Source organism: Hordeum vulgare, chromosome 1H (genome assembly GCF_904849725.1).
Source record: "Hordeum vulgare subsp. vulgare chromosome 1H, MorexV3_pseudomolecules_assembly, whole genome shotgun sequence".
Lineage (NCBI taxonomy): Eukaryota > Viridiplantae > Streptophyta > Magnoliopsida > Poales > Poaceae > Hordeum > Hordeum vulgare.
In genome coordinates this window covers 400,384,687-400,456,775 of record NC_058518.1, presented here as the reverse complement: position 1 = coordinate 400,456,775, position 72,089 = coordinate 400,384,687, and the positions used below count along the sequence as shown (strand labels likewise).

At 43.8% G+C, this 72,089-nt stretch overlaps 2 protein-coding genes and 3 non-coding genes across 5 annotated transcripts; all 5 read right to left on the bottom strand.

Annotated features, from left to right (window-relative positions):
* Positions 1–25,595: 25,595 nt before the first annotated feature.
* LOC123412081 (protein SRC2-like) lies at positions 25,596–26,453 on the bottom strand. The gene has a single exon (XM_045105031.1). It carries the CDS (start codon positions 26,392–26,394, stop codon positions 25,822–25,824), a length of 573 nt encoding a protein of 190 aa, XP_044960966.1. The 5' UTR covers positions 26,395–26,453; the 3' UTR covers positions 25,596–25,821.
* A 13,483-nt stretch (positions 26,454–39,936) lies between these two features.
* LOC123423987 lies at positions 39,937–40,053 on the bottom strand. The gene has a single exon (XR_006621493.1). It is a non-coding gene; the product is annotated as a small nucleolar RNA snoR100 (small nucleolar RNA).
* Positions 40,054–40,141: 88 nt separating this feature from the next.
* LOC123423803 lies at positions 40,142–40,220 on the bottom strand. Its single transcript, XR_006621356.1, has one exon. It is a non-coding gene; the product is annotated as a small nucleolar RNA Z155 (small nucleolar RNA).
* Positions 40,221–40,329: 109 nt separating this feature from the next.
* Positions 40,330–40,433, bottom strand: LOC123423348. Its single transcript, XR_006621033.1, has one exon. It is a non-coding gene; the product is annotated as a small nucleolar RNA R41 (small nucleolar RNA).
* Positions 40,434–43,623: 3,190 nt separating this feature from the next.
* On the bottom strand, positions 43,624–54,176 carry LOC123440408 (cysteine-tryptophan domain-containing zinc finger protein 5-like). Its single transcript, XM_045116980.1, has 13 exons — positions 54,027–54,176; positions 51,757–51,829; positions 51,535–51,668; positions 51,112–51,435; positions 49,748–51,024; positions 49,110–49,459; positions 47,602–49,040; positions 47,353–47,513; positions 46,910–47,070; positions 46,277–46,428; positions 44,813–45,338; positions 44,605–44,674; positions 43,624–44,119 (listed from the first exon to the last, which is right to left on the bottom strand). Exons 1-11 carry the CDS (start codon positions 54,159–54,161, stop codon positions 45,135–45,137), a joined length of 4,410 nt encoding a protein of 1,469 aa, XP_044972915.1. The 5' UTR covers positions 54,162–54,176; the 3' UTR covers positions 43,624–44,119; positions 44,605–44,674; positions 44,813–45,134.
* Between the last annotated feature and the right edge of the window lie 17,913 nt (positions 54,177–72,089).

Here is a 72,089-nt window from a genome sequence, read left to right as displayed (position 1 = left end):
GAGTTTATGTTCAGATTATTCATGATAAATATTTTAGTCACTTCTGAATACTTATATGATTCTTATGTGCATGATTATGATAGCTTCGTAATTCTCTCCGGTCTATTGAAATAGTTTGGCCAACTAGATCGGTATTTCTTCGGTGAGAGAGGTGCATTGTGGTAGGTTCAACCTCGCGAGTTTATATATCCCAGTGACAGACGGGGACAAGACGCATCTTAGTTTTGCTGCTACTAAGGATAAAATGATGGGGTTATCCATATTGCTTCAGTTTACTTTGTCTACATCATCTCATCTTACTCCATGCATTACTTTGTTCGTCATGAACTTAATATGTAGAGAGGAAAGTATAGAAGCGCTTTTGAAGTGAAGTAATAGTAATAGGTGTTGGAAATATGCCCTAGAGGCAATAATAAATTAGTTATTATTATATTTCTTTGTTCATGATAATCGTTTATTATCCATGCTATGTATTGATTGGAAACACAATACTTGTGTGGATACATAGACAAAACACTGTCCCTAGTAAGCCTCTAGTTGACTAGCTCGTTGATCAAAGATGGTCAAGGTTTCTTGACCATAGGCAAGTGTTGTCACTTGATAACGGGATCACATCATTAGGAGAATCATGTGATGGACTAGACCCAAACTAATGAACGTAGCATGTTGATCGTGTCATTTTGTTGCTACTGTTTTCTGCGTGTCAAGTATTTATTCCTATGACCATGAGATCATATAACTCACTGACACCGGAGGAATACTTTGTGTGTATCAAACGTCACAACGTAACTGGGTGGCTATAAAGATGCTCTACAGGTATCTCCGAAGGTGTCCGTTGAGTTAGTATGGATCAAGACTGGGATTTGTCACTCAGTGTGACGGAGAGGTATCTCGGGGACCACTCGGTAATACAACATCACACACAAGCCTTGCAAGCAATGTGACTTAGTGTAAGTTACGTGATCTTGTATTACGGAACGAGTAAAGAGACTTGCCGATAAACGAGATTGAAATAGGTATGCGGATACTGACGATCGAATCTCGGGCAAGTAACATACCGAAGGACAAAGGGAATGACATACGGGATTATATGAATCCTTGGCACTGAGGTTCAAACGATAAGATCTTCGTAGAATATGTAGGATCCAATATGGGCATCCAGGTCCCGCTATTGGATATTGACCGAGGAGTCTCTCGGGTCATGTCTACATAGTTCTCGAACCCGCAGGGTCTGCACACTTAAGGTTCGACGTTGTTTTATGCGTATTTGAGTTATATGGTTGGTTACCGAATGTTGTTCGGAGTCCCGGATGAGATCACGGACGTCACGAGGGTTTCCGGAATGGTCCGGAAACAAAGATTGATATATAGGATGACCTCATTTGATTACTGGAAGGTTTTCGAAGTTACCGGGAATGACGAATGGGTTCCGGGAGTTCACCGGGGGGGCAGCCCATCCCGGGGAAGCCCATAGGCCTTAGGGGTGCCGCACCAGCCCTTAGTGGGCTGGTGGGCAAGCCCAGAGAGGCCCCTGCTCTGGAGATAAGAAAATCAAAGAGAAAAAAAAAGGAAATGGGAAGGAAGGGAAGGACTCCACCTTCCAATCCTAGTTGGACTAGGATTGGAGGAGGAATCCTCCTCCCCCCCCCCCCCATCGGCCAAACCCCTTGGGGCCTCTTGAGCCCCAAGGCAAGGCTCCTCCCCTCCCACCTATATATACGGAGGTTTTAGGGCTGATTTGGGACAACTTTGCCACGGCAGCCCGACCACATACCTCCACGGTTTTTCCTCTAGATCGCGTTTCTGCGGAGCTCGGGCGGAGCCCTGCTGAGATTAGATCACCACCAACCTACAGAGCGCCGTCACGCTGCCGGAGAACTCATCTACCTCTCTGTCTCTCTTGCTGGATCAAGAAGGCCGAGATCATAGTCGAGCTGTACGTGTGCTGAACGCGGAGGTGCCGTCCGTTCGACACTAGATCGGAGCGGATCGCGGGACGGTTCGTGGGGCGGATCGAGGGACATGAGGACGTTCCACTACATTAACCGCGTTTATTAACGCTTCTGCTGTGTGATCTACAAGGGTACGTAGATCTGAAATCCCCCTCGTAGATGGACATCACCATGATAGGTCTTCGTGCGCGTAGGAATTTTTTTGTTTCCCATGCGACGTTCCCCATCAATAGGTGCAGGCAGGAGTCTGCCTATTTGTTTATGGACATGATGCCTATATACACATGATCATTGCCGTGAATACCGCATAACTATCCGCTTTTCTGTCAGTTGCCTAAAAGTAATTTTTTTACCCACTGCATGCTATTTTTCCATGGGAGATGCCATTAGAGAAAGCTATGTCCCCCGGGTATATTCACAACATATTAATAAAACATTCATCACCTTGATGTTATTTACTATTTTTTGTTTTATCTTACTATCTACAATTATCTACGCACCTCACTTGCTTGCAAATAACAAGACAAGAGGATTGACAACCATCTTGCCCGCGTTGGGTGCAAGTTGTTTGTTCTTTTGTGTGCAGCCGTTGAAGACAGTTGTGGTTGATATTCCTATTGGTTCGATAAACCTTGGTTTCATAACTGAGGGAAATACTTACCCACTTTGTGCTGCGATAACCCACTCCTCTTCATGAAAACCCAACGCAGATCACGAGTATGAGAAAGGATTTTTGGCGCCGTTGTCGGGGAATATCATCACCAACTACCAAGTAACTCCACACAAAATTTCATTCACTTGTTCCTCTTTTTATTTGCCGGTATATTTAGTTTGTCTCATTAAAAAATAAAAATACAAAAATACTTATCTTTGCTTGTTTAGCTTGTCACTAGTTTGCATCTTTGCTCTTTAGTTTACTTTCCTAGCTATGTTATATTTATCTTTGTTTCCCATCTAACAGAAAATGAAAAGCAAAAATAAATATAAATTGATCCTCATCCACTAGCTAATCTTTTCAAAAGACCCATTTATGTTGGAACAATTGCTAGTTAGAGTGCACTAGATTATCTTTATGAGGTCTTGCTTGAAAATCATGAATCCAAAAATTGTAAAATTTATGAAGTGATTAATGATAATTCCTTGAATAAAAAGCATGATTTCTATATTGTTGGATTTGAATATGATCCTACATATAATCATTATGAGAGAGTCAAATATGGTTATAAAAAATTTCATGTTACTCACTTACCTCTCTTGATATTCAAATTGTTAATGCTTCATTCTTCCTACTTGCTTATGCTAGACACTTCTTGTCATGATAAATTGTTTGCTTATAAAATTCCTTTGCATAAGAAGTATGTTAGACTTAACTGTTTTTGTCACATGTTTTATGATGCTCTCTTTGTGATTCGATTCTTGTGTTTTATGTGAGCATCATTGAAATTTCAAGCCTATATTAATGGCTATAAAGAAAGAGCTCGTTGGGAGACAACCCAATAGTTATAATTATTTCTATTAATGTGTGATAACATGATTATTTACTCTGTAATTATTGTGTTTTTATGTTTAATTAGTGTTTGTGCCATGTAAAGCCTTTGCGATAATTTGCATGCTGAGTAGAACTGATACGATGCAAAAACAGAAACTTTGACGCCTAGTGCAGAATTTCTCTGATTTTACGGTAACATATTTTTAATCTGAATGTTTTACACATTATTTCTATAAAAATTTCTCAGATCTTCCTAATGTTTCAGAATTTGTAGAGTTACATAAGTATAGGTTCATTACAGATTACTACAGACTATTTTGTTTCTGTCAGATTCTGTTTTTGCATGTATAATTTGCTTGTTTTGATGATGCTATGGATTATACCATGGGGTATAAGCCACGGAGGAGGTAAGATATAGTACCCTATGCTAAAATAAAATAATAATAAATATGTAACAACACCTGAAAGTATTTGATATGTTGCTTATACTAACACATCTCATGAAGTTTTGTTGAGTTTTATGTGATTGAAGTTTTCAAGTTTTGGGCATTGTCGTGATGGACAAAGGATTGAGGAGAAGCAAAATCATAAGATTGGGGATGCCCAAGGCACCACAAGGTAATATTCTAGGAATACTCAAGCGTCTAAGCTTGGGGATGCCCTGGAAGGCATCCCCTCTTTTCGTCTCAATCCATCGGTATGTTACTTGGAGCTATATTTTTATTCGTCGCATGATACGAGTTTTTCTTGGAGCGTCATTTGCTTTTGTTTGCTTTTACTTTCAGATTACCACAATCATTTTTTCCTAGACACACCTATTTGAGAGAGAGATCACATCCTCACAATTTGTTAGAATACTCTATGTTGCTTCACTTATATCTCTTGAGCTTAGCAATTGCTCTAGTACTTCACTTATACCTTTTTGAGCATGGTGGCGTGTAGATTTTATAGAAATATTATGCTCTCGTTGTTCACTTATATTTGTTTGAGATCTGGACAAATAGTGACAGTAATTTTCATGGGTCATAAGACTATATCAAAAATAATGAGTATCGAATGAATGAATAATGATGATAAAAAACCACCATGTAGCACATATAGAGAAATTGTGGGTTAATGATATTGATGTGGTGATATGAAAAAGGTGTGAGTGCATTATTATTAATTCATATAGTGTCGATATTAAGAGATGTTAAACTTCTTGTTCATCTAAAAAATTAAAAAGGCATGGTGATGATGTGTGAGCATTTCTATTCCTCGTTGAAAACAGTGTGTTGTTTTGAGTTGGAGTCGCGTGATGGTTAACTCTTACTAACCCTCTCCCTAGGAGCATGCGAGTAGTACTTTGACTTGTGATAAAACTAATAAAACTTTGCAATAAGTATATGAGTTCTTAATGACTAATGTGACACCATGGACATACGCACTCTCACCTCCTCATATTTGCTAGCCTCTTAGGTACCGTGCATCGCCCGTTCTCACCTTGAGGATCGGTGCAACTTTCGTCGGTGCATCCAAAACCCGTGACATGACACGTTTTGTTGGACATAAACTTTTTTATATCCTCCTCAAAATAGCCACCATACCTATCTATCATGGCATTTCCACAGCCATTCCGAGAGATATTACCATGCAAATGCCATCGTCACTTCACATGACTAGTTCGTTCATAATCATAATGATTTAGATGATTATATAGAGCTGACATAGTATTTGTGGCAAAGCCACCGTTCATCATATTTTTTATACATGTCACGCTAGATCTTTGCACATCCTGGTACACTGCCAGAGGCATTCATTCATAATCATATTGTGCCATCAGTTTTCATGATCAGTTGTACGTAAATAAAAGTGTGATGGTCATCATTATTAGAGCATTTTCCCAGTGAGGAAATAAAAATGGGGGAGGCCAAATGAGCGCACCATAATAGTAAAAAATGAGAGAAAAATAGAGAAGGTACTTTGCAACTATCCTTTACCACACTTGTGCCTCAAAGTGGCACCTTATTCTTCATATAAAGAGTCTCATGTTATATCATTCTTATGCTAGTGGGAATCACTTTTTCATAAACTTGGCTTGTATATTGCGATGACGAGGGTCCTCAAATTCCCGAGGTCTTCATGAGCAAGCAAGTTGGATGCACACCCCACTTAGCTTGAGTGGAGCTTTCATACACTTATAGCTCTTGTGCATCATTTGCATGGCAATCCCTACTCCTTGCATCGATATCTACCGACAGGCCTCTCCATATCTCGTTGGTATGCCTAGTTGATGTTAGACTATCTTCTCCACTTTTACCCCTTCGAAACCTACCACCATATTCTATTGCACCTTTATGTTATATCCAATGGTTCACGCTCATGTATTGCGTGAAGAATAAAAAGTTGATGCATATTGAAAAAGTATGATCCAATTGTGTGACTTAAAAACCGTGGTGCTTAACATTTGTATTAATATGGTGAAGACGGATCCATGCCTTGCTAATATAATAAAGATGGATGGGGGGTAAAACAATCTTTGAAGATTGTATACTTTGAAAGATTAATGATTTGATGCTTATACCTACAAATATTGCTATGTTAATATTTGTTAATTCATCGTTTCTCAGTGAGCATACATGCATAAGGTTACGTCATGGATAGCATGTCACATCAAAAATTCTATTTTTATCATTTACTTACTCGAGGACGAGCAGGAATTAAGCTTGGGGATGCTTGATACGTCTCCAACGTATCCAAATTTTGCGATTGTTCCATGCTGATATATTATCATTCTAGTATGCTTTTGGAGTATTTATTTACCATTTCATATTATTTTTGAGCACTAACCTATTGACCCAGTGCCTAGTGTGAGTTGCTGTTTTCTGCGTGTTTTTCACCTTGCAGGTTTTCCATACCAAACGAGGTACAATTGCCCTGCAACTTTTTGATGATTTTTTCTGGACCAAAAGAAGACCAACGAGAATCAGAAGAAAGCTCGAGGCCTCATGAGGGGCCCACAAGCTATCAGGGCATGACCTGGGGGCGTGGCCTGATAGCTTGTGCGCCTCTCGTGGCCCTCGTGACTCCGTTCTTTAGCTTATAAATTCTTATTCACCTTAAAAACACCAGAGAGAGTCCCAAAACACTTTTTACGCCGCTGCAAGTCTTTTGCTACGACGGGAGGCCATCTAGAGCTCCATTCCGGAACCATGCCGGAGGGGGATCGATAATGAAGGGCATCAACCTTGTTGCCCGCATGATGATGTGTGACTAGTTCACCGTAGACCTATGTGTCCTACCTAGATGGCAATCTCTCTCATTGATATTCAGTACAATGATCATAGCATCCTCGCTTTGATCCATATGATGTGATTCCTTTTGTGTGGTGCATTTGTTGGGATCCAATGAATTGTGGGTTTATGTTCAGATTATTCATGATAAATATTTGAGTCACCTCTGAATACTTATATGATTCTTATGTGCATGATTATGATAGCTTCGTAATTCTCTCTAATCTATTGAAATAGTTTGACCAACTAGATCGGTATTTCTTCAGTGAGAGAGGTGCGTTGTGGTAGGTTCAACCTGGTGAGTTTCTATATCTGAGTGACAGAAGGGGACAAGATGCGTCTTTGTGTTGCTGCTACTAAGGATAAAACGATGGGGTTTATTCATATTGCTTGAGTTTACTTTGTCTACATCATGTCATCTTACACCATGCATTACTTTGTTCGTCATGAACTTAATACGTAGAGAGGCAAGCATAGAAGTGATCTTGAAGTGAAGTAATAGTAATAGGTGCAGGCAGGAGTCGACCTATTTGTTTATGGACGTGATGTCTATATACATGATCATTGCCGTGAATATCGCATAACTATGCACTTTTTTGTGAATTGCCTAACAATAATTTGTTTATCCACCGTATGCTATTTTTTCATGGGGATGCCATTAGGGAAATCTATGCCCCCCCCCCGGTTCTATTCACAACATATTAATAAAACCTTCATTAACATGTTGTGATTTACTTATTTTTATTTATCTTACTGTCTACAATTATTTACACACCTCAATTGCTTGCAAATAACAAGAAAAGAGGATTGACAACCCACTTGCCCGTGTTGGGTGCAAGTTGTTTGTTCTTTTGTGTGCAGCCACTGAAGACGGTTGTGGTTCATATTCTTGTTGGTTCGAAAAACCTTGGTTTCATAAATGAGGGAAATACTTACCCACTTTGTGTTGCGATAACCCATTCCTCTTCACGGAAAATCCAACACAGATCATGAATATTAGGGATTTTCCCCTCCGATTAGGAGAGATATACTCTAGGCCCCTCGGGTGATCCGGCGTGGATAAGCATGCCATTCAATAAGGATTATGAGATAATCCGAAGTGTTGGTCGGATTCACTGGAACAAGAAAGAGGTCATGCTGCAACAAGGATAACCATGATGCCTTGAGCTCGACAACATATATCGTGTGGCAAAGGGAACAGAAACGTGGAGCACAGGTTTGTCTAACCATCTTCATCGGAAACTTGGAGTTGGAACGCTTTGCTAGATGCTACTACCGACTAGTCGAGCCGGATGTGATCTGACTCATGACCAAGTGAACGAGAACCTAAGGGCTCACGTGCTTAAGGGAAGGAACATGTGGGCTTTAGGATACATGCGATGCCCAAGAGTTGAGCCTGCCACGGATGCCTACATATAGTGGAGGTGTGGCACACTCAATCGGTTGATCGCTTCGGCACCATCACTAGGGCTTTGCATGTGTTGCGACTAGCCACTTCCACTCGCCGTCGAATGCATGATCGGACCTAGAACTCCTCTCCATGATGTTCCTCCTATACACGCGGATACCATTAGAGGCGATGCACTTGCACCGCTCCGGCGAACCTGTACGTGGGATCTGGCGACTGTATGTTCGATGGAGATCGAACGAGGAGGATATGGACCTCACGGATGCGCTGCCTCAACTCTACTTCCGTTGCATTGCACTACGCGTCTAGTGGTAACAATTTGTGATCCATCTCTGTCGCATGTTCTTGGATGTTCTGCTATAGGAAATTTTTAATTTGCATGCAATGCACCTACGGTCAAACCCCAACTATGGTATCATATCCTCTATTATATGATTTAGATTCAGATCGAATGCGTATTTGATATGTGGAGGAGGCAAATCAGATTTGTTACCATTTATGAGATCGGCTATGTGCAGGGTTGATGAGGTCAGCTGCACATCGGGATCATTGAGGCTATGTTTTCTGTCAATCAGAATCGATGAGGTTGTGACACAACCTACCCCTATCGGTCGGTTTCCGCCATCGGGGTTAATAGTGAAACGTAAATCCAAAACGGATTTGCGATGGTCAATGAGATTTGTCAGATTAGAAAATACGGTGTCATTAGAGTACAGATTCGATTTGTGATTTCAGGAAAAGTCGGACGTTGTTGGCACCCATGAGGGGAACTGCCCCTTCGGATCTCGCCTGCTAACCAGCTAGCACGACCGCCATGTGCGTAGCGCAGTATATTTCGTACATGATCAAACAAACCCGGTAGAATGTGACTCTATGCATAACTTTGTTTTACAGGTTTGATGTGAATAGTATGGCTCATATGTATGTGATGCATGTGTGTAATTGAACATGACATGCGTGTCATGATTGTTAGTCGGTAGGAGCCAAAGTGTTGTCATTATATTGTATAACGACATGCGTGTCGACCTGTGATTCTTTGTAAAATTCATTACTAGATGTAGTACTTGGAGTACGGAGATCACGTTCGAGGATTTCGCGTCCTGGTGTAATGAACACGATGGAGCTCCACCCTAGTCCTCGGAGTTGGAGCCAGTCTGGAAGGACGTCGATGAAGGAGCCATACCATTTCACATATTTATGTTTATATGTGATTGATATTGCTTCTTGTTTCTATGCATATTATAATGGTAGAAAGATCCCTCTTTAATATCAAGCATATTGCCATTCCGGATGTTGCACCGTCTCACATCAAGTATGTCTAGTAGTGGGCTCATAAAATTGAGGTACTATTGGGTGTCGTTGAACTGGAGGGTTCGTGTCGGACACGGACATGCACTACATCAGGTTAACTTGACAAGGCTATCAAAATGGTTTAGGGCCTTGTGGCAAAGAAGGTTGGGATCCAGGGTATAAGATACCTACCAGACCGAGAGGAGTCGTATAGAGACACGATTAGCAAGGAGTTGCTTACAGAATAGGCAAGTTGGCTAGCAACGATGCTAAAGCTTACTAGTCGCTTGCGCTAGTCGGGTCCTGAATCACTTATATTTTGCAGAGGTATGCCGACTTCAGTGGGAGTAGTTTTGTTTAAGTCTTGAATTGCTCTACATAAACATATTGCTTAGTGGTTGCATATTTTCTATTGTAGATCAATGGCACCACCTGCTCAAAACTTTGCATTGAAATCAATTATGGAAAAGGATAAACTGAATGGAACAAACTTTGCCACCTCGTATAGAAACTTGAGAATTGTTCTCAAGCACGATTAAAAGGAACATGTTATAAAGGATCCACTTCCAGAGGCACCTCCCAATAATGCTAATGCCACAACCAAGAGTGCCCACCAGAAACTCGTTGATGAATCGAACGAGATCGGTTGCCTCATGGTCGCTTGTATGGAGCCCAATTTGCAACAATATTTAAAAGATATTATGGCTTTCGATGTGATCTAGAGTCTCAAGAGCATGTTTGAGGTGCACGCTAGGACCGAAACGTTCAACATCCGGCGATCCTTGATGGATTGCAAGCTGAAGGAAGGTGCTCCACTGAGCCCGCATGTGACCAAGATGATCGGATACATGCAGGATTTGGATCAGTTGGGCTTCCCACTCTTGGATGACATGGCTACCGATGCAGTTCTGGATTCTCTTCCACCTAGCTATGGGATGTTCATCTCAAACTATCATATGCACGGCATGGATAAGAAGCTTGATAATCCACAAGTGTAAGGGGTCGTTTGTAGCCTTTTTTGATAAATAAGAGTGTCAAACCCAACAAGGAGCTAAAGGTAGAATTATATTCTCTCAAGTTCTATCGACCACCGATACAACTCTACGCACGCTAACGCTTACTTTACCTAGAACAAGTATGAAACTACTTTACGGGAAGGAAACTAGAAGTACTTAGTAGGAGTAATATATAGTTTTGCAAGAAAATAAAGAGCAAGTGAACAAAAGTTGGAGGTTGTTTAGATAAATATTATTTAGTTACTTGTTTAGTAGAAAGCTTTTTTGTGTAACGCAACAGAAAGATTGTCCATAGGCAATTGAATATAACATGATAGATACTTGTCATATGCAATGAGGGAGAGGCATACACTAACACACTTTTCCTACTTGGATCATATGCACTTATGATTGGAACTCTAGCAAGCATCCACAACTGCTAAAGACCATTAAGGTAAAACCCAACCATAGCATTTAACATAAAGTCCTCTTTAATCCCGTACACAAACTATCCGAAATGCCTCAGCAGCGCGACCACGATCAACCCCTGCTCGCACAAACAACACAAGTTGATCGACCACCAATCCACCATGTACATAGGTTAGTTTGGATGAACTCGGGAACTAGATACCTCGGACGGGTCCCACAGGTCCCTGAGCAGCACGGCATCGACGGTGCCGACGGCGAAGATGGAGACGCTCCAAGGGCGTCCCGCGCGGTGGTGCCGCCTTCAGACGGAGAAGCCCCTGCTGAGGCAGAGACGACCAATGAACGGCGACAAAGACGACGCGCGTCCGGGAGTGCGGAGTCGGCGCCTGAGACGGACACGCGGCGGTGAAAGAACGATGACTAAGGGGCGGAGGTATGGAGAAGGGCGTGAGAGAGGGAGAGAGAGACGACCGTCTCCATGGATATGGTCGGACGAGGCACGCGTACCAACACGGTGGCTCGACCAGGACGCGCGCAAACTTCAGGGGGTGGATGTCTGAAAGCACATGCGTACATACCATGATCACATTTTCTACTATCGTGGTATCGGTATCTAGACCTTGGTACTTGACAAAACTAACTATCCCATACACCAAGAGGCTCTTGGCAATGTCCGAAGCAAGAGGGTGGACAAGTTTTCTCATATCTCTTAACTCCATGCCTTAGAGATGGAAGAACTATCTAAAAGTTGTACAATGGCAATATCAGGGTCATGTTAAGAAGTGTATCATCATTCTTGAAGGAATTGCATAACAAGACATCTGGATTTTACACTCTTTCTTTAGCATGCATGTGTCTCACAATGACATCAATATGCTACAACGGTCTCCATAGTTTGCTAGGTTGACTAAAAGGAAAGATCCTTCTTGCAACTATACTGCCAATGGGCACAAATACAACATGGGATGATATCTAGTTGACAATATCTATCCTTTGTGGGCAACCTATTGTGACAGCCCGATGCCGACGTTCCAGAAGATTCCCCCTTTTATTTCTGTTTCCGTCGTGTGATTAGTTTTATTTGTTGCATCGTCATTTAGTTTGCATCATCGCATCATGCATGGCATCTTGCATCGTCTGTCGCGTGTGGTGATTTGAGTGTTGTGCTTCGAGTGATCACCGAGTCGTAGAGCGATAGAAGTTCCCCCTCTCTCCCCTCTTATTTCATTTTTTTTGTGGTTTTGCTAAAGTTCCGTTTTAACCCCTTTTAAAAATCGTCTTCTTTTAAAATCATTTTATTAAATGTGGGGGCAACCCCTTGGGCTTTCTTTATTTTCTCCTTTTGTTTATTTTAAATCCGTATCATTTTTCTTTTCTCTTCTAAAGCGCTTTTATTTTTATTCCTTAAGTAAAAGAGGTTTATTTTATTCTTCAAAAGATTTTAATTTTAATTCTTCAAAAAAAAGGGGGTTCATTTTTATTTGTTTTAAAAGGCCCAAGCTATTTTATAGTTGGGGTATATTTTTTTCAAAGGGAGCCAAAAGCATTTTTCTATTTTGTTAAAAAAAACCTTTTTTTCATTTTGTTGGGCTTTTCTGTTTTTTTAAAGGGGAAAACGCTAGGGGGAGGGAGCCCAGCCGAGCAGGCCAAGGCCCAGCTGTCCCCAAGCCCCCTGCCCTAGCGAACCGCTGCGCCTCTCCCTCGTTCCCCCCGAGTGCCGTCGCCTCCCTCTCTACTCGTTCTCCTTTTCCTCCCGTTCCCCTCTTCCTGCCAGCGCCGAGCCCCTGCTCGCCGGCCTCCCCTTGCCGTGCCGACCTCGCCATGGCCTCGCCTCTCCCCTCGCGCACCCCTCTGGCGCCCCGCGCCGCGCCGCCTCGCAGCTCCCCTGCGCGCCGCCACAGCCCCGTGCAACGGCCCCCTCTCCCGTTTCTCCCTTGCTCGTGACCAGGGGGCTGCTCCCCTGCCCGAGCTGGCCGTCGTTCCCGTGCATGCCCTCGTCCGAGCTCGCCGCCCGCCGGCCGTTCTCCCACGCCGGTTGCTCGCCCCGTCGCCTTGCCGCAAGGATCCGCCCCGCGCCCCGCTCCTCCCCGTCGCCGTGCTCGCCTCCCGGGGCCCATGTGTCGCTGATGCTGCATGCTGCCGTGCTTGCCTGCCTGTTGTGCCGGTTGCTAGCTGCAGCTGATGGTTGTTGTTGCCGCATGCTGTTGCTAGTGGTTGTAGGCTAGTTGCTGCTTGCTAGCGTGCTTGGTGTAGCTGCTGTGCTACTTGCTGTAGTTGATGTTGTTGCCTAGTGCTGCTGTAGCGGCTTGTGTGCTCGCTTGCCGTTTTTCTTGCTAGGCTAGGTTGTCGTGCTTAGCATGCTTGCTGTAGATGCATAGCTGCGTTTGCTGTTGCTTAGTGTTGTAGTTGCTATAGCTATTGCCCTGGCTGCTGCATGCCGATTGCCTTGCGTGAGGCTTGAATTTTGTTGCTGTGTGTTGCTGCCGCTTGCGTTGCCGCGTGCACCATCCCCGCCACCGAGGAACGTCGACAAGATCGGCGAGTACTACAACGTCCTCGCCGAACCCCGAACATCGACGGAGACGTGATCGACTACCGACGCCGAAGACCGTGAACCACGACGCCGAGCGAACGACTACCATCGACGAGACCCGAGTACCACTACTTCCACGACGTCCACGACGTCCACGACGATCGTTGTTCCCCTTCACCGATCCGAACCCCTCCGAATCGCACGCTTCGAAGGTATACCGATGAGACGTGGCCGAGAGCCGTGTACATGTATTGTAAGAGATGTATGTATGTTTGCACCGTATGTTGTCCGTAGCATGTTGTCTTCTTTCCTCGTGCCTCGACACATGGGAACCCGAGATACGGATCACCCCATCTTTATTTAACGTTTCCGCACACGCTTCCAGATCGTGGCACCGATATCTCGTTGAGTATCGGGATAGGTACGTTGTCGTGGCATCGTTTCCGTCTTGCCGACATAGTTCCCCTTTCGCTCGCTGTGGCGACACCTGCTTCTCTCCCTTCTTGCCCGTGGTTGAACTTGCATGCATGACGCATTCATGGCATATATTCTTGTGTTGCATGTTCTTGTGCCGTAGCTCATTCTATGCTCCACGTGTTAACCAACTAGGACATGTAGGATCATCGCTACACCCTTGCCACGTTAAAAACATTTAATATTGTCGTGTAAATAATCGGGAGTGAATTAAATAATTAATCGTGGAGTTTCGTCGATATGCAACCGTTGCATATCGAGCTTCACTTAATGTGTAGAGTTTGTGTGAGGTGAATTGCCATGCCATGCCTTGCATTTTAACCTGTTCATGCATCATAGTAGGTTGTGCATCATGTTGTGCATCGTGTGGTGAATATCTGTGTTGATGTTGTTTTCGGTTTGCTCCGTCTCGATAGAGTTCCGCAAGCGTGTCGGAATGTGAGGACCCGTTCAACTATGTTGGTTCGTCGACTTCTCGGAGTCATTCTTCTTCTCAGCAGGATCTTAGGCAAGATGACCATTTCCCCAGATACCATTACTATCATTGCCATGCTAGTTTTATCGCTTCTATCATTTATGTCTCGTTGCCTACCAGTTGTTAAATATCAGCCTCTCAACAATGCCATGTTAACCTTCAACCTGTTCGACCTAGCAAACCACTGATTGGCTATGTTACAACTTGCTTAACCATGTTGTTAGCGTTGCTAGTTGCAGGTGTAGTTGCTTCCATGTGATAACATGGGTCCCTTGTCATATCACCATATTAAATGCTAATTAATTAAATGCACCTATATACTTGGTAAAAGGTGGAAGGCTCGGCCTTTCTAGCCTGGTGTTTTGTTCCACCTTTTGCCCCCTTAGTTTCGGCTACCGGTGTTATGTTCCATATTTGAGCGCTCTTAACACGATCGGGGTTGTTATGGAGACCCCCTTGATAATTCGTTTTAGATTAAGACTGGTCTGGCAAGGCCCAACTTCGATACTACATTTGCCTAATCACCTAATAAAATTGCATAGGGACTTTCCAGACCCCGAGGATAATTTAATCAACCCCCGGGTCAGTGCTCCTCATGAGTGTTGGTCCCACCTGAGCGATGTCCGGTGCCCCTCTGGTCACCCGGAGGTTTAGCGATCCCGACGTCTAGCTCATCCGTCGTGTCCTGAAAACGAGGTACACGACTCCTATCGGGATCGTCAACACGTCGGGCGGCCTTGCTGGATTAGTTTTACCTTTGACGAAATATCTTGTGCATCGGGATTCCGGTGATGCTTTGAGTAATCTCAGAGTTGAGGTTTTCCACTAGGGAATCCGACGAGATCGCGAGCTTCGTGATTGAGGATTTCTATGCGGCTTGTGGTAATTTGTGATGGACTAGTTGGAGCACCCCTGCAGGATTAAATCTTTTTGGAAAGCCGTGCCCGCGGTTATGTGGCAACGTGGAAACTTTGTTTAACACTGGTTCTAGATAACTTGAAGTTAACTTAATTAAAATATGCCAACTGAGTGTGTAACTGTGACTGTCTCTTTCGCGAGTTCCTTCTCCGATCGAGGATACGGTGGGGTCATGTCTGACGTAGGTAGGTGTTCAGGATCATTCATTTGATCATCAGTAGTTCACGTCCATTATGCGTAGATCTCCCCCCCCCTCTTATTTCTTGTACTCGTAAGTTTAACCACCAAATATATGCTTAGCTACTGCTGCAACCTCACCACTTAACCATACCTCACCCATTAAGCTTTGCTAGTCTTGATACCTTTGGAAATGAGATTGTTGAGTCCCCTGTGGCTCACAGATTACTACAACACCAGTTGCAGTTACATGTACATGTAAAGGTTACTCGACGCGAGCGCATTGATTGTTCATTTGGAGTTGCTTCTTCTTCTTCTTCTTCATCGATCTAGGATGGGTTCCAGGCCGGCAGCCTGGGATAGCAAGGATGGACGTCGTTCTTCTTTTCTCGTTTGTTTTCGTCCGTAGTCGGACCCTGCTCTTATTCATGATGATTATGTAAAGTACTGATGTGACTCTAATGTAGCTTGTGGCGAGTGTAAGCCAATTCTATTATATATCTCTTATTTTCAGTACATGTACTTGTAGCGATATCCATTCTTGTGACACGACGAGATGCGCTTCTATCCCTGACGAGGCCTTTGTGCCAAATTGAGGATATGGTCGCATCTTGGGCGTGACACCTATGCCCAGACCATCTCAGAGTCAGTTTGTCAGAAAAAGTCTCACATTGCACAAAAACAAGAAGCGGTTAGAAAGAATGTGGAGAGGGCATTTGAAGTGCTCGAGGGCTGTGTTGCACTTGTTCATGGATATGCTAAATAATGGAATCCGGAAACCATGTGTGGGTGGTGACATGTTGTGTAATCATGTATAACATATGATCGTGGAGGATGAAGGTGAAGATGTTCCCGCAACTCTTGAATATGAGAACATGGGTGGCCTTATCGAACTACCAAATAAAAATCCGGCCACGTTTGATGAGTTCGTTCAAATGCATCAACAAATTCAATATCGAGAAACGCAAGGAGGATTTGATTGACCGCCATGGAAATTAAAGGGACAACTAGAACATATGAGCTAATTGATTTTAAGTTTGAACTATGATTAATTTGAACACTTTGTTGGATTGTAATGTTTAAATTTGAACTACAATTTCATATGCAGTTATTTTGAGCTTGCCGACGTAAAAGAAGAGAGAGAAAATTTGCATTAGCTTTAGATGACCGACTCCTGCATTGGTATTCACGGACTAATCCCCACCACTCCGCGGATGGATGTGGTGTCCGATAGGCGGACCCTAAAACCGCCAACATCTACTCGGACCGTGTTATCCGGGCCGTGAAGCCATCCAAATTGGGTCTGTATCGGTCTGAAGGGCGGTCCGGACGTATGTTCTCCTGCAAACCGGAGACAAACATGGGGGGAGGGCTCCGGACAGTACACATGTAGAACTCCAGCACCTCCGGACAACCCAAAAACCCTTCATGGACCACGCGCCCTCCATCCGCCTCATTTTCTATTTGTCCTTATTTCTTTCTTGCCTTCGTCGCTAGTCTACCACCCTGGTCGCGACGCCACACCCAGCCGGAACTCTACTTCTCCGTCACCTCCAACGTTCCAGTCGGGCTCCATCCGGCTTCTCCTTTGTCGTCGTTCAACCCCTTTCCTCTGACCACTCCGCCAGGTACCATCCGCTAGTCATATAGACACCATGCGCGACAACTGTTCGACGAATTGCGGGAGCTAAAAAAAGTTCTTTTTTCTAACGATGGATTCTGATTTGGACTATATATACGAAACACTATGTTGAGTCGTCCAACACCTCGTATCATGACAAATTTTAATGCATATATCATGGCAAATTTAAGTAATTCACCGTGGCAATTTTAGTGTAAGGTTCATGGAAATTTTGAGTCATTGACCATGCATTTCTAAACTAATTGACGATGGATTTGTTTTTAATTATGAACCATGTCAAAATTATTTCATTGATCATGGCAAATTTTAGTAACTCACCATGGCAAGTTTAGTTTCTTAATTTTCTTTTCTTGTAACATGTCAAAATTTACTTTAAACGTTGAAGACAAGGTAGTTGAACTATATCATGGCAACTTGAGTGTAAACACCATGGTGATTTATGTGCAACAGACATGGAAACTTTTAACAAAGAAAAGACATAGAAATATATCGATATGAGATCTAGTTTCGCCGCGGTGGATTTAATGATGAAAATGGTTTTTCAATCAGATTTTTCATTTAAAAGATAAACATTTTTAAAATTAAAAACCTAAAAAAAATCTGCTGGCATTACCAGTTTCGTCACTTATGCGTGCATGCGATGACATGACGTTTTGTGGTCATGGGAGCGTTCCGTCCATGCTCCCTCCTACCTAACATCCGGTGCATATCAAGATCTAAAATTTATCACTTGAAAAATATAAGAGTAGCCCATCGCGCCAACGCCGTTGGAAAAAATTAACTCTGCATAGGCCAATGGGACAGGCTTAAGAAAGTGGAGAAATATATCCCATGAATTGTTCCCGGCCTAAAAACTAGGCATGCGGCTAAGGATACTCCAAATACATTACATCGTGAATTATATCATACATGTTAAATATTTAATTACAAATAGCCGTCATGGATTGTGTTTTTTTTGTCAGGAGCACTAATGTTGGTTTCATGATTAATGAGTGGATGACAAATCTCGGCAAGTGCGCCTTCCTGTCACCGGGTGGCATTATACGTTGCTGCGGTGCTGGGTTCATGGACGTTTTGATGAACATCAAAATTAGACATGTGGTCGAACCGAAGACAAACATCTAGGCCAGGTTCTAGCTTCACTTTCTCACCTGAAGCCCGACCTAAAAGCCCAAAAAACCAAAATGGCCATATATACTCCCTTCGTCCGGAAATACTTGTCCTAAAAATGGATATAATGGGCGTATCTATAACTAAAATAAGTCTAGATCCATTCATCCTTAGGACAAGTATTTTTGGATGGAGGAAGTATAATTTTTTGTGATAATAAATTAATATAAATCTCAAATATAGTTAATTTAATTTAAAAATGTCAATGTTTGTGTGCATCGGGCCAGGCTAGGTTTTTTTGCTTGGAGCTTTGTCAAGCCCGGCCCGAACCCGGTCCGTGGAATGATCGGGTTTAGGCGCAACCAGCCTTTTCTTGTAGTGCATAAATCGCACCAAATTTAAGGCCTCATTCAGTTTGAAGGATTTTCACAGAAAAACATAGGAACAAAGATTTCAAAGAAAATATTTCTATAGATGCATTCAGTTAGTAGGAAATACGGATAAAAAATGCATAGGATTTTCTGTGTTTTGGACGAAAGTACACATCCACTCAAAGCTCCGTTATTACGTATGAACCGACGTTAGACAATTTATTCGGATGACAGGTGACATACATCCTATTAAATCCCTATATTGTGTTAGGTTTAATCTTGACTAGGTTAATTTGTTTGATCCTGTTCAAGTTAGACATGCAGCTGTGATTCCGATTTGAAGTCAGATTCCAGTTTTACGACTATACATGTATATACTCGTTTGGCTCCTGTCATTTGGGCCGAAATCCACGGATTTTGTTTCCAAATTCCAACCCCAACTTGTTCGTCTGTCACGGAATTTGCTCATGGAATTCATATCTCAAATCCAATGGATATATACCGTACCTAGACCGAAATCCCTCCACAGATCCTATCATTTGTGTGGATTCGACGCAGCTCTCTCTCCCAATCCCTTTTCCGACACCAACTACTCCAACCCACTGCCACTTTGTCCTCCGGCAAGGTCACCCCGCTCCCTTTCCTCTGCCACGGTCGCACCCGCCCTGCTTCCTTTCCTCCGCCACGGTCGCCCCGCCCCGCTTCCTCTCCTCCGTCATAGTCGCCCCGCCCCGCTTCCTCTCCTCCGCCAAGGTCACCACATCCTGCTCCCTCTCCTCTACACGGGTCCTCTCCTCCGGCAAGGTCCCTCTCGACGTCGGTAAGGCTTCTCCTCCCCTCTCCTTCCCACTAACTTTTATTGCATCTCGCAACCCTAACCATATCACTCAATTGAGAGCAAGCACGACGACGTTCTCGTTAATCCACTCTCATCCACTGCAATCTTTTACGAGATCCGTTGGCATTTCAATCTAGAAATCCTTGTGGTAGCCAAACATGATTTTTGGATCAAGATTTTCATTCCAACCAAATGAAATCCCCATGGAGATTTCATTTCACTTCATCTCTACCAAATGAAATGAAATGAGGGATGCCAAACGAGCTATAAGCTTACTCAAACTAGTTCTCACAGTCCAGACCGAACACAACCTAAACACTTATGCTACATCAGACACTAATTTGTTTTTCTTATCTAATCTCCGACAACGCGGATCACATTACTAATCCATGTAAGATTATACTTAGACTAAGACAATATTATTTCTAACAATCGACATCATGATCCACCCCGAGACGCTAGTAGATCTCCACTCTAGGGCAAGCGTGCCTTCGCCTTAACCTTGCTCTGATATCAATTGTTGAAACTTCATCATAGAATCAATCACATCAAATCAAGATGAGCACCCGCATACAGAAGCTTATAGCCAAGGGTCCTTGTCATGCCCTAATTTTCCATTTATTATTTTCTGTTTTTTCTTGCATCGGTACTACAATCTTACTATATATATAGCAGACTCAATACACCGACTCAAATCATCTAAGCGTACTCGAACTAGCTCTTAGAGTTCAGACCGGGCACAGCCTAAACACTTAGGCTACATCGGACACTAATTAGCTTTCCTTATCTAATCTCCGACAACGCTGATCACAATACTAATCCGTGTCGGTCTGAACTTAGACTAAGACAAGATTATTTCTAACATACTACTCCTTAGTTTCCTTCAAATAGAATATGAGGCCTAAGGACCGTGGCAACGCACGGACATATGTGCTAATAACCAATATAAATCTCGTATATATTTATACAACATAGTTCGTTCAGATTATTGATTACACAACATGCAAATAGTTGCTGCGGATATTTTTAGAGATAATATCACTTGTGGTGTCTAAACTTGTCATGCACATTCAGTTTAGTGCCTTAACTTGAAAATACATCTAATGCATGCTAAAACTTGACACTTTGATTCAAATACGATGACAAACACGTTTGTGTACGTCTTGGGATGCTGACTGGCTTGACAACGTGGTGTGGGACCGTCCTGTCAACCAGTGGAGAGGCATGTGCTCTGACCGCCGCTGCCTTTTTACTCAACGCCCCATGGATTAATTTTTTCCCACCTCTAATCCTTGTCTTATATTGTGTGCTTTGTGTGTGCACTAAATGAAAATGGCAAGACATTTGTCTCTGGATGAAAATGCAGTATAGTATATGTACTTTTAGAAATGGACAGCAAATACACTAAAATTCGTCATTAGATGTTCAGGATGACAGGTTGATTACAACAAAAGAGTCTTCTAAACAAACACATCGATTTCATTGATGAACTTAGTTGCATTGCATAAAGTTCAGTCATGAAATTCTGCATCACATGTGGATGAGGTCATCATCCCACTCATCCCCTCGAGGTGCATTTTGTGTGATAGGCTCTTCCTCTGTTGCCAGATGTGAACTATCTGCATCAGGTCCAAACATCAAGTTCCAAAAACCAGCCCCTAGTCTAGTCCTTCCCCCACCATCATACAACTTGCTCTCCCACCATTTTCTCTTCCGCTTCGTCCTCCTCTTGTCCTTCCACTTCCTGGTAACATGAAATTTGAGAAAAAAAAACCACAACAATTTAATGTAGAGTTCATAAATCACAACTCTACCTATAGCATTTCCTCTCCCACCTCTTATAGCATTTCCTCTCCCACCTCGTGTAGCATTTCCTCTCGCACCACCTCTTGCAGTGCTTCCTCTCGCACCTCGTGTAGCATTTCCTCTGGCCTGCCTCTTCCTGCCTCTTGCATTATCAATTGTTTGGTAACTGGATTGAGGACTATCTTCTGGAATATCTTCAGTAACACCCCTCCTTCTCACTCTTCCACTAGCCATAGCAGTTGCCACTCTAGGTGGAGGAATGCCATCCCTGGCTTCTGCAACAAATGATGATTCGGGAAGAGGGACATGGTCCATGACCGGTCGATATGACATTCTCTCGTGTATATTGCAAACAATTCTTGAGAGTAGGGTCTAGAGTGAAATATAAAGATGCATATTTATGAACATGGTAGTTTTTGAACTGTACCATTTGTTGCATGAGGTAAACGAATGATCCTGGTGTTTGAGTTGGATCCATAGATGGATGAATTGTATGTGGCATGATGCTCTGCATCCATAACAATTAGTACTTGCAGAGTTCAGAACTGAATGTAACAAAACATGTTTAACTTACTGAAATTATGGATGGATCATCAAACTCCTCTTCTGAATCATCATATGCAACTGTTGGTGCCTCTCTATTTGTTTCTTCCCACTTCTTACGACCTTTCTTATTGTGATTTGCTACTCCACATATAGGACAGTGCATGCTTACACCATGTTTACTCAGCTTCTTCCCCCCTTCCTTGTCAAGCTTCTCTTCTAGAACTTTCTTTCTATTTCTCCTTGGTCTACCCATCACCTTGGTGTACACGGGTGGGTACACAGGCACTCCTTCCATCTTTGTCCAATGTTCTTGGTCCCTGATGGGCTTGATACTAAAACCATAACCTCTTTTATAAGTATCTACTGAATAGCATTCATGCACCAGGCTCTCGGGATCTATCCTCTCCTCTCTAGCACAAGCTATGGCATGGTGACATGGAATCCCAGACAACTCCCATCTTTTGCAGTCACAACTCTCACAGTTCAAATCAACTATGTAGTAATGATTCATTGACAACACGTTGAAAACCTTCTGACCAGCCCCTTGAACCATGCAGAAAGCAGCCCATTCAGTAAATTTGTCAAGCTTCTTTTGTATTTTGGGGCACAATCTCTTACCCCATTTTCTATCAGTGGCCACCTCTTTTTGCTTATTGTACATCCTACTTATGATCTTGTCATTGATACTGTCCAACATAGACTTAATGGGTAGTTCTCTAGATTCCAAGATCTAGCTATGAAATTGAAGAGGCAAAAATGTCAGCACACAAATGAAAATGTAAACATAATTGAGAATTAACTTATTTTCGTAAGTTACCTATTGAAAACTTCAGACATGTTATTGAGTAGAATGTCACACTTTGGAAATGGGTTAAAAATGCTTTAATCCATGTTTTTGGTGGCCATTTCTCAACCCATTTGTATGCATCAATGTTGTCTTGTTCCATCTTTTGCATTGCACTAGTATTTGCAGGCCTGTTTGTAGCCCTAGCAATTGCCCATAAATTGTTCTTGAGTTGTTCACCTTTGTGAAGCTTGTGAAAATTCTGGTACATATGTCTGACACAAAATCTGTGTTCAGCATCAGGCCATACCTTTGCCACTGCATTTATGAGACCCTGCATTCGGCAACAAAATGTCATACATATATGATAAAGCAAGTTCACATACAGCAAGCCATGGTGGAACTACAAAGTTAATATGGTGACCAAGTACCTTGCTTGTCTCTCATAATTGTGTATGGAGATGTGTTACATATGTTGAGGTCATCCTTTAGGCTTGCCAGAAACCACTCCCAACTGCTAGTTGACTCCACCTCGACAAGGCCAAATGATATGGGGAAGATACAATCATTTGGGTCAATACCAACAGCCGTGAGTAAATTTCCTTTATATCTGGTCTTTATGTGACACCCATCAATAAAAATTATTGTCCTACAACCTTGAATCCATCCTCTCTTGCATTCATCCAAAGACCAATACAATGTGGAGAAGTGCTCTTTTATCTCTTTTGTCTTCTCGTCTTTGATGTGCTTTTCAGTTAAGACGTGATGACGAGTTGATGGATATACTTCTCGCCCCTCGTTAGTTACCCCAAATGGAAGGTGGAGATGTAGTCAACAGCAGATTTCCCTTACACGGAGACTGTAAGGTTTATCGAACCAAGAGGGCTCCTAGGCTCAACAAGTAGGTGTCTTCCACCCTCGCGCTAGCAGAAGACGTGGACCTGCACACACAACAAATAACTTTGCTCCCAACGAGTATAGAGAGGTTGTAAATCTCTCCGTCCTTGTAGTTTGCAAAGGATCAAAACACAAGCGGGAAAGTAATAGTGATTGCAACCGAAAAGTAAATGAAAGCGGTAAATGATGGAGGTGTAAACAATGATGGTGATATGAAACGAAGTCAAATGATGTTCACTAGTGATGTCTCTCTCCCAAAAGACGATAAACAACTATGCTTGGGTAAACAAATCACAGTTGGGCAACTGAAAGAATTACGATCGCACCGCAATGCTAATTATGCTACTTGATAGTTAGAGGTTCAATAGTAATGGGCAGTACACCAAGACAAGTATACCGTTTATTCATCAGCATCTACTTACTAATCGTCCACCTTGAGATATCTATCCAGAACATCTCGCCGGTATTAAGTTGCGAGCCCCACCCAAAGTGTAAACTCAAAGCAACGTACAACTGCATTAACGAACTATGCGTAAGGTAAACAATCCTTGCAACCGTGGTCACAAGCACCGTTGTTTTCTCCCTGGTGGCAACAAGCACATCCCCTAGTCTCATGTTTCTGTCACTCAAGCTAGACATCGAGGGGCATGAACCCACAATCATGCATAACGCTCCCTCTTGGACTTACAATCTACTACTTGACCAAAGCAATAAATAGCAACGGAGAACATGCATGAATCACTAAGGAACATAATATAACAGGGTAATCAAATATATAACTCATAACAATCTGAACATAATCTCATAATCCATCGGATCCCAACAAACCGAGCATAACAATAGCAAGAGAATTATATAGATGCCTTGATCATGTAGGGCAGCACACAAGGACTAACCATTGAAGCACAAGATCAGAGAGAAGACATCACATAGCTACTGGTCATGGACTCATGGTCCAAGGAGGACTACTCACGGCACGTCCGTAAAGCGTCCATGGTGGTGGAGAAGCTCCCGGAGGTCAATCCTCCCTCCGGCAGGGTGCCGGGAAGAGGTCTCCTGACGCTTCCGATCTCGGAAGCGCTGCGGCAGCGGAACGATGGAGAAATTCCAGAAAGTCTGCAAGGGTTGACTCTAAATGTAGGCCAAAGGAGGGCACCGGAGGAGGTGGGACCCACCCAGGCGGCCTCATGGCGCGGCCTAGGGTCTGGTCGTGCCAGCAGGTCGCCTGGGAGGCCCCCGGGCCCCTCTGGCCCATCTTCGGCGTTCCGGAAGCTTCGGTTTCGCTGATTTTTCATATATTTTTTCTGAAATTTTTCGGGCTTGACACTGGGTGCACTGAGTTAGTAGATTAGTCCAAATATGTATAAAATGATATAAAAGTATAGCAAAACATATAACAATGTCAACCAAAAAATCATGGAACAAGCAGAAATTATAGATACGTTTGAGACGTATCAAGGCGCTATCGAAATATTCGGATAAGCTACTGCCAAAATATTCAGATAAACTCTGTCCAAAATTTCAGTTAATGCGCTGTCGAAATATCCAGATAAGCTAGTGCCGAAATATACAGAACAACTATAACCAACTAACATTGAATTTGTAAGGGTTTCCGGTCAATACACACACGGGTTTCAACTCATCGCCATCTACCAAGCATCAGCGCTCACCAATAACATACAAATCGTAACTATTTCACTACCTCTTAAATCGACCTAAACCCTACCGCGAACAGGGGAGAAAGGGGCCTAAATAGACGAGGTGGTCCTCCCTGTAAAGGGGGGTTGTGTCGCGTGGAGCTTGCCAGCGGGGCTCCGCCATCCTTGCCGGCGACGATCAATGTGGTGGTTACGATCCATCAGGGCGGCGCCTTCCCACGATCAGAAAAGAAGAGACGCAGGAGGAGGAGGAGCCCTCGAAGCAGATGAACGGGCTGTTGTAAAAAAGTGTGGGCTGCCCTATCCCATCGAGCCTGTTGCTTTTCTTTGAGGGAGAAATTAATCTGGAGGCATTGTGAAAAAAGACGAACAGTCCCACGCCGTGCTGTCAAGCGAGTCAGCACTCGAATCGTACGCAAACGTATTTGTCATCGTATTTGAATCAAAGTGTCAAGTTTTAGCACGCGTTAGATGTATTTTTCAAGTTAATGCACTAAGCTAAACATCCATGGCAAGTTTAGACACCACCAGTGATATTATCTCATATTTTTACATATACAGGGGCACAACATACATTTCGTTCAGAATTATTGGTACACAGCACTTCGCCGTCGCTCCACAAGTGGGTAGTGGCTAGCCCACTCACCAAGCCACCATTTCTCTGTATGAGCGGGGCAGAATAGAGCAAAGGTTGCCATGCCACTGCAAGAGTGGTTTAATTTACCGCGCTTTATTTCTTTCTGGTGTCGCCGCGCTTTTACCGGCTGCTGATGCGCAGCGGCCGAACCATTGTCGGGGGTGGGCACGGGTACGGGTAGCTGAGCTGCTGCGGCTGCGGAGCAGATGCGTACGGCGCAGCGGCCGCCGCCAGGTACCCCGTCGGTCCCGCCTGCTGATACTGGCCGGTGGGTGGGTGGATGACTCCTCCGAGCTTGTAGGAGAGGTTGAGCACGCCGTGAACTTTGCTGGAGCCGACCTTGCGCACCTTGTAGGACTCTTGCGTGGCGCCAGTTGGCTCGTCGCCGGCGCCGGCTAGGATCTCCGTGAGCGGCAGGATCACCTCGCCGACGTCGCGGTCGCCAAGCGGGCGCTCTGTGCGGAGGAGCACGCGCAGGGCGCCGCTACCGGAGCCGGAGGCTGGGACCGTGACGCGGACAGTGGCGTTCCAGGTGGGGTTACGGCCGCCGGTGCGGTCGGCGAGGACCCGCTCCCGGGAGATGGGGTCGCCGGCAAGGTAGACGATCGCGTAGACCTCCATCTTGGAGACGAGGTTGACGTCCCTGAGGTCCCTCGCGGAGACCAGGGTGACATCCACCGTCCTGCTCGCCATGATCGCCGACCGACCGTGCACTCGATCACTCGATCGCGTCGTCTTCTGGTCGTGCGTTGTTGCCTGCCTGCTGCCCGTGTTGGCCGTGTATATGTAGAGGAGGGCCGCGTACGCCTACGTGCCAGCCACATGAGACGAGGTGGGCCATCGCTGACGACCATCGACAACTGGCTCGAGCGCAACCACTGCTTTTGCATCGACAGGGAAGCAGATTCCAGGCGTGATTTGTCATTTGTTAATCCTTCTTCCATGCTTTGATCAGATCATGTTGCCGGCGATTCTTCTTCTCTTGATATATGAAGTGCTACATGATCGATGTGCCGGCTGACGTGGCAAAACCACCCAGCGGAAAGGTATCTGTGCTACGAGGATTACAATTACGAGTGCTTTGGGACACGTTTTTCATTTTCCAAGCAACACGAGACATGGTTGTATGAACTATGCAGCGGCGGAGCAAGCAACGTATCAAAGCATGGACACATAACCTGGCCAAAAAAAAAGCATGGACACATAAGGGCATCTTCAAGGCGGATCCTCGAACCTTCTAGTCCGCGAAGAGGTGAGACGTGATTTTTTTCGTAAAATATAAGAGCATCTTCAACAAGCGCACAAAAATTCCGCGTCCTAAAATAGTTTTAGCGCGTGAGTCTAGCAACTTTAGTGTGCCGGGAGCAACATTGATTTAGCACACGACCAAAAACGTGCAGGGTAAGGGCTCCTTTGATACAAAGGAATTTCATTGGATTTTTGGAGGATTTTGGATCCTTAGGATTTTTTCCTATGATGGTTGTTTGATTCGTAGGATTGAAATCCTTTGGAATTTTTCCATAGGATTCGTTTGTACTACATTTTGGAGGAAAATTTCCATCCACTCAAACCTCTTTGTAGAATTTCTTTGTTTTTTCCCGTGCTATCAAACACACTTTCAAATCCTGTAGTATAGAAAAGGACATGCCACTCTATTCCTACGTTTTTCCTATTCCTGCATTTTGAGAATCCTACGAATCAAAGAGGCCAAACTGTGAAGCGCGCGTAATCCGGTGCCCAATATAGGGCGCGCGATAGCGTTTTTTAGCGCGTGCCCAAAAAAAATTAGCGCGCGCTGTGTTTTGCAGCGTCTGTTGAAGTTGTTCGTCGCCCAAAAATGAATCTTTTAGCGCGCGGAGCAGTTTTTGGGCATCTTTTGGAGATGCTCTAAACGAATGTGGGAGAGTTTTACGGGAGTCCGGACATAAGAAACGTCGTTGTGTGACACCCCGAGCCCATCTAATCCCCCTTCCATACCCATTTTTTTATACTCTATCCATTTTACCCTTGCTTTTCACCCTCCACCTCTGCCGCCGCTGCTCCTTGTACGTCTTCTCCAATAGAGAGGCATTGTCACATGTCCGTAACCAGCACCGACGTGTCCGTTCGCCGTTTATAATGAAGCTTTCCACCCTGAAGCCGTTCGCACCAGGTACAATCCGCCCAGTGTCGATGACCTACATGGCGGACACCACGCAAGGCAGGTGTTCTGTCAAATGTCATTGAGCTTATTTTCAAATGCTATGTATTTTTTAGAGTTCGAAGGATGATGTGCGATGTGTGGCTGTCGTATCCACGGATTTCGTAGGCAGGACTACAAAGGAGCCCTTCTAGCAGCAAGTGCACATTTCATGATGAAAGCACATTACGCACTACAACATATACATCATTCAGCCACGCAACATGTGTTGGAAATATGCCCTAGAGGCAATAATAAATTAGTTATTATTATATTACTTAGTTCATGATAATCGTTTATTATCCATGCTATAATTGTATTGATTGGAAACACAATACTTGTGTGGATACATAGACAAAACACTGTCCCTAGTAAGCCTCTAGTTGACTAGCTCGTTGATCAAAGATGGTCAAGGTTTCCTGGCCATAGGCAAGTGTTGTCACTTGATAACGGGATCACATCATTAGGAGAATCATGTGATGGACTAGACCCAAACTAATAGACGTAGCATGTTGATCGTGTCATTTTGTTGCTACTGTTTTCTGCGTGTCAAGTATTTGTTCCTATGACCATGAGATCATATAACTCACGGACACCGGAGGAATGCTTTGTGTGTATGAAACGTCGCAACGTAACTGGGTGACTATAAAGATGCTCTACAGGTATCTCCGAAGGTGTTCGTTGAGTTAGTATGGATCAAGACTGGGATTTGTCACTCCGTGTGAACGGAGAGGTATCTCGGGGCCCACTCGGTAATACAACATCACACACAAGCCTTGCAAGCAATGTAACTTAGTGTAAGTTGCGGGATCTTGTATTACGGAACGAGTAAAGAGACTTGCCGGTAAACGAGATTGAAATAGGTATGCGGATACTGACGATCGAATCTCGGGCAAGTAACATACCGAAGGACAAAGGGAATGACATACGGGATTATATGAATCCTTGGCACTGAGGTTCAAACGATAAGATCTTCGTAGAATATGTAGGATCCAATATGGGCATCCAGGTCCCGCTATTGGATATTGACCGAGGAGTCTCTCGGGTCATGTCTACATAGTTCTCGAACCCGCAGGGTCTCCACACTTAAGGTTCGACGTTGTTTTATGCGTATTTGAGTTATATGGTTGGTTACCGAATGTTGTTCGGAGTCCCGGATGAGATCACGGACGTCACGAGGGTTTCCGGAATGGTCCGGAAACGAAGATTGATATATAGGATGACCTCATTTGATTACCGGAAGGTTTTCGGAGTTACCGGGAATGTACCGGGAATGACGAATGGGTTCCGGGAGTTCACCGGGGGGGCAACCCACCCCGGGGAAGCCCATAGGCCTTGAGGGTGGCACACCAGCCCTTAGTGGGCTGGTGGGACAGCCCAAAAGGGCTCTATGCGCCAAGGAGAAGAAAATCAAGAGAGAAAGAAAAAAAAAGGAGGAGGTGGGAAGGAAGGGGGACTCCCTCCCACCAAACCAAGTCCAACTCGGTTTGGGGGGGAGAGTCCTCCCCCTTGGACTCGGCCGACCCCCTTGGGGCTCCTTGAGCCCCAAGGCAAGGCCCCCTCCCTCCCACCTATATATACGGAGGTTTTAGGGCTGATTTGAGACGACTTTTCCACGACAGCCCGACCACATACCTCCACGGTTTTTCCTCTAGATCGCGTTTCTGCGGAGCTCGGGCGGAGCCCTGCTGAGACAAGGTCATCACCAACCTCCGGAGCGCCGTCACGCTGCCGGAGAACTCTTCTACCTCTCCGTCTCTCTTGCTGGATCAAGAAGGCCGAGATCATCGTCGAGTTGTACGTGTGCTGAACGCGGAGGTGCCGTCCGTTCGGTACTAGATCGTGGGACTGATCGCGGGATTGTTCGCGGGGCAGATCGAGGGACGTGAGGACGTTCCACTACATCAACCGCGTTCTCTAACGCTTCTGCTGTACGGTCTACAAGGGTACGTAGATCACTCATCCCCTCTCGTAGATGGACATCACCATGATAGGTCTTCGTGCGCGTAGGAAAATTTTTGTTTCCCATGAGACGTTACCCAACAGTGGCATCATGAGCTAGGTTCATGCGTAGATGTCTTCTCGAGTAGAACACAAAAGTTTTTGTGGGCGGTGATGTGCGCTTTGCTGCCCTCCTTAGTCTTTTCTTGATTCCGCGGTATTGTTGGATTGAAGCGGCTTGGACCGACATTACTCGTACGCTTACGAGAGACTGGTTTCATCGTTACGAGTAACCCCCTTTGCTCAAAGATGACTGGCAAGTGTCGGTTTCTCCAACTTTAGTTGAATCGGATTTGACCGAGGAGGTCCTTGGATGAGGTTAAATAGCAATTCATATATCTCCGTTGTGGTGTTTGCGTAAGTAAGATGCGATCCTACTAGATACCCATGGTCACCACGTAAAACATGCAACAACAAAATTAGAGGACGTCTAACTTGTTTTTGCAGGGTATGCTTGTGATGTCATATGGCCAACGATGTGATGTGATATATTGGATGTATGAGATGATCATGTTGTAATAGTTAATATCGACTTGCACGCCGATGGTACGGCAACCGGCAGGAGCCATAGGGTTGTCTTTATACTAACGTTTGTGCTTGCAGATGCGTTTACTATTTTGCTAGGATGTAGCTTTAGTAGTAATAGCATGAGTAGCACGACAACCCCGATGGCGACACGTTATGGAGATCATGATGATGGAGATCATGGTGTGACTCCGGTGACAAGAAGATCGTGTCGGTGCTTTGGTGATGGAGATCAAGAAGCACGTGATGATGGCCATATCATGTCACTTATAAATTGCATGTGATGTTAATCCTTTTATGCACCTTATTTTGCTTAGAACGACGGTATCATTATGAGGTGATCTCTCACTAAAATTTCAAGACGAAATTGTGTTCTCCCCGACTGTGCACCGTTGCTACAGTTCGTCGTTTCGAGACACCACGTGATGATCGGGTGTGATAGACTCAACGTTCACATACAACGGGTGCAAAACAGTTGCGCACGCGGAACACTCGGGTTAAGCTTGACAAGCCTAGCATGTGCAGACATGGCCTTGGAACACATGAGACCGAAAGGTCGAGCATGAATCGTATAGTTGATATGATTAGCATAGAGATGCTTGCCACTGAAAATATTCTCGACTCACGTGATGATCGGACTTGAGATAGTGGATTTGGATCATGTACCACTCAAATGACTAGAGAGATGTACTTTTTGAGTGGGAGTTCTTAAGTAATATGATTAATTGAACTAATTGTCATGAACATAGTCTAATGGTCTTTGCGAATTACGATGTAGCTTGCGCTATAGCTCTACTGTTTTATATGTTCCTAGAGAAAATTTAGTTGAAAGTTGATAGTAGCAAACTTTGCAGACTGAGTCTGTAAAACCGAGGAATGTCCTCGTTGCTGCACAGAAGGCTTATGTCCTTAATGCACCACTCGGTGTGCTGCACCTCGAGCGTCGTCTGTGGATGCTGTGAACATCCGACATACACGTTTCTGATGACTACACGATAGTTCAGTACAAAAATACTTAATGGCTTAGAAGCAAGGCGCCGAAAACGTTGTAAAACGTCACGGAACATAAGTGATGTTCTAAAGAGATGAAATTGTGATTTCATGCTTGTGCCATTGTTAAGAGGTACGAGACCTCCAACAAGATTCTTTGACCACAAAGTAAAGGAGAAAAGCTCAATCGTTGAGCGTGTGCTCAGATTGTCTGAGTACGACAATCACTTGAATCAAGTGGGAGCTAATCTTCCAGATGAGATAGTGATGGTTCTCCAAGAGTCACTGCCACCAAGCTTTTAGAGCTTCGTGATGAACTATGACACATCAAGGATAGATACAATGATCCTTGAGCGATTCGCGACGTTTGACACTGCGAAAGTAGAAATCAAGAAGGAGCATCAATAGTTGATGGTTTGAAAAACCACTAATTTCAAGAAAGGCGAGGGCTAGAAGGGATACTTCGTGAAACGGCAAAACAGTTGCTGCGCTAATGAAGAGACCCAAGATTAAACCCAAACCCGAGACTAAGTGCTTCTGTAATAAGGGGAACAGTCACTGAGGCGGAGCAACTCTAGATACTTGGTAGATAAGAAGGCTCGCATAACTCGAGAGAAGTATATTTGATATACATAATGTTGATGTGTACTTTACTAGTACTCCTAGTAGCACAAGGGTATTGGATACCGGTTCGGTTGCTAAGTGATTAGTAACGCGAAATGAAAGCTACGGATAAACGGAGACTAGCTAAAGGCGAGGTGACAATACGTGTTGGAAGTGTTTCCAAGGTTGATATGATCAAACGTCGCACGCTCCCTCTACCATCGGGATTGGTGTTGAACCTAAATAATTGTTATTTGGTGCTTGCGTTAAGCATGAACATGATTGGATCGTGTTTATTGCAATACGATTATTCATTCAAAGAGAATAATGGTTACTCTATTTGCTTGAATAATCACCTTCGATGGTTTATTGAATCTCGATTGTAGTGTTACACATTGGTGCCAAAAGATACGAGTTAATGATGATAGTACCACTTACTTGTGGCACTGCCGCTTGAGTCATGTTAGTATAAATTGCATGAAGAGGCTCCATGCTGATGGATCTTTACTCACCTGATTTCGAATCACTAGTGACATGCAAATCATACCACATGAGCAAGGCCTTGTTTTCATTGAGATGAAACAAGATAGTAACTTGTTGGAAGTGATACATTTTGATGTATGCAGTCCAATGAGTGCTGAGGCACGCAGTGGATATCATTATGTTCTTACTTCACTGACGACTTGAGTAGATACAGGAGTATTTACTTAATGAATCACAAGTCTGAAATATTGAAAAGTTCAATTCCGTTTCAGAGTGAAGTTCGCCGTAACAAGAGGATGAACTGTCTACGATATGATCATAGAAATGAATATCTGAGTTACGAGTTTTTGGTACGCAGTTAAGATAATGTGGAAATTGTTTCACAGTTCATGCCACCTGGAACATCATAGTGTGATGATGTGTCTGAACGTCATAGCCACGCACTATTTAGTATGGTGCATGATGTGATGTCTCTTATCGAATCACCATTATCGTTTATGGGTTATGCATTAGAGACAACCGCATTCACTTTAAATAGGGCACCGCGTATTTCCGTTGAGATGACACAGTATAGACTGAGGTTTAGAGAAATCTAAACTGTCGTTTCTTGAAAGTTTGGGGCTTCGACGCTTATGTGAAAAAGTTTCAGTCTGATAAGCTCGAACCCAAAGCGGATAAATGCATCTTCATAGGATATCCAAAACAGTTGGGTACATCTCCTATCTCAGATCCGAAAGCAAAGTGTTTGCTTCTAGAAACGGATCATTTCTCGAGGAAAGTTTTCTCTCGAAAGAATTGAGTGGGAGGGTGGTAAAACTTGATGAGGTTATTGAACCATCACTTTGACCAGTGTGTAGCAGGGCATAGGAAGTTGTTCCTGTGGCGCCTACACCAATTGAAGTGGAAGCTGATGATGGTGATCATTGAGCTTCGAATCAAGTTACTACAAACCTCGTAGGTCGACAAGGTCGCGTACTACTGCAGAGTAGTACGGTAACCCTGTCTTGGAGGTCATGTTGTTGAGCAACAGCGAACCTACGAGTTATGGAGAAAGCGATGGTGGGCCCAGATTCCGACAAATGGCTGGAAGCCATGAAATCCGAGAGAGGATCCATGTGTGAAAACAAAGTGTAGACTTTGGTAGAACTACTTGATGGTCATGGGACTATTGAGTAAAATGGATCTTTAAAAGAAGACAGACGATGATGGTGATAAGTCACTATTAAGAAAAGCTCGACTTGTCGCAAAGATGTTTTCGACAAGATCAAACAGTTGACTATGATGAGTCTTTCTCACTCGTAGCGATGCTAAAGGTCTGTTAGAATTATGTTAGTAGTTACTGCATTATTTATGAAATATTGCACGTAGGATGTCAAAACATTGTTTCCTCGACGGTTTCCTTGAGTAAACATTGTATGAGATACAACCATGAGGTTTTGTCGATCCTATGGATACTAACAAGTATGCAAACTCCAGCGATCCTTCAATGGACTGGTGCAAGCATCTCGGAGTTGGAATAAGCACTTTGATGAGATGATCAAAGATTTTGGGTGTGTACAAGGTTTGTGAGAAACTTGTATTTCGAAAGAAGTGAGTGGGAGCACTATAGAATTTCTGATAAGTATATGTGGTTGACATATTTTGGATCAGAAGTAATGTAGAATTTCTGTAAAGCATACAAGGTTGTTTGAAAGGAGTTTTCAAAGGAATACCTGGATTGCGCTACTTGAACGTTGAGCATCAAAGATCTATGGAGATGGATCAAAAGCGCTTAATGAAAGTTTCAATAAGATGCATGCCTTGACAAGTTTTTGAATGAGTTCAAAATAGATCAGCAAAGTAGGAGTTCTTGGTTGTGTTGTAAGGTGTGAATTTGAGTAAGACTCAAAACCCGACCACGGCAGAATAAAGAGAATAGACGAAGGTCGTCTTCTATGCCTTAGCCGTAGAATCTAAAGTATGCCATGCTGTGTACCGCACCTAATGTGTGCCTTGACTCAAAGTCTGTTGAGGGTACAGAGAGTGATCCATGATTGAATCACTAGCAGCGGTCAAAATTTATCCTTAGTAACTAATGGACTAAGGAATTTTTCTCAATTATGGAGGTGGTTAAAGAGTTCGTCGTAAAGGGTTACGTTGATGCAAGCTTTGACACTAATCCGAATAACTATGAGTAGTGAAACGGATTCGTATAGTAGAGTAGATATTTGGAGCATTTCCGAATAGCACGTAGTAGCAGCATCTATAAGATGACATAAAGATTTCTAAAGAACACACGGATCTGAAAGTTTCAGAACCGTTGACTAAAACCTCTTTCACGAGCAAGACGTGATCAGACCCCAGAACTATATGGGTGTTGGATTTGTTGGAATCACATGGTGATGTGAACTAGATTACTGACTCTAGTGCAAGTGGGAGACTGTTGGAAATATGCCCTAGAGGCAATAATAAATTAGTTATTATTATACTTCTTAGTTCATGATAATCGTTTATTATCCATGCTATAATTGTATTGATTGGAAACACAATACTTGTGTGGATACATAGACAAAACACTGTCCCTAGTAAGCCTCTAGTTGACTAGCTCGTTGATCAAAGATGGTCAAGGTTTCCTGGCCATAGGCAAGTGTTGTCACTTGATAACGGGATCACATCATTAGGAGAATCATGTGATGGACTAGACCCAAACTAATAGACGTAGCATGTTGATCGTGTCATTTTGTTGCTACTGTTTTCTGCGTGTCAAGTATTTGTTCCTATGACCATGAGATCATATAACTCACGGACACCGGAGGAATGCTTTGTGTGTATGAAACGTCGCAACGTAACTGGGTGACTATAAAGATGCTCTACAGGTATCTCCGAAGGTGTTCGTTGAGTTAGTATGGATCAAGACTGGGATTTGTCACTCCGTGTGAACGGAGAGGTATCTCGGGGCCCACTCGGTAATACAACATCACACACAAGCCTTGCAAGCAATGTAACTTAGTGTAAGTTGCGGGATCTTGTATTACGGAACGAGTAAAGAGACTTGCCGGTAAACGAGATTGAAATAGGTATGCGGATACTGACGATCGAATCTCGGGCAAGTAACATACCGAAGGACAAAGGGAATGACATACGGGATTATATGAATCCTTGGCACTGAGGTTCAAACGATAAGATCTTCGTAGAATATGTAGGATCCAATATGGGCATCCAGGTCCCGCTATTGGATATTGACCGAGGAGTCTCTCGGGTCATGTCTACATAGTTCTTGAACCCGCAGGGTCTGCACACTTAAGGTTCGACGTTGTTTTATGCGTATTTGAGTTATATGGTTGGTTACCGAATGTTGTTCGGAGTCCCGGATGAGATCACGGACGTCACGAGGGTTTCCGGAATGGTCCGGAAACGGAGATTGATATATAGGATGACCTCATTTGATTACCGGAAGGTTTTCGAAGTTACCGGGAATGTACCGGGAATGACGAATGGGTTCCGGGAGTTCACCGGGGGGGCAACCCACCCCGGGGAAGCCCATAGGCCTTGAGGGTGGCACACCAGCCCTTAGTGGGCTGGTGGGACAGCCCAAAAGGGCTCTATGCGCCAAGGAGAAGAAAATCAAGAGAGAAAGAAAAAAAAAGGAGGAGGTGGGAAGGAAGGGGGACTCCCTCCCACCAAACCAAGTCCAACTCGGTTTGGGGGGGAGAGTCCTCCCCCTTGGACTCGGCCGACCCCCTTGGGGCTCCTTGAGCCCCAAGGCAAGGCCCCCTCCCTCCCACCTATATATACGGAGGTTTTAGGGCTGATTTGAGACGACTTTTCCACGACAGCCCGACCACATACCTCCACGGTTTTTCCTCTAGATCGCGTTTCTGCGGAGCTCGGGCGGAGCCCTGCTGAGACAAGGTCATCACCAACCTCCGGAGCGCCGTCACGCTGCCGGAGAACTCTTCTACCTCTCCGTCTCTCTTGCTGGATCAAGAAGGCCGAGATCATCGTCGAGTTGTACGTGTGCTGAACGCGGAGGTGCCGTCCGTTCGGTACTAGATCGTGGGACTGATCGCGGGATTGTTCGCGGGGCAGATCGAGGGACGTGAGGACGTTCCACTACATCAACCGCGTTCTCTAACGCTTCTGCTGTACGGTCTACAAGGGTACGTAGATCACTCATCCCCTCTCGTAGATGGACATCACCATGATAGGTCTTCGTGCGCGTAGGAAAATTTTTGTTTTCCATGCGACGTTACCCAACAACATGAAGTCGTTGTCGTATCACCGGCACACTATCCAGATCAGCGTCATAAAGTTTTGGGACGTGGTTCGCTAGTTCAAAGCAATGTGGCCAATGCACACGGCTAAGGACGGGATCACAAGTTTTTTTGGCTTCCTCTTACTCAACTTGTTAATTAATTCATTCACTTAATGTTTGTCTACACATCATATATAGCCCGAGCGCGCTGCCGTGGCGTATCACGGGAAAGATGGAAGACCATTTACATGCACACACTTTTGGATGAAGCTGAAGGGGCAGTATGTGCGGGACGACATGATTCGTTAATCAAAAACTTGTTGGGCATCTCCTTTATTTGAGGACTTGTTGTACTTGACTTAATTTGCATGGTATGTATGGATGATTTGTGCTATTTCCTATCCGTACTTCCATAAATATCATCTGGTTTGCATGAATTTCATTCAATTTTAAAATGCACGCTGAAATGTATGCGGCTTGCATTGGATGCCATCCTCCACATCTATGTTTATGGAGGTCATCATATAAGTTGTACATCGACATTTGTTGTTGCTATTGTTGTTGTCTATAAATGCAACTAGGTCGACAACTTATATGATGAGCTCAACAACAACAACAATAAGATACAAACACAATATAGCCACAAGTGGAGTCGATGAAGACGAGGATGTGTTACTGAAGTTCCCTTCCTTTAGGAGGAGGTACGTCTCCGTTGAAGCGGTGTGAAGGCACAATGCTCGCCAAGAAGCCACTAGGTCCATCATATTCTTCACATGCCCTCGCACAATGCAAGATGTTGTGATTCCACTAGTGGTGCCCTTGAAAGCAGCAATCAAACCTTTACAAACATGGTTGGGGCAATTTCCATAACTTAATTGGAGGTTCCCAACACCATCACAAAGCTTCAGCACAAAGGAATGTGGCTTCGAGGGGGCCTCTTCCGTCTAGGGTGCCCAAACACCCAAGAGACTAGTGGGGAATGAAATATCTCTTAATGAAAGTGTAGATCAAGGCCCTCTCCTTCAAACCCGAGAAGATAAACAAGTTTTGACGGCTAAGGAGAAAGATCGGGCGAAAATAAGCTTAAGGGCAACAATGGAGCTTAGGGGCAAAAGAGATGGGTCTTCTTGGTGAAGAAGGCCCGCTTTATATAGTGGGGAGCAATCCAACCTTTATGTGCCCACAATTGATGCTCAAGCGGTACTAACTCTCGAGGGAGCGTTACCGCTTGGGGAACAGTTCCAGATGTACAGTGAGAGTACCTACGTACAAGGGCGATAGTTCTCGAGCGGTACTACCTCTTGGTGTCTCAGCACATAGAGAACTAGTGGTAGTAGAGGCTCGATAGGACGACACTACCGCATAAAGCGGTACTACCGCTCCGTACTATGGTGAACAAGCATCCGAACAAACAGAAGAGAGTGCGGTAGTAGAGAGCGGTAGTACCACGTTAAGCAGTATTACTGCCCTACTAATGTCAATTCCTATGGGCTACAGAGAAGACAGCCATAGTGGGGTAGTACTAGCATTGAAGTACCGCTTGGAACGATACTAACGAACTACAAGGAGGACAAGCGGGATGCGACATCGATCGCCTTGATCGCAACCGTGAAGGGCATGATCACCAAGAAGGACTCAAGGGAGGAGAAGCGCCGGCAAGAAAGAGAAGAGCAAATGAACGCCTTCTTGGAGATCCAAAGGAGCAGGCTTGACATGGAGGCGGAGAAACAAGCACAAATGCTTTAAGATGGAGACGGAGAAGCAAGCCAAGATGCTACAAATCGAGGCCGGCAACGCTAAGACCAAGGTCAAAGAAGTGGCTCTCGCAAGCATGATGAGCGGGGTATAGATCATGAAGGTGGATCTCAACACCGTGTCGCCAAAGAAAAGGCCATGATTTAAGAAGATGCAGACCGACATGCTCAAGTTCGACAAGGAATGATCTACGACGGCAAGCTTCATCTTTTTTGGATGCCAGCAGATGTGTTGGCATGACCATCAGGGCCGCGATGGCGTGGTCAAACTCAAGTCTCCCATGTGTGGCAGCCGGTTAAGAGTGTGCCAGCATGAACTACGATGCTATATTTTAAAGTCACCCCTGGACATGAAATGGGTCGCCACATTGACGACCCGACCCAAGCAAAAAAATTCACCGTTTGGGTCAGCCCGTTGAAATTGCTCTCTTTTATTGATTGATGACATTACAGAATTTGCAAAGGATATCAAAGAATTGCAGAAAGGATGTCAAAGAACGATACGTAAATCCAAAATTTACAAAATATAGATGGGCTCCACCTAAATGAAATTCGTTGTGTTTGCATAAATTTCATCCAGAAAATGTTTGAAGTGTATGGCAGCAACATTGGATGGCAAGCTCAAGCATCAATGTCCGCAACAGCCCCCACCTGTTCACATCCTTACTTGACAATTTTTGAAGTGTATGCCAGCAACATTAGGACTGACAATTTCGAATTTCTAATTTTCAAAAAAAATAAGCCACGAGATCCAAAACGCCACTCCCTTATCTGTAGTAAGCACTGTTCTAATAACACTACGACAGTATTCATATACAACAAGAAAATGTTGAGTATTTCTCTCTAGATTCTCTTTTCCCCACACAAAAAAAACATCCATCACAACTATTTGCAGACAGCTTAGCCAGCAACTTGCCCAACTTTTGCCGCCTGAGCACTCCCTTACGGCTAGCACATGAAGGGCCTCCGGTAATGATGGGTACATCAGCTATAGCACCATTTCAAGCATCCAAATACATCGGTGTGCAGCAATTTTGCCGTTGCAGCTTTGGGCTCCCAGCTCCGCAGTCCTGGGAAGCTATCATTATGAAACCTCCGTTTCATTTAAATCATTTCTTATGAAGCTTTCCATCATGATCCTAGATATTTTCATTTTAATCATTTCTTATGAAGTTTTCCATCATGATCCTAGATATTTTCATTTTAATCATTTCTTATGAAGTTCTCCATCGTGATCCTAGATATTTTTATTTTAACAAGAATGTAGTGAACGCTGCAAGCAACCTTTATCTTGTTTTAAGTTTGTTGTTGGACATAAATACAATCTTCCTTTATACAGTTATATACGAGTCATTTTCGATCACTACAATTGCGATGCCACCAAACAAGCACAATCGTTCCCAAAGACATTATCCCATGAGCACCAAGCAAACAAATTCCTCCCCTGGAGAAATCAACAAGGAAAGGATTGTTGGTCAAATCCAGGCCCGCGAGATCAAAGCCCGAAGGCGTCAAGACGAGCAGACATATGCAGACCACAGATACCGGTACTCTCCGTGCACATTACCATGCTTCCTTCCTCCCTCGATCCAGAGCATCGGCTTGTTGTGCACGGCACAGATTCACAATAGAAAAAAAAAGATGCAAACAGAAGCAATAACAAACTTTCTCGGTTGATCAGATAATTGTAGTCTGTATTTTGGTCAACACCACGGTAAAGTTTCTGTAAAGGTTTATCCTCACCTCAACCGAAGCAAAGAATAAAATCGTCTTCGAAGCGAGATACAAGAAAACCTCAAGAGGGGGGAACCGAAAAGCATAAAAGAAATGGTACAGGCTCAGTAGAAAATTAGCGTATTTGGCAGGCTCAGAAGGATCCATTGGTTTCTCTCAATCAGGAGGAGGGAAACTAAGTTCCCGTCCCTCAGAAAATCCCTTTACCGTTGCGCATCACAGCCGCCGACAAGATTGAGACAAGAATAAAAGGCAAGAGCGAAACTACGAGCAAAAAACAAGCGAAATTGCAGCTCAGGGGAGCTACGAGAAGAGATGCTTAGAGCTAGAGGGGGAGGGGACGGCGGCGCCGCCAGGGGATGAAGTTGGTCGGTCGATAGGTTAGGTTTTGAGCTTAGGAACCTTCAGCCTATGTATATATAGGTGAGACTGGTGGGCTAGGGTTTCGGGAGGCCGGGAGGGTTTGGATGGTTACGGCCTATTTGGGCTTCACCTTCTGCTTTATGAAGGCCCATTCTATCCGCTAAAAAGAAAGAAAAAAACAATGTAAATAACAGGCATCGCTGTGCGCCGACGCCCGCACGAACGATTCCGCCAGTCGCATCCTGACCGTCAGATTTGGACGCCCTTAACCGTTGGATCTCCTCATCTCCAACCTTCAGCCAATGAACGCGAGCACCTCGTCGGTCGTCCTCGTCCAACGCGCAGCCCCCTTCATGTTGACGGTTGAAGCTTTTTTCCATGGCCAATGAAGCTTTTTTTCAAAAGGGTTGAAACATTGCCGCGCACCAGTTGAAGCTTTTCGCCGGTTGAAGCTTTTTCCTGTCACGGTTGAAGCTTTTTATCCACAATGTTTGCTGCTGCAAACGGCGATGAGGACGAACGGCGAGGGTGGGGACCGGCGACGAGGACGGCCGGCAGTGGCGGGGATCGGCGATTCGATGCGACCGCACTGCCTAAATTTTGGTGCGGGGGAAGAAGAAAGGGGATGAGCAACGGGGAAGAAGAAAAAGGAATGGAATCTCGCACGGGTCCACCGTATCCACGTGGTTGCCTTCGAATGGGTCGCACGGATCATGCGTGGACAAGACCGGCGAAAAGGTTCGGTCGGTGCGTCGTTCCTAAACGTTTTCCTTAAAAAGGGCATTGGTCCTGCCTTCCTCTCTCTGTTTGCTCCCATCTTGTCTTTGTTTTTTGCGGGATCCATCTCCTTGTCGTCTCTTTTTTGAGGCAGTTAAAAATACACTTACACTAAAAAAAGCTAAAAATACACTTATTTTAACTATTCTTTTTTCAGGGAATGACCTTGGATGCACTTTATTCATACTCAAATGGCAGTTACATTGAACAAAATGTCCGGTAAAACGAAGCTACGGAGCTAAGAGAATTGATATTCCGCCCACCACTACTTTTGAATCACGCACGCGCGTGGAAAGGTTATGCAACGTCTGATTAACATCCCTAAGACAGTGGGTGAAAATCATTGAGCCGATTTCTATGAACCCTCTGATAACAATCTACGAGAATTGTCGTATAGGGACTTCATACTTTGATTACTCCATTGCATGCTTGGATGGGCTCTAGAGAATCCGACTCCATCGTGACACGTTTGCGTCCCAACTCTTCCGCCGGTGTGAGACCCGTTTGCATAGTATAGCCTTCGTTGTCTTACATTTGTATAACCAGCTTTTTTGTTGGGATTTCCCATCCCACCTCATTTCACCCACACGCATGGGGGAGAAACACGACTCCCCCACCCCTCGTTTTCAATGATTCATCACCGCTTCCACAGCCCAGCTCGACCTCCGCCACTCCTTGCTTGCAAAAATGGGGGCTACATGAGAGTTGCTTTAACATTCTCTCAAGAATTTTGAGCCAATACATGGCATCCGTGCTCTATATTTGTGAAGTGATTTTGTATACACAGTGTAAAGTGTAAAAAAACAGGGAACAAATGTCATGCTACAAGAAGTACAAGGATAAATTCCCACACAAGAAAGTACACAACATATTGTGCAAAGATAGACGATGTCTACTGCAAAATTAAGAAAAGTAGTGTAATTTTAGTGATACTGCATATCCATTCAATCCTTGCACTTTAATGAAATGCAATTCAAAATATAGGGTAATAAGACACTTGTATGAAAAATGTTTGCTCCTATATCATTTTGTACTCTTGTGGTGAAAATTAGAATACAATTACCGACTTCACTTTTCCTTTGTACCACAACTAGGTGAATGCTCTGCTTTCACTACACTTATAAATTTTTTATTTACGTAGAATATGACCCTCAGAAGGTTGTAGAGAAACCCCATAAGACTATGAGAAGATAGATTGCACTTTTATTAACCATTGTCTACCCACCACTAAATAAATTATAAAACATTGTACTTTCTATCATGAACAATTAATTTTATCTTGTACCAATAAATTTTTATATGCATGTTGGGCCTTACATTTGAAATGATGATTATATTAGGTGATAGTCAAATTGACTTTGCCAAGATGATGAAAATGTTTGTCTCAAAAGATAGATTATGAAAATGTTCAAATCATAGGTCATGGGCTAATACTCGAACCCACACAAAAAACGAAATTTGACGAACATAATGACAAACAAAAAAAGAGGGAAATATCACTGTTCGCTTTAAATTTGCATTTGATATGGTTCATAGACGATATTTCCAATTAAGTTCTCGTGTTGTATTTTTATGTCATGACTATATGTTAATAAATATCTTGTTTTCGTAAAAAATTATGATGGCGTCATGGTATATTGTTCTTTTGGCTCGACGCTTGGAGTGATAGCCATTCAAGAGTAATGTTACACTATGTAAAACAACTACGGAATTTAGCATAACAAGAAATATGATGGGTTAAGATTGAAGAGGGGGAGGAAGGGCCCGCCCCCGTTAAATTAGGGGGGGGGGGTGGGGGTGTGGATTTAGGCCCTGTTCAGAGTCTCTCCTTTCCGTGGCTCTGCTCCCGGAGTGGATGGAGGTGTAGGTAAAATTCATGGAGTGGCTGCAGATGCTCTATAGATTTTTAAATTTTAAGGAGTTGGTGGATTACCGAAGTCCTTAGTTAGGAAGTTTACATAAGCTTTTGCAGCCTTTACATAGATGTAAGATTATTGCACATTTGGTACCGCTCGATGCCTAACAAGGCTTCAATGTGACACTTTTTTTTTTTTTTGCAGTTTTAAAATTCCAGAACCTGCGACAGATTGATGTATACGACTTGATCTGCTCGGTACAAAACAAATCGACTTTTGAATTTATGAAAGAATGATCTGTCGACTAAACACGACATTTCAGGCTTCTTGAAAGTTGGCCTACCATTATACCTAAAACTCTTAATGCAGCACCAACAACAAAAGCAACCCAATGATGAGCACGTCCCAAACAAAAAAAAAACAAAAAAAAAACGCCTTTCTTTCTTAATAACAGCAGGAGCATTTACATCACTCATTCGTCATTACAACGGCATCGCTGAAGCAGGACCCCTAACAACAGTCAGACTAGCACACAGTGCCGTCGTCATTTGTTGTTAGGTCAGCCCAAAATTGTGCTTGCAGCAGCAAAAAAAACAAAAAACTTTTGGTTACATGACGCCAGGATAATCAGTTAATTCTAAGCAAAACAATGAACTTTGTCAGGTAATAAGAACAATACATATGACAACCAAAATCGGTAAAAAAAAGTTTGTTTACTGTGATGTTCTATGTAAATGTACACAGGTATGGGGCAAAAATGGGCAGCAATTAGCTTAAGGCGATGCATATGTACAGAAGTTTAAGAGACAGGTGGTTGCCGACGTCCTCATCCAGCCTCTGCAAGTTTGCTCATTAGCGGTTTCATCTCCCAGTGTGTCTCCCAAACTGAAATACAGCAGAGAGGTCAACGCGCTTCTTCCTACATCAGTAAAGATAAACATGTAATTAGGCTTTGGCACATAAAATTCCACCAGACTTGGCCAGAGTTTACTAAAGTTACCATGGCTTTTACTAAAAAGGTTTCGATCAAATTCAAATACGAAACACAATTAGTTTTTCTCGAACAAGTAATCACAATTAATCACTGCATGCTAGTTGGTTAACACCCATTAAAGTTCATGTTTAAAGTTTATGTTCCCCTTTTCTCCATGATAATCAGAAAAAGGAATCACATAAATTTTGTTTGCCACCGTTGTTACTCGATAGCCTATCAAACATATCTAGTGCAGAAACACCAACAAGATGCAATGATGCAAAACTTTTTCGTTTTAATTATCAATTAAAAAGCGCATGACTAAACTAAGCAGATAAATATAAATAGATATTAAGGGGTGGTGGAGATTCTTGCCTGTTGGTAGACCAATTGCATAAGGGGGAAATTAGACCGCTCTCCTGAGCCCTCACCTAATTAAGCTTCTGTGGTCACTCATTTAAAAAATTGTAGGTTTAACTTGCTCCTACTGCAATCTTCTCCCTGTTTAACAAATCATTATATCCTTGACACATAAACATAGATGCAAGGCAGTAGAGGGCGCACAGGCATGATGATACAGAAATAAAAAGGATGCAATTTTCCAAAGGAAAAAAAGGAAATTTCACAAATATTCCTTACCGGTACAACAGTTAACAGTTGGGTTGCCTTCAATAACTTGAATTCCGTAACTCAACATACATCAAAACTGAGAACTTGGAATGTAGCAATTTACATCTGCAGGCTAACTCTTGGTTTAAAACCCATTTAGCAGAGGTCAAAATGATCACCCTAAAATAATATTTATAACGATGGCAATGTGACCTCTTTCTCCCTCCATTCACACTAATATACTGATTCATCCCAGTTCACGCTTACACCCATTTGGTTGTATCATTATAACAGAAATGCCGAAGCAACCTGCCATCATATATCACTATTCACAGGGAACATGTTTGTTCTATTATTTAACACTTTCATGGTTGATGGATTCCAATGAATGGCGAATCAGTTGTAGCAGGCCCTTGACATTGTGAAAACTGAATTCAAGGACTTCCCTTACAAGAGCAATACCATCAGCCTGACCCATCCCAATATCAGTGACATAAGCAGCTAATGAACTTTGTGATTTTCTGGTTCCGTCAAATGCATAATTTATGTCATCTGCCTGCAAAAAACAGTCAAGAAATAAAATACTCTATTAGTAAATTAAACAGACATTTTACTGAATGATCATAAAGAAATTTTGTGATGCATTGCAGTGTATTAGAGTAGTTCGATACTTCAGTTACCGGGATATATGCTGTCTTTTAGTTACCGTGAATTAGATAACTAGTCAGCCTGAACTAACAAGATAACTTGTGACATCAAACCAAATAGTTTGAAGATTATTAGTACTCTTTAAATTTGAATTACCTGGAATATAAAGTATCTAATAGCATCTTTCAATTCTTTTTCACTACAAGACCTAATTATTCTAAACTACTAGAAATTAGCACAGGCGATGCAGAATACAGTTGTAAAACAAGTGCCTGCAGATGCAAACAAGTGCATTCGCACGCTAAGAGCAAATGACTACACCGTCTGTGCGAGAATGAAGTCAAACTAATCTGATGTGGAATAGAAGGAAGTAACATTCTAGTTTTTACCATATATGAGGGACATATTTTTGGTAGGTAGTGGCCTGTCACATACTTAGATAAAGAAACAGAAGGAGAGCTTGGATGCCCTTCATCACTAATTTTCAGCACAGACAGTTAGTTTTTGTAATTATAATCCACTTTTCAGTACCATCAGGCGCCATACTTAACCTTATCTAGCAAATTGAAAAGATCACAGGAAAACATTCTGCCAGAACAGGAAGCGAGATGAAATTTTTTGCAATCATTAAGCTCCTTGAAAATATCATGTTTCTACAGCACAAAATGCATTTTTTCGCAGTAAATTGAATGAAAAATCACCGAATAGAGAATTACTGGCTTGTGCAATGCTAAGTATTTATAAGTTATCAATTGACAGTCAGTTTACGTTTATCAAAAGGCTTAGCTCCAACAAATCTAATAGGAATCATGATACTGATATTGAATGTCAAAAGCAGTAACTTACATAAGCAAGCAACCCCATCAAGTGATGATTGTTCCGGGGTATGGAATTGACACCAATTTGAGGAGAGTACAAAGCTCTTGAAATAGCCTTAGCAGCTGTACTCTGATTATTTAGATTATCAACATCTGAGGCAGAAGATGACGGTGACTCAGCTAGCCCAAAAAGAAGAAATTAAACAATCAGAAGGTCAATCTTTTAAAATAAAGATGAATGGTGTACTTATTCGCTTTGATATGACGAAGAGAAAATGAAGGTTGCCTTTGTCTAATAAATCTCACAGGAAAGATAACTTCCAAATGAAAGCTGATACACTTCCACTTTATTAATATCAATCAGACATTAAGTGTGCCTAATTTGGATGTATGTTTGGTTTGAGGAATGTGCCAGTCCTAGGATCATCCGTTAATAACCGTTAAAGTGGACTTTATGTGTGATAGAAGAATTAAGGTGTATTGGTTAATCACCATGCAATTCCATAAAAATGAGGAATAAGATTAATCGAAAAATAATAATATTAGATCACTTGCCTCCTGATAGACCAATCTATTTCTCAAACCAAACACTCAAGCAGGCCCTTAATTATGACAGGTTGCAAGAATTATTTAAATAACTATATGCAACTCGAGGAAAAACCTGGAGGAACCATCAAAGATGTTGCTTGCAATGCATGTTTATCTTTAATAGCACCAGGATGTTTGTAGAAGGCAGCCTTCATGTATGCCACTTCCACGCATTTATAGGCCAAAGCAGCACTTGCCATTTTCTTAAGTCGCTCAAATTCACGGGCACAAAATCTAATGAAACAAATCAACAGTGAGACATTAGTATAGTTCATTGGAGGTGAGCATCATATGGCATTAAAATATGTATGTAAGAGTTAGAGGAAACAAGTAGAACTACCATCAACTAAATATAAAGTCTTGTCCGCAAGAAAGCAACAGATGATTACAAAGGATGGAAGCCCTAAAATACTAGCTACAGGAATAGGTAGCAATGAAGACAGGGTATATCAAACCAAATACTATTAACAGATAGACATACTGTCTGAATCTTAAAGAGACCGCATTGTTGCTTACCCACAAAGGTTTCCTGTTTCGGAATATAGTCTCATAGCTTGTATAGAATCCCCTTGCTTGGAGCTATCAATACTCGGAGCTTCCAACAGAGATGCAACATGGAGAAATTTCAGGCCAGCCTCAAAGCACATGTTAGCACTCTCAAGGTCATCTCCCTTTTCCTGCAACAAGGGATGCACATGAGGGGCAACAAACTCTGGATGAAAACATAGACACAAAGGTTTCAAGTGATTTACTAAATATTCAAACCTTTAAACGTTTAGACAAGTGCTTTAAATCCCGAGCCTCCTTCAGTAGCACAGATGTGTTTACTGGATTCAAAGCATCACGACTAAGAGTTGCTTGTTTTGTATTTTCGAGAACAGCCTTCTTTAGTTGCTTTGCCTTGTACGAGAGATCACCATTTGATGACTCATTTAATGCTGGCTGCTGCTTGCTTCCTTTAACAGTTGATGGATTTATTTTCATATCCTTCTGTTCTGCATCCCCTTTATCAGGCTTAACTTGTGCTGGATGTTTCCCAGAAGTCAACTTTGCATGGTCACATTGGTTTGCATTAAGATGAGATGGTGCTTTTCCGTTTTGAAGGGATGGTGGTGGTTTGTCATCACCATTGCCATGTATTGAAAGGACGTGTGAATTAACTTTCTGTACCTTTACTGGATTCAACAGACCATTCCTTGTACCAAGTCCAGAATCATCGTTTTTTGAGCATTCATCGTCTTCTTTATCCTTACGCAACTCCCCATCCTTCAAAACATGATGATGCATGTCTCCACTGACGCAGCCAGAACCATGAGCCTTAGCATGATCCAAACCAGATCCAAAATCACTTTTTTCCTTGGAAAATGACAAACAGCTTTTCCCTGATTCTTGAGAAAGTACTTTTTCTGCAACTGCACTTGGATACCTTTTATGCTGATCCACAGGATTCTTATCGGAAGCTCTCAAGGGTGAAGAAGAAACTGACTCTACAGGAGAGGCCCTTGTTTCTTGATAATCCACTTTACTCTTGCGGGAACTAGACACCTTAGATGAACTGGAGGTAGCAGCTGCAGATGCTTGTGCATAACACATATTTTTCTTCATGGAGTTTTGAGAGAGCAGTGAGTGCTGCTGGAGATGAATATTCTCTTGGTGTTGCTCACTTAAACACTCTTTGTCATTATCAGTCCCAGCAATGGGGACTCTGGCATGGGCAACTTTCCTATCATCTGCCGTCAAAAATTTCAGCTCTGGCATGGGGTTTTCCTTGGGATGATTACTTTCACTTAAAGCTTCTTCCACAGTATGCTTTGGAAAGGCATTGCTAACTACAGGGTCAGAACCACGCTTGCTTAGTTGCCTTTGTTTTGATTTCCTATTCTTAATGGACAATTCTGGAACATCAGATCGTCCTGCATCTGAAGCCCTGATGCCCCCATTTGAGATAATTTTATCATCATTGCACTTAACTAATGAAGATGAACCATACTTTCCCATGCTAGGTGAAACACCACTATACCGATGCAAGCTTTTTGGAGTTCCCTTGATTGAAGGACTGCTTTTGCTAATCTCAAACTCGGAGGGATTATGTTTGGCTGGCTCATTGGGTTCCTTCATTTTCTTTGATGCCCTACGACTATCATGATCAAACCCTGCACCGCTCTTCGCTTCTGGATGCAGCTGGTCTACAGCAACAGTTTCGCCTGCATAAATCGAACCATTAGAATCAAATGACTGAAATTAGGAAGAGAGAAAATGCTTAAGACTTGCACCATCATCTGACGATCCTATGTGCTTCCGTTTTCCCTTCTGTTTAGGGAAGCAGTCAACATCATCAGGATTTCTACTTGTAGGAGCCTCTAGCTTCTTCGAAGATTTTGACATCTCACCCATCTTCAAATTATTTGATATATTTGCATTGGAATCAACTTTCAGTGTCCCTGATGTAGTGATGGATTTTAAATCGCCCTGAATAGTTGGTGGAATCGTAGCTGCGCATATGCCTGATGTAGCAATATCATGGCGAACATCCACACTAATATTATTTTCAGGTGCAGGGGGCATTGCACGAAGGGCCTTTGTGGTCTCATCCTCGCTTATTTTGCAGTTATTCATTCCATGCCTACAAGTTACACATACTATCCATTAAAAATATCATGCAGATGAATAGTAAACAACATATTCCAGCAACACTTGCACACTAAATTTATACATGACCACATAACTAGAGATATTTGCAGGAGCTTCTAGGTAACGGTTTGAAAATATTGAACAAATAAAATCTAAAAAAAGAATGGAAGGAAAACTTACTCCAGAGTTATTGCAATTCAGAGAAATTAGAGGATAGAGATACTACGAAAATGCATAAAAATATCTAAAACTGAAGAAAATGTCTCTTGCAGAAACTTACAACCAACTCTGCATGCTACACCGCCATTTTTTGGGAAGTATATCTGGATTGATCCAATAGGGTAAAAGGCGCCATTTCTCACACTTATCACAACATACCCACTGTTCATTTATTAAAACAGGTTCCACAGGCACTGGCACAGATGATTCCATAGCCCCAGTCATGCATGCTGATGGCACAGGTGCTGATCTGTCAAAACTCAAGGAAGATATCTTGTGGTCACCATCATTTACACCATCTGACCTGCCATTATCAGTTTCTCCGGATGAAACAGTCTCCTTCTCAGGCTTCACACTCTTATCTTCACCATATGATTTTCTAGTGATGTCATTGCTCAATTGCTTGTGTGCTTTAACCTTGAGTTTCTTCCCGGACGGAGCAGTTTGCAATGAGGAAATTTTCATTTTTCTTTTCGGTATTCCAGAAGGATTTGCACCTACATTTTCGGTGATGGTATCCATGGAATCTGCATTAACTAGACTCCCCGATTCCTCCCTTTTGCACTTAGATGGTTCATCTTTTACATGCACCACTTTTCTTTTGTCTCTGTCAACTGATGTAGCAGTACCACTAGGAGGAAGATTGTTTGGTTGACTTGAAGTTGTAGAAGGTCGATGATCGTATCCATCAGAATCATATTTGATTTTATCAACAAATCCTTGACCAAGTGCAGGTTCTGTCTTACTGCGCTTGCTCAAGTTGTCGAAGCTATTTCTCGCTGTACATGCTTCTGAATTTGCTTTACCCTTTGGATGATCATCACCATTTGCTAGATTAACAGCTTTTACATGTACTGACTCAATATCTCTCAAAGGGATCTTGTCCCTAATCCGTCCTTTCAGTGGAACATTCTTTGTTTCCTTCAGATGATTTGAAATATCAGTTACCAATTTTGCTGATGCCTCAAGTGAATGTTGTTCTGTCTGTATACTTCCTGGTAAGACAAATGGATCTTTATCATCTGAAATATCCAATAAATCGGGCATAGTCCCATTATTCATAATCGTTGAATTGTCACGCTTGCTTTTTGAACTCTTAATATTCAGAAGGTGATCCTTCTTTTCATCATAGTTATATTTATGCACCATCTGATCTTTGTCACCTTGTGCAGCAGAGGTCGTACGACACCAGTCTCTGTTTAATTCTGCTTTGTCATCATCAAATGCAGGTGCTTCGTGTTTCTTTCTTGCAGATGCTGACTTCTTTCTCAGTGCCAGAATATTTTCTGCAAGGGGTGAAAGCAAGAGTCCTCCAGGAATAGGATGGCAGGTCATTATCTGTTCAAACAACACAGTGATTAACTCTCTAAAATCAATCAACAAAGGGTTTTACCGAGGCAAATAAACTGATGGGGAAAATGTAACCTGCAAAATGGTATGTGGAGATTCGTCGGGCAGATTTTTCGGCTCAGGAGCCCCAGCGCACCCATCAAGGCTGTCATCCATAGAAGAGGAAGGGGAAATGTCGAGGCCCAGACCACTGTAGATAGCAGCAGTATTTCTTGCCAAATGTCTATTGTTGTTCACCTTGATACGTATTTTCGGCGCCTTTTGTTCAGGACCATTGACTGCTCTGTTCAACATCTGTTGCTGAGGATTACCACTGGTCCCATTGGATGTTCTTTGACAATAATCATCTTTTCCCCTGATATCTAATCCATTCTTAACAAAATGACTCTTCTGTGCACTCTGGAATTACATCAGAACTATTTAATAGGGTGCTAATGTTTAGGTACCACATGGATCCTACTAAGTGAACATGCAACGGTTAAATTTGCAGAAGTATACCTCCACTGGAACATAAGGTGATCTAGAGGCACTGCCACGGTTTGGTGGAACTGCAGGGCTTCTAGATTGAGTTGCGACAGAAGGGGAACTCTGGTGCATAGGCAAAAATGAACCATAACCCCCATATCGTGACCCTATGTAGCGTTAACGATTTTTCACATACATCAGTACAAGAACAATAACCCTACATCGCAAACAGAGTGCGGCTTTTATTCCCCTTACCAAAGTTCTCCGCAAGTACTCCACCTTCAAAGTCCTTCTGGAAATGACCCAACACATTTTGAAGTCTTTCATCCTGTACATCATATTTCATTTACAAGTTAATCTTCCACAAAGAGAGAAGTACTTGTTTAAGAGTTCAGTTCATATAAAATAAGGAGCACGTGGGAGAAAGCCACTATTTAAGAGTATATATGTATATACGCCAACTAAAGTTGAAGACCTAATATCTACACTTCATTAGCAGTAGTAGTTAAATATAGTCTACGAAAAATGGTTCATGCCCTAACATTTTTCAAAAATTCAAATATTAACCAGGGGCTAAGAACCCTAGAGGTTTGAAACCTCCATGTCACAAATAGATTGGATCCCCTCAATCCAAACAAACTCATATGAGTTAAGTTCTCCATATGCCAGAGTGTCTCACCGTTCAGTAATGAAAGCAGGATCAAGAATGAAAAACCATGAATAGATACATGGAATATGGTATGTACATATGTCCTTTTAGACCATAGCCACAATATGCCATTGCGTAGGAACAGGCATATCATGCAGCAACATAAAGTGACAAATAGCAATTTTGCAGTAATTTTGCACAATAAATGAAATTTCTAAAACACAGAGAATCTCATATAATACTGCCTTCCTAGTTCCTAACGATAACTATTCCACAATATATTCTGTAAGGTTCAAATAAATGCAACTATTATCTGTCTCGTCACCCACCTAGCAATGATTATCAAGAGTAATGGTGATTATACGGTACAAGCAGGAGCACCAATTAATTGTACATGCCCAAGTTGCTCCGTTTTTAGAAGACTATACTTTTGTCAAAAGAAAAACTTTCTGTATGCATTCTGATACTGAAATTCCTGATGCACAAAAACAGTGTTCTTGTTTCTGTACATTCTAGCAATCCTACCAGCACACATGGTTTACATGCGGAACAAATAAATAATGATAAATCGTAGGATGGCAATAGAGAGAGTTTTAGTCAAATACAACTACATGTCATCTAATTGTACAGAAATTTGCATCACCTAAGATTTTCGAGTATGCTACTACTGCCGTTGGTACCTTGTTTGACAAATGAGTCCATGTGAATAAACTAGTCAGCTAATACAACAAAAATATAGGTCTAACCTTTAGTTGGCATAAATGTGGAGCTTCTCATAGATAGTTTTACACTTTCTGATGTAACCGGTTCCCTTAATTAATAAAATCAGATCACTCGCCTATAAATACTTCTATACTTTCAGATCATACAAGACAGAATTCTACCAGAAAACAATTATGGGTTATGCCTTGGCAGGTTTAGTGAGCTTCTAGATTAGAACCAGAGCAAGCTTATCAAAAGCAACTACGAGACAATAGCAAATGGTTTGGCTCGAGTGGCACAACTTCTTCACATAGTAGTTCTGTTACCTATCGACAACAGAATATAGCATCACGAGATAAATATTCATCTCTTATTTGATAAGCACGAACTTCGCAGGAAAACATATCCATGGCTCAAAAACACCCTGTATCAGCCAATCTCCCACACCATTTACTTCATTCTATTTATACACAGTAAGCGATCATGACAGACAGTTTTGACCAAAAGCAAATGTAACCGAAAGCAGACATATAATCAATTCTCTAAACCATAAAAGTATCATCATGGGCTAAAACAATGCAAGTGACAAAAACCTACTACCTCTGTAAAACAATGTAAGACGTTTTAGATCACTAAAGAGTATTATATTACTTTACGGAGGGAGTATTTGTGTGTTAAATTATGAAAGCTCCTGAATTCACTTAAAAGATGTAGTACCAAAAATCACTGTAAACAAACATAGGGTGGCAGAATAAAAAACATATAAACTAACTGGACTCCCCAGCATCAGCTCCAAAGCCAACACACAATTCCCAGGAAATCAGCTAAAGCCAACACATTAACCACATTTCATCTGACCAGGGGGGCAGGCAATTACCTGAGAAACCCCCATGGGTACGACAGCCATGATAACTGTTCTAGATTATACAAACAACCATACCGGTTAGTAACCACCTCCATTATGAAAGAGAAATAAAAACCCGGCAGCTGATACACAGCAGAATTCACGCAAAAATTGATAATGCTGCAAGCGAGCTAGCACAATTACTGGTGCACGAAACAATAAGGCAAGTACAGTACACCACGGTACCACGAACCAGCTCATCAACCATCCAATCCAATCCACCCGCGCGGAGAGAGAGAAAAAAACACGAAGCAAGAGAGCATCGCTTACGATGTGCGTGAACAAGTCGGGATCAAGGAACTCGCGGCCGGCCGCTTCCGGGCCGCCGCCCAACGCCCGGCCGTCCTCGAGCTCGAGCTCCCCCTCCTCGTGGCCCGCCTCCCTCCGCGTCCCGCCGCCCAGCATCTCACATCGGCGCGGGACGATCCCCGGCGATCGCCCCAACAGCTTCTCCGGCAACCGCGGACGCGCCGCGCCGCCGAGATCACCGCCGCCGCCGCCGCCGCCGCCGCCTAGGGTATCCTGCGTCGTTTTTTATTTAGATCTTTTTTTATTTTTGTTTCCTCGCCCGTCGCCTTGGGTGTGTTCTTCCCCGGAGGAAGCGAAGCGGGGAGGAGAAAGAGGAAAAATATTTTGCGACAGGGAAAATGTTATTAACGCGCACGGACGCTGCTAGTCACCTGCACTACTACGTAGTCCGGAGCAGTATCCAACGATCAGCTCTTTCACGGATTGGTCCCTGTGTGGTCGAGATATTGTCTCGTACTTCAGCGTGCGCGTGGTGCGCCTGGCTGCCGCGGGATCTCCGTCCGACGGCCAGGATGGGGGCTCGGGGGAGCAAAAGTGGATTTATTCGCTTGGCGTGGGTGGGGAGGGAAATGCGGCGCCGGTGCACGTCGCATCGTCGCTTGTGCGCAAAACAACACATGCTTGGAAAGGAAACGTGAGGCGATTGGTGAAACCGTGGGGGCATCCACCGCTGACGCGCCACGCAATGGGGGAGCTGCTTTGCCCATATTTGTGTCCGTCTCGTGGCAACCAGCCACCAAGCATGAGACGATGCTCCATCCATGACGTGTGGCGGTGCGGCGCACACCAAAAACACCTGTTCCTATGCACCATGAAAAGGGTGCTCACAACATCTCTAGCAGCCCCGCTATAAAACCGCGATCTGTAAAATAACCATTAAAATACGAGTGTGTGTGAAAAATATTGTCCGATCAGGCACCGCAAACACGTTTGACCCGTAAATTTTTTTAAGGAGCGCGGCAAAACCCCCTCCCTAACCTATGAAAACTCTGGTTTTCGCCTCGCCCCTACGGTGCCCCGTATTCCAGGAAAGCGGTTGGCGCGAGGGACATTTCAGCCCGCGCCCTTTCCGCACCCCCTTCCGTCGCCGCCCTGCCACTACAAGAAATATGCTCATACATGACGTTTTTTAAGATGTCGTTAATGAATTCGTCATAAATCTATGACGATTTCATCCGAGATTGTCGTAAACCGTTTGAGGGGATCAAATCTACATATAAATTACGACGATGTGAATCAAAAATGTCGTAACCGCATAAGATGAGATCGTCATAACTTTTACGACGATTATAAAAATGTCGTAACATGTTCTAACTATGTTGACATGTCACTCGTGGGTCCATTCTATCCCACCCTCATCCTAGTTTGTGAAGCAACCTAACATTCTGTCATCCGGAAAATATTTAAAATATTTGGTATGTTCTTAAAAAAAACATTTCTTCCACTCGAAAAATGATTAAAAATAGTTAGAAAGATGAGAAATGCATACAAATTGGTCCTCATCCATAAAATGTGGTCTAACTCTAGTAAAAATTTGTGTGATGCCCTTTTGCAAAATATTTTTGATATATACTTCACAAAAATCCTTTATTTTTAGTACTTGAAAGCTATTTTAAATCACTGATTTTTGGAACCAATCAAAACTCTTCCCACGGATCGATGACATGTCGCCCATCCATCCATCCATCTATCTCACAATCTCACAGGAAAAAAAAGAAAAAAAGAACCCACCCGCAGCCAAACCCTAGCTCAGATCCCATCCACCCTTCTCCTCATCGCACCCTTCCTCCCTCGTCCTCCTCGCTGCCGCCACCTCCTTCCCCTCCCCGCCCCCCCTCCCAATCCAGTCCTCCCTGATCCCCATCTCCTCGCCTCACTGTCGGGGCTGGGCAACATCTTCTCATCGGAGGCCATCCCGGGGTCGCTCCCGGCCAATGGACAAAACAGCCCGCTGCTCTGCCCGTTGGGGCTCTACGCCGAGTAGCTCTCTGGCACCTCCTTCACCACCCCGCGCTATCGGAAACAGGCCGAGTTGCCGCTCGTCATCCAGCTGCCCCGCCGCGGAGAAGGGAGGCGACGAGGCCGTCGAGCTGCGGTGCACCAGCTGGAGGACGGCGGGGGAGGCCAACAACCTAGCGCCGTGTGAGGGACTGCGTGTTGCACGTCCGCGCGTACCTCACCGGCCACGCGTACCGCTCCGACCTCGACCTGGTCGCGCGGGAGGCCTCTGCGTACGCCCGCGCCGCCATCACCGGGGACGCCGCCGCAGCCGACGCCACGCAAGCCGTGTGGGTCTTCGACGTCGACGGGACGCTGCTCTCCAACCTCCCCTACTACGTGCAACACGGATACGGGTGAGCCAGGAGAACCAGGGGATTCCAAGTTTGCAAGAGAGATTGCTGACTTACGTGTGCTTTTCGATTTGCGGGCAATGGCAGGCTGGAGCTGTTCGACCACCGCGAGTTCGACCGGTGGGTGGAGACGGGGGAGGCGTCGGCGATCCCCTCCAGCCTCCGCCAATACAGGGAGGTCCGCGACCTCGGATTCAATACCTTCCTCCTCACCGGCCGCAGGGTTGTCTGCTCCTTCCTAATTGAATGTCCTGTTCAAATTATTGCGAGGTCCAACTCTGATTACATTTCTTTTCATTCTGTTTGGATTGACCATACTGTACTGCTCGGTCAAGGGAATCTACCGGGATATTTTCCCTCTGGTCGCCTACATTCTCTCCTGGATTCGTGTCGCGCGGATCGCGCTGATTTAGGGTGGTCTGTCTGGTGGTATTACGATCTGTAGATACGGTTCATGATTTGCTTTGCACTAATGAGTAGTTTTTGTTTGGTAAAATCGGCAATGCTTACACGGCTCAAACGCTCCGCTATTAGCCGGCTTCATTTGATTCGATTTTATACAGCCAAAATATCCTCATTTGATTCGTTTTTTACAGCAGAAAGATCTTCGTTTGATACTGCTAGTATAAGTGACGTCTAAATGGCATGCAATATTGCCTAACCATACGAGTAGTATCTGACATCATAGACATCTTCCAACAACCGGTATATACAAGGTTAACTAGTGCAATAATTTGAGCATGCAACTTGTTTCTTGGTCGGTGGCACTATCTGCATTTAACCTCAAGAAACAGGGTTGTCTGCTCCTTCCTAATTGAATGTCTGATTGGCACTGTTGTCTGTTCATGCTCATGTCCTGTTCCAACTTGCAGGTACGCCGCCAACAAGTCCATGGACGGTTGCGCCTTCTGCAACGCCGACGGCAACTTCCTCATCATGCCACAGCAATGGAGTGAGTCCTCTCACCTTCAGTCAAACCCATCCACCAAAATTCAGACATACGTAGTAGCATCTTTCTGTACCCACCAACCTGTCACTTGCCTAGGTTCAGAGATGTCTCATAAGTTTGGTGGTGGCTCTTTTAGATGCTCAGAAGCGTTATTCTCTCGAGGTCATTCGCGCACTGAACATAAGATTAAACGGTTCAATTTATTATGGTAGTGGGAGGGTGAAAGACATCATCCATTAGTTAGTGATACCTAGTGCTTGCCCTTCATCCTTATCTGGTTGAAGGAGAGGTAGCACACGTAGAGGCCAAAGAGCGCGATGAGGAAGACGAGGGTGGGTCACGGCGGCAACGACAACGCTCCCTTGGAGCCTTTGAGTGGATACGGGTGCTGCAAGTCATTGCCAAATCCATCGTCAGACACTATTACTAGTAACACTGAACAAATAAACATTAGTACCAAATCCATGTTGAGGTGGTGTTTTAGTAGTAATGAACAAACAAATAAACAGTAGCAAACCCAAAAGGAGCAGACCATTTTGTGATTGAAGGTCTGAGACGGAAAATTCTACTCCGTCGGCCGGTTTCTGGTGTTCCTGCTTTCGCACAGCAGCGGAGTAGCATAGTGGTTTGTCATGGATGTTAGCAGCAGCTCGCCATAGTGAGTTCCGCGGGATCATCTTGGTCTTAGCGTCATTGGATAAAAGCGATTCCAGTTACTGATGTAGCGCTATGCAGCCCAGTTCATGTTCATGTGCTAAATGTGTTTTAATATTTGGTGACCAGGGCATATTCCAGTCCAGTGTTAGTTCAGTGTTACTTCATCGATTCCAGTTTGTTGCTGGTGTTGTTTTCACATGCATAATAAGAGGTTGAAACGTCCTGCTGCAGGTTTCCATTAACCCAGAGTCAAAATCAAGAGTTGTCAACAGAGAGGTACTTAGTGAGCTAATCAAGGTGCACGGTAAGACATCCCTTGGCGGCAAATTGCCTGCCTATGATGGAAGAAAGAACCTTTACACTACAGGCTCACTTCCATTCGAGTCAGAGGAGTTCTCTGTTACACTGGTTGATCCGGAAAAGAAAGACAAAGAAAGGTCATATCTGCATTCTGCAACATATATACAAGTGCGATCAACTTCCTTATGCATTGTGTTTGTAGCTGCTAACTTGCTCTCCCTCTTCATTTGCAGGGCTGAAAGGGAATACAAGATCACCATTAGAATTGCTGGGAGGACAGACCTGTACCACCTCCAACAGTTCCTCAAAGGAAGGCAGAGGGATATGCCTCAAGAAACCATACAAGTGCTTGATGTTGCAGGGCTATGTTAGTGTCCAGATCATTCTTCTCAACCACTTTTGAAGTCGACCTCATCTGCATTTGCATATTCCATAGGTCCTAATGCTCCTTGCCAATCATCACCATCCATCCTTAGTAGTGCAATCCCCACTGCACATCAGCCTGCCGCCATAGTTGTTCGGAAGCTTTGCTGCAACTTAGGTGCACTTCTCCGCTCCTCAAGGTGCACATACAGATCCGGGACTGGGTTAAATTTAGGTGCATTCTTTGGTAACTAAGAACCCTGGCAGACTGATCCGTATTGTGTGGCGTTCAACGCAACTGTGTTGTGCTCATTGATGATGCTGATACATAATTTTTAGTGTTCCCTCGATCCTAGTTTGGTTCAAGAAAAATATCGCGTCTACTTGAGATGATGCCAAAAACATCAACTTCAGTATGAAGGTTGTACTTGTTTTTTTGGTTTTATAGAAATTTGCCATTTATATTTTCCTTAATAGTAATATAATAATCCATCTTCCTGTATTTTACATTCAACATCAATATGACATATTACATCAGAGTTTCAAATACAAAGTGTCAAATCAAATCATCAGTGAATGAAAATACAACATAGGCATGGTTTAATTTTGTATGCAATTAGTACTCATATTATTTTCACCTTGAATGTTAGGCGATGACAAAAACGATGGTGTCTTGCGCCCAAAGCACGTTCGATGTGTTGGACAAATTTGTCCAGGAGGTACGTAACAGCAGATATCATATCACACACAGCCTTTGGAAGTAGCTACAAGTTAAGAATGGAAGCCTTCTATGCCCAGAAAGAGCTCCAGGCAATCGCCATATCCAGTTTACTCAATGTGCATATATCGTCATGGACAAGCCTGGCGGCGAGGGCACCCCCAAGCACCAGATGATCGACTGCTACATCCACACCCTCGCCAAGGTCCTCGGAAGGTACCCATCCATCCAGTCTTGATCCTGTCAAATTCGCTGCGGGCTTGTATTATATTATCACTATCTCCATTTTACAGCTACCTCTTACACATCCATTATAAGGAAACCATGGGTCACTAAATATAGTTGCTAAGCTGGCAATTGACTATCATTTCTCCATTTGGCAACCGCTACTACATGCATGGTGCGTCTCTTAGAAAAAAGAACCACTCATGACACACTCATGTTTGAACCAATTTGTTTTGCCCCTTTTCTATTTTCTTTCTTCTACACGCGCCGTTTGGAAGAACCCCACGGGATGGATGCAAGGTTCTAGCTAGACAGGTTGTGCAAGAAATCAAATCAGACCACCTCCTTGCATGCAAAGAAAAATTTCTTGTTTGTCGAGAGGCTTTTGCATTTATGCTCCACTCAGGTGGCATCTAAGTTTATACACTAGGAAGTGCATTAGTATTCAGTAGCCAGAGAAGAGTGCATTAGTATTCAGCAGGTCTTACACTCGCATAGCCAAGGTTAGCTTATGGTCTGATCTCTCACATAGCTGCATCTAAGTTTATACACTAGGAAGTGCCGATTCACAGTCATAAATCGCCTTCATATTGGAAAATCTATAATTTCAAGCCATTGCAGAACCTTGGTCTCGCGTCTATTTCATAGGCTTCAAGCTGTTCACATGTACGTTCTCTCATATGCTCATGGTTGCACGTGTTTGGCCTATGCAACTGCGAAGGGTGCACGGTGTCCTGGACTGGGAGTGCGGGAGCATCGCTCGTCACTTCTCCGCCAGTGCCTGCTCCGCCGAAGGTACGTGCTCCTCTCTGTGTGCCCCTGTGGCGTCTTGATAAACTGTTTTTGAGGAAACTGAAACTCCTTTTGTAACCCAAACCTGGCATGCTGCACAAAAACCAATGGACGTTTCAACCGATTTATGCTTATGGTCAGTGGCAGCAACGAAGCTTGATAGAAACTGTTATTTAAAGACGAATAGTGGCAGCAACGAAGCTTGATAGAAACTGTTATTTAAATATGAATAGTGGCAACAAGTGTGAAGATGGTGCTAGCCTGCTTGGTACATTTGTATCCCTGCTTATCTCAAGTCTGAACATTCAAATGCTATTTGGTACTAGAAGTCATTTGTATCCCTGCTTATCTCAAGTCTGAACATTCAAATAATTCTTGCACAGGCCTCTGTTGAGTAGATATTATCTTCATGAGTTATTTTGATGATTCAGTAGGATGTTGAGGCCGGGTCCATATTAACCTGCGATTATGTGTCTGCCCTTTATTTGCTATTAATCTGCGATTATGTGTCTGCCCTTTATTTGCTATATCCATTTGCAATTTTATTGTATCTCTTGGAAGAATTTGCTATTATAACTTCAGTCAGTATATATGTTGACACATGCATGCTGCTTGGTTGGGCGCAGGCACTGAAAGTTGATCCTTCTGATGGCAAGATGCTCGCGATCCTTCTGATGGCAAGATGCTCGCGAGCAGGAGCCGCTGCTAGCTTCAGCTTGGCGATGGACAAAAGGCTTTGGACGATGTTGTCCGTTCTTGCTATATGTGTGTTAGGAAATGTATTCATGAGATGAGTTATTGTGTCATGTAAACCTGGGAGATGTATTTTGTCATGATATATGATGGATGATTTTAATTCGACTTGCAGATTTCTTGATTTGAATATGAAATAGTGTTGGCTTTAATACTGGACAAATAATTGGGTTGAAAAGGCCCAACAAATAGAAATGAAACCAAGTTCTAGAACAAAAAGTTGCTGAATTCAAAAATGAAAAAAAGGCCAAAACTGAAACTGGACCAAATGTATTTGGGCACTAAAAGGCCAGGGCCCAAAAAAAAAATTTGAAAAAAATACTAAAGTGGCTGTAAATAGGCTAAGGCCTAAAAAGAAGCCCAATAAGAAAAAGCCAAAAAAATAAAACCAGCCCATGTGATCAAATGAAATGGGTTGGGCCGATTTCAACCACGATGTTTTGATTTCGTCGTAATTTTGCCACGTAGGACTGCCACGTAGGATTAGGTTTGATTGCCAATGACGATTTAGGATCGCCGTAAAGGTTACGACAATCCAGGAATCGTCGTAAAGGTTACGACGATTTTGATCAAAACATCGCTGATGTTCATTTGTGACGCTCCGTTTTCGATGCTTGGTTTTTCGTCATGAGATCGTCGTAAATTAAAACCGTGACAATGTAGCGATGAAAAAATAGTGTCGTGTATTAGCATATTCCTTGTAGTGTGCCATTGGTTCCGTCGGTCATCAGCCGGCGATTCCGGCCAAATCTGTGGGCGGAATCGCGCAGTGGGGGCGCCCCTGCCCTCTTCCGCCGAGCCACTACACCGGCTCCCTGTATCCGCCAATCCACAGTGGCCGGAGAGCCGCCGCCGGAGATGGAATTGAGCCCGTGTGAAAAGTTTTTGCTCGACGATTCATCCGATTTGGACGACTCAGATGTTGAGACGATGCTTCTCACCTTCTGCGAGCAGACTTTGGTGATGCCCTTGCCGTGAAGGAGCACGAAAACGAGAATCGAAAGAGGCGGCGAGGATCGACCGTCTGTCATCTTTGCATTCCTCAAAATCACCATCTCGGGAACGAGATGTTAATTCAAGACTACTTCGCGGACGATCAAATATATCCACCGCACCTCTTTCGGAGAAGGTACTGTATGCGTCGATCCCTCTTTATGAAAATTGTTCAAGCTTGCGAGGCCAATTGTTGATATTTTACTCAAAGAAGAAATGTCGTTGGCTTGAAGGGATTTAGTGCATATCAAAAAATCTAGGTAGCTATGCGGGTAATTGCATACAACATTCCGGCTGACTATGTCGATGAGTACCTTTGCATTGGTGAAGATAGTACAATTGAGTTAGTGCGTAGGTTTGCCAAAGTGATCATCCGTGTCTTTGGTCCTGAATATCTTCGGGCACCGAACGAAAAAGACAAAAAAAATTGATGGCATTTAATGATAGAAGAGGTGGCCTGACATGCTAGGAAGCATAGATTGTATGCATTGGGCTTGGAAAAATTGCCCAAAGGCATGGCAAGGAATGTATTTGTGGCAAGTCTCATGATGCAACATTTGTGCTAGAGGCCGTAGCATCCCATGATTTATGCATTTGACATTGCTTTTTTGGTATGTCGGGTACTCTCAATGACATCAATGTGTTGCAACGGTCTCATTTGTTTGCTAGGTTTGCTAGTGGTGATGCTCCTGCTTGCAACTACACTATCAATGGGCATGAATACACAAAGGGGTACTATCTTGCAGATGGTATATACCCTTCTTGGTGCACATTTGTCAAGAGCATAAAAAAAAACCCAAACTAGGAAAGAGTGTGAATTTGCAAGGGCACAAGAGGCAGTCCGAAAAGACATTGAAAGAGGGATTTTGCAATCTAGGTTTGCCATTGTTTGTGGTCCTGCTCGGTTTTGGGACAAGTGTTCCTTGAAAAACATCATGACATGTTGTGTTATTCTTCATAATGTGATTACCAAAGATGATAGAGGCATGAACTTAGAGTTCTTCTACGACAATGTGGGTAGATGTGTCAAACCAGCTAGAGACCCTAACCGAATTAGAGCTTTTCTTCACACCTACAAGCAGATTGAAAATGCAAACACCCAGTGTCAACTTCAGAAGGATCTCAATGAGCACCATTGGTAAAGGGCTGGGCAATAACACATTCTATTTTTCCATTCATTTTCATTTCATTCATGTGTGATTTGTATACGGGACACGTTTTATATTGAATTATTTAGTTTGCTACGGTGATTTAAATAATTATTGTACTTTGGATGATTATTGTATTGTAATATTGACATTTTTCTTATATTGCACATTAGTAATTCTGATTTACGAGGTTTCCAGTTTGCGGGTCGACGAGGCGGCGCCCGAGCAGAGCCCCGCATAGCCGACCCGTAAAAGAGCATCTTCTGCGAATATCCTTTTTTATGGGTCTGTTTTGCAGGGTCTGACTCTGTCCTTGCCCGCGTCGTCCCGTAAAACCGTTTTTCCGTGAACTGTAAACAACTTTTGCGGCTCGGTTTTATACGGGGCCTGCTGGAGATGCTCTCATCTAATTGTTGCTATCTAGATTGTGTGCACATGCCCAGTATATCTTGGATCTGCGGGATTGGGTTTCTCCGGCTTAGAGCATCTCCACCCGTTCGCCCCCCAGCCGTCGATTTAGGCCAACTTTTGACGCAAATTGGCCCATTTTCGACGCAAAATTGTACTACTTCCGACCCATATTCGTCGTGCCTGGGCACAAATTTAACATATGCTTATTTTTTATCACATGGTTCATCACAGAAAACAATACAAATTAAAATAATTTAACAAACAATACAAATCAAAATATTTCAACAAATAAAGACTCATAATTCATCACACATCGAGCTAGGCGTTCACTACTGGAATCAAAGATTTTGCCATCTGCTGCTTCTTTGCCGTCTGATGGCTCATGGCAAAGACACTCTTTGCCATCACCTACCAAAAACCAGATGACAAAGAGCTGGCTGATGGCAAAGATACTATTTGCCATCAACCAGCTCTTTGTCGTCTGCCAGCTGACGGCAAAGAGCATTTAGGCCGACGCCAAAGAGCACGGGCCCACCCCGCAACCCTCTCCCCCCCTAACGGCCTCTCTCTTTGTCGTCTGCTTTTCTCCTCTGTGTCGTCGGGGGGCAGACGACAAAGAGGTTGCGCCCTAACGACCGCCGCCCCACGTCCACGCGCCTCTCTCACCTAACCGTCGTCGCGCCCCACCCACCCCTCTCACTCTCTCTCAAACCCGAAACCACCGCCGCCGCTGCGCCCTCCTCCTCCGAGCGCCGCCGCGCCCTCCTCCTCCCTGTGCCGCCGCCGCGCCCTCCTCCTCCCTGCGCCCCTCCTCCACCACGCCCCCTCCTCCCCGGTACCTCCTCCTCCACCACCACCGTAGGAGCTCGCCCCTTCTCCACCACCGCCCCCTCCGCCACCACCGCCCTCTCCTCCACCGCCGCGCCCTCCTCCTCCCCACGACCCCTCCTTCACCATCGCGCCGCCCCTCCTCCATCGTGCCGGCCCCTCCTCCACTGCGCCGGCCCCTTCCTCCTCCCTGGTACCCGCCTGCTCCCTGCGCCCCCTCCTCCTCTTGGCGTCACCCCCTCCTCGCGGCTCCCCTCCCTGCGGCTCTCCCCTCCTTCGGTCGCCTCGACCATCCCCAACTCCGGTAAGTGCCCCCATCCCTATTTTTTCTCTTTTAAATTACATAGTTAATTTAGATAGTTTGTTTATTTACTGTTTTTCTCTTCAATTAGATAGTTATTTTATTTTATTTTTCTTTTGAATTAAATAGTTAGTTTTTTTTTGCTTTTTTTTGTTAAATTAGATTGTTGGTTTATTAGGTAGAAAAAAGTAGATAGAAAATAAAAAAGGGATAAAAAATAAAAAACTTAGAAGAAAATAAGAGAAGAAAAAAACTAGAAGAAAGAAGAAGAAGAAGAAGAAGAAGAAGAAAGAGGAGAGGAGGAGAAAGAGAAAAGAAAGAAATAAGAAGAAGAAGAAGAAGAAGAAGAAGAAAAGGAAGAATAAGAAAAGGAAGAACAGGAAAAAAAGAAGAGGAGGAAGAAGAAAATGACACCCTGACACCCCGACACGATGCCCCGACACCCCGACATGACGCCCCGACACCCCGACACGACGCCCCAACAAGACATCACGACACCCCGGCACAAAACTCTGCACATCTATTAATACGCCGCCCCCGACGACACTGACCCCTAACCCCCGACCCCCGCCACCTCTTCGTCCTCTTGTTGACCGAAAAGGTGATCTTCGGCCTCCAGAGGCCGCTGACCGTGGACCTCACTAGGAGAATGCTCAGAGAGGAGAGGAGAGGCAGAGAAGAGAGGTCTCCGAAACCGGAAGAGTTAGCGTGTGACCCTTCGACCGTGCGTTGCCATACCTAAGGGCGTCGGGGACGAGCGAGTTAGGGGGTTCTCGACGTTGATGGAATCCTAAATGACATATATATATAGGTCATATCTTTGTGTTAGGTCATATATTTTTCAATTTTATTGGTGAACACAAAATATTTGTGTTGATCGGGTGGATTTACATGTGCAGTTGTCTTGTGGCTGTGAGGTCTGCTGTGCGAAGACCTCCCCGTGCGTTCTACGAGCTCCGCCCCTGCATTCGTGGGTGAGTACAAATGTCATCTCCTCCTCGCCCCTTCTTTAATCCAATGCAGCATTTGATTTTACATACTACCGACCAAGGCAAGATTAGGTGGGCCCGTGCAAAATCGTTGGTGCTATGCAACTGAGAGGATGCAGAAGACGCTTCGAGCTAAATGTAAAAATAAGCGTAGAATTGAAGCATCGATGGCTGAGGCATTCATTACTGAGGAGGTGGCAAACTTTGTGACAGCACACTACGAAGCCAAAAATCATCATTTGCATAATCCGAAGCCTCGGTACAATGATGCAGACCCTTAAAAAGGTGGATCCAACCTCAGCCTATTCAAAGGGAAGCTCGCACCAGCCGGTGCTTCAAAACCAATAACATTGAATGTCGAAGAATGGCGAAACATTTTGTTGTATATCTTCAACAACCTAACAGAAGTGCGGCCGTACATCGAGTAAGTTCTCGGCACATTTTTCCGTAACTTCTAATTCCTTTGAACTGCTCTTATTCCCGGATATTTCATACAGCCGATACGTCGCCAAATTCTCGGATGTAGCAGTGATCCAAAATGATTCCGTCGAAGAGTATGAGCTTCTGGCACAGCATGGAGGCGGCTATCCCGGTTTCATCTCTTGGTTCAAACAAACAGTAATTATCAATAATGGACCATTTCATTTCTTGGTCTAACTTTCGGCTAATGCAACAATCGTTTCGTATTAAACTTGTAGGCTAATTTAGAGTCTATGGACGCCAAACTAAGACAAGCCACTAATTGTTTTGACTATAAGGTCCGTTCATTTGAGAAATACAACATCAACGGGTATCTCTTTTGTACCTTTGGCAAAGAGCTATCTATGCCCGACCGAAAATCTACAAATTGTGGTGTCTCTGCTATCGGCGAAGGTGGTATCGAGTATTATGGAAGAGTTGAAGCAATTTATGAACTTCAATTCTATGGTGAAAACCCGCCGAACATCGTAGTCTTCAAATGTTATTGGTTCCAGCCGAAGGAGACTAGAAGGACTCATGAACATATATGACTAGTCGAAATCAATCCAAACACCCATTTAGATGTTCCCGATGTCTATATTACGGCTCAACAGGCGACCCAAGTTTTCTATCTACCGCGGGCATGCCAAACTGATAAGAAACTGGAAGGTTGGTATGTTGTTTATGAAGTGTCGCCACGTGTTAGACCACCTCCCCCAAATGAACAGGATTATGAACCCACATAAACCCAGACACATATGATGGAGAATTCTTCCAAGAAACACGTCTTTCCAAGAAACGTTTCAAGAACCGCCGTGCTTCATCCCAGAACATGGAAGTAGACAACAACAATGAATCCGACTTCACCCCTGAGCCCGAACCAGCAGAGCTGGAACTAGAAGAGGTTACTGATGCGGATGACCTGTCAATGCTTGACCGATTACGGAAAGACCTTCCACAACTTCATGCCGTTGAACCCGATGAGCACGTCATTCATGAAGACATGTGTGATAATGATGATGATGATGCATGTATTGATGATGATTATTAGTTTGTAAGATTCCCAACTTAAATTATATATGTACGTATTATTATTCATGTAAGTTATTCAATTTTTTATGTGTTACTAATTTCTTTTAATCTTTAACATGGCAGGTCAGCAGGTGTTGAAAGATGGTGGGAACGGGTCCAGATCGCTCGACAGGTTCTTCTTCGGCGGCCCGCACGAGGGGTGGTACTTCCATTCCACCCCTATCTCTCTGTAGAGCCTTGGCAGACAGTCTAACGACACCACCCGCGGGTGCTTCTTCGTCGGCGGCATTGCCCACTGGGAGAGGTGCTGGTCGGGTAGGGAAGAAGGGGAAGGGTACAGGGAGAGGTGGTGGCCGCGGAAGAGGTAGGCGGACTATTGCGCCGTCCTCGCCACCACCACCAGCTCATTCACCCGAGCACATGACTACTATGGTGGACCCATTTGCGGAGGAGGCTACGGGGACTCCGGTCTAGGAGCCTCGGGTGGACGGGCATTCGGCCCACGAGACTCCGGTCCAGGATCAGCCTCGGATCAAGGTGCCTTCGGCCCACGAGACTCCGGTTCCTGAGGCTACATCCCACGAGACTCCTGCCACACACGCTTCAGCCGGATGAGGTGCCTGGCTGGATAGGACCAAGGTGCCGGATTGGACCGAGGGTCCGGGTGGCTGTTCTGTTGATGGCGGGGATGAGTCTACGTATAGTGAGGGCGACGTGCAGGTGGACGGGGCTACCGTGTACGAACGTGGTAGTACACGTCTCCCGGTCGCGCCGGCTACCAGCGAGCAGAGGCCGGTGATTAAGCCTGAAGGGGATAGGTAAGTACATTTACTCTTTTTTTAGCTTCTGCCTTCAAGTTTATTCAAATATCTAATGCGTTGACCTTATCATACTGCAGGGGATGGAAACACCCTGGTGGAGTCCGCAAGCCGAATAGCGTCCTTGGTGTGCTTTGCCGAACAAATTTCCCGGGGTTTGTCACGTTGCATGGTGAGGGTCAGGTTCCTACACTAGGATTTACCTGGGAGCACTACCAGGCTGGCAGGCGCCACCGGAGGAGATTATAGATGGTGTCTTGTGCCACACGAGGGCCGAGATGGTGATTGATAACCCACAAGTATAGGGGATCGCAACAGTTTTCGAGGGTAGAGTATTCAACCCAAATTTGTTGATTCGACACAAGGGGAAGCCAAAGAATAGTCTCGAGTATTAGCAGTTGAGTTGTCAATTCAACCACACCTGAAAGACTTAGTATCTGCAGCAAAGTATCTGCAGCAAAGTATCAGTACTAAAGTGGTGTGATAGCAACAGTAGCAACGGTAATAGTAGCAGCAGTGACATCAGTAGCAACAGAGTAACAGTAGCAGCAGTGACAACATTAGCGACAGAGTAACGTAGCAAGGACCAGTAGGAAAAACTTGTAGGCATTGGATCGGTGATGGATAATTATGCCGGATGACATTCATCATGCAACAGTTATAACACGGGGAGATATGTAACTAGCTCCAGTTCGTCAATGTAATGTAGGCATGTATTCCGTATGTAGTCATACGTGCTTAGTGAAAATAACTTGCATGACATCTATTGTCCATCCCTCCCGTGGCAGCGGGGTCCTAATGGAAACTACAGGATATTAAGGTTCTCCTTTTAATAGAGAACCGGAACAACGCATTAGCACTTAGTGAATACATGAACTCCTCATACTATGGTCATCTCCGGGAGTGGTTCCGACTATTGTCACTCCGGGGTTGCCGGGTCATAACACATAGTAGGTGACTACAACTTGCAAGATAGGATCTAGAACACACATATATTGATGAGAACATAATAGGTTCAGATCTGAAATCATGGCACTCGGGCCCTAGTGACAAGCATTAAGCATGTCAAAGTAGTAGCAACATCAATCTCAGAACATAGTGGATACTAGGGATCAATCCCCATCAAAACTAAGTCGATTACATGATAGATCTCATCCAACCCATCACCGTCCAGCAAGCCTATGATGAGATTACTCACGAACGGTGAAGAGCATCATGGAATTGGCGATGAAGGATGGTTGGTGATGATGATGGTGATGATCTCCCCTCTCCGGAGCCCAGAACGGACTCCAGATCTGCTCTCCAAAGGAAGAACAGGTGGTGGCGGCGCCTCCATTTCGTAAAACGCGATGAACTCTTCTCCTTGATTTTTTTTCCGGATGAAAGGGACTAAATAGAGCTAGAGTTGGAGGCGGCGGAGCTCCGAGGGCCCCACAAGCCTGCTAGGCGCGACCAGGGGGCCGCGCCTGGTGGGCTTGTGGGCTCCTCGCTCCACTCCTCCGGTTGATTCTTGCGACAGTATTTTTTATATATTCCACAAAAAATCCTCGTAAATTTCCAGGTCATTCCGAGAACTTTTATTTCTCCGCAAAAACAACACCATGGCAATTCTACTGAAAACAACGTTAGTCCGGGTTAGTTCCATTCAAATCATGCAAATTAGAGTACAAAACAAGGGCAAAAGAGTTTGTAAAAGTAGATACGACGGAGACGTATCAACTCCCCCAAGCTTAAAGCCTTGCTTGTCCTCAAGCAATTCAGTTGACAAACTGAAAGAGACAAAAGAAAAACTTTTACGAACTCTGTTTGATCTTGTTGTTGCGATTATGTCTAACTCATATTCAGATTTTTAGCAAGATCATAAGCTAACCACATAAGCAATGGCATTTAGGTCTCAAGAGTAACTCATATCAATGGCATAATCAACTAGCAAGCAATAATAATAAGTTTCAAACGGCAACACTTCAATCAAGACAATCATGAAGCAATATGAACAGATGGTATCTCGCTAGCTCTTTTGAGACCGCAAAACATAAATGCAGAGCACCTTCAAAGGCCAAGGGCTGACTGAACATTGTAATTCATGGCAAAGAAGATCCAGTCACAGTCATACTCAATATCAATTAAAATCAAAGCATAAAATGACGGAGGTGCTCTCTAATTGGTGCTTTTATAAGAAGAGGATGACTCAACAGAAACATAAATAGATAGATCCTTCGCAGAGGGAAGCATTGATTTGCAGAGGTGCCAGAGCTCAAGCTTTGAAGACAAAGATAAATAATTTTGGGTGGCATGCTTACATTGTCAACGCAATGACCAAGAGTTTTCACCATCTTCCATGCTACACATACTATAGGCGGTTCCCAAACAGAAAAGTAAAGTTTTGACTCCCCCACCACCGACCAATCACACTCCACGACTAGCCGAATACTCGGGTGCCGTCCATACCAACAACAATCCAGGGGGAGTTTTGTTTGCGATTATGTTTTCGATTTGAGCATGGAACTGGGCATTCCAATTACCGGCCCCTTTCTCGTGAGTGATAGTGAATAAACATGTATCGAGGATAACACGCCTAGCATGGAAGATACTGATCGCCCCTTGTCACCACATGAGCGGTTCGGGTATGCAAAACAAATTATTTCTTGAAGGTTTAGAGAGTGGCACATGCAAATTTACTTGGAATGGCAGGTAGATACCGCATATAGGTAGGTATGGTGGACTCATATGGAACAACTTTGGGTTTATGGAAGTGGATGCACAAGCAGTATTCCCGCTTAGTACAAGTGAAGGCTAGCAAAAGACTGGGAATCGACCAACTAGATCGCGACAACAGTCATCAAAATGCATTGAGATTAACCAACATTGAGTTCAAGCATGAGTAGGACATAAATCACCATAAACATGAATATCATAGAGGCTATGTTGGTTTTGTTTCAACTACATGCGTAAACATGCGCCAAGTCAAGCCACTTAAATCATTCAAAGGAGGATACCATCCTATTATACTACATCATAATCATCTCAAAATTCATGTTGGCATCCAAGGCAAACCATTATAAGCTCCTAGCTAATTAAGCATGGCATCAGAAATTATGATCTCTAAGTTGTCATTGCAAACATGTTTCTCTCACAACAAAGCTGAATCAGGAACGATGAGCGAGTCATATTTACGAAAACAAAATAGATCGAGTTCATACCAGCTTTTCCAGGCTCAATCACTTCATCATATATCATCATTATTGCCTTTCACTTGCACGACCGAACGATGTGAACAATAATAAGAGTGTTCGTGCATTGGACTACGCTGGAATCTGCAAGCAAACACAAAGGAGAAGACAAAGGAATATGGCTCTTTGACAGATAAACAGATATGCATGCGAGAGCCACTAGACATTGTAACCATGGTCTTCTACCTTGACCCAAAGAAAAAGAAAACTATTTACACGAGAAAGCTCCCAACAAGCAAAAGAAGAACGAGAAATCTTTTTGGGTTTTCTCAAACTAGACAAACACATGAGAAGAAAACGAGAAAAAGAAATAAACTAGCATGGATGATACAGTGGCAAGGTCTGAACGCCGACTATCAAAGTGAAAGTGTGAGCATGAATATAAAGTCGATGAGAAACACGTACTCCCCCAAGCTTAGGCTTTTGGCCTAAGTTGGTCTACTCCCATGGCTGGTCCAGGCGATACCTGAAATCATAATGGGGATTGTACGGGAGTGCCGCAGCTACCGCCTGAATAGCTGCCTCATGGAGGCGAGCAACCTTTGCCTCCCTCTCATACTCCTCTGCCTCTCCTCTGGTTATGTAATATCTCCGTTTTACCTGAAAGTCAAAGAAGGTAGGAGCAGGAAGGGTAATATGGAAAACACGATGTCGGTTAAATATTAAGCGGTATAGGAGGGATTCATTATCCCTCTCAAGGATCTGAT

What these genes read in the sequence shown, in the direction of transcription:
- LOC123440408 (XM_045116980.1), bottom strand. Translation starts at nt 54,161, where the DNA reads ATGCTGGGCGGCGGGACGCGGAGGGAGGCGGGCCACGAGGAGGGGGAG. An exon ending in CCGACTTGTTCACGCACATC is followed by an intron (nt 51,830 to 54,026) that starts GTAAGCGATGCT and finishes TATGATGTACAG; the next exon opens with GATGAAAGACTTCAAAATGT. An exon ending in CTCCACATACCATTTTGCAG is followed by an intron (nt 51,025 to 51,111) that starts GTTACATTTTCC and finishes TTGTTTGAACAG; the next exon opens with ATAATGACCTGCCATCCTAT.
- LOC123412081 (XM_045105031.1), bottom strand. Translation starts at nt 26,394, where the DNA reads ATGGCGAGCAGGACGGTGGATGTCACCCTGGTCTCCGCGAGGGACCTC.